This window comes from Pleurodeles waltl, chromosome 2_2, assembly GCF_031143425.1.
Source record: "Pleurodeles waltl isolate 20211129_DDA chromosome 2_2, aPleWal1.hap1.20221129, whole genome shotgun sequence".
Taxonomy (NCBI): domain Eukaryota; kingdom Metazoa; phylum Chordata; class Amphibia; order Caudata; family Salamandridae; genus Pleurodeles; species Pleurodeles waltl.
This window is the reverse complement of record NC_090439.1, coordinates 1,159,667,117-1,159,739,205: the sequence shown is the minus strand read 5'-3', so window position 1 is coordinate 1,159,739,205 and position 72,089 is coordinate 1,159,667,117. Positions and strand designations below refer to the sequence as shown.

General features: G+C 49.0%; 1 protein-coding gene across 1 annotated transcript; it reads right to left on the bottom strand.

Annotated features, from left to right (window-relative positions):
* Nucleotides 1–15,902: 15,902 nt before the first annotated feature.
* LOC138282995 (E3 ubiquitin-protein ligase TRIM39-like) lies at nt 15,903–50,383 on the bottom strand. Its single transcript, XM_069221089.1, has 6 exons — nt 49,936–50,383; nt 34,316–34,411; nt 31,180–31,410; nt 26,615–26,637; nt 24,742–24,860; nt 15,903–16,817 (listed from the first exon to the last, which is right to left on the bottom strand). Exons 1-6 carry the CDS (start codon nt 50,347–50,349, stop codon nt 16,309–16,311), a joined length of 1,392 nt encoding a protein of 463 aa, XP_069077190.1. The 5' UTR covers nt 50,350–50,383; the 3' UTR covers nt 15,903–16,308.
* Between the last annotated feature and the right edge of the window lie 21,706 nt (nt 50,384–72,089).

The following is a 72,089-nucleotide window of genomic DNA, read 5'->3' as shown; positions in this document are numbered from 1 at the left end:
TTATCTGTTTTCTGTAATATAATCTTCAAATGTAATTTTACCTCACAGGAGTTTCTGTTCTGAAGCGCGCTCTCTCTCCACACAGCTGATTCCTGTCAGACCTCAGTTGAAGTGCAAGGCTTCCAGGTGGCGAGCTCGTAACCTAGCAACCAACCGATTGCAAGACTAGAACTGCAACTAACCTTCAGGACTCACAGCGGCCATCTTGGATCTTCTCTTCTTGATTCTTCCTTTGAAATAAGTGCAAGATTACTCTGCAAACCTTCTACCAGTTTGGGCTTTGCTGTCTCCACTGAGGATATCTCTTTGCTTTTCTCATGCACTTCTTTGATTTGACTTGGCAAGTTTGTGTGGTCATGACACGGTCAGGGGGAGCCTCTGGATTCCCTCTGCAGGCTCACAGGGTCGCAGTCGCCGGGGAGTCCTCCCTGTAGTGTTGTTTCTCCGCAGGTCGAGCCGGGGGCATCGGGTGCAGAGTGGAAAGTCTCACGCTTCAGGCGGGAAACGTGGAGTCCTTTTAAAGTTGTTTCTTTGTTGCAAGTTTTGGTTTCTTTGGAACAGGGCCGCTGTCCTCTGGAGTTCTTGGTCCTTTTAGATGCAGGGTAGTCCTCTGAGGCTTCAGAGCTCGCTGGACCCTGGGGAGCGCGTCGCTGTTGCAGTTTCTCTTGAAGTGGGGAGACATGCCGGTAGGGCTGGGGCCAAAGCAGTTGGTGTCTCCGTCTTCTCTGCAGGGCTTCAGGTCAGCAGTCCTTCTTCGTCTTAGGTTGCAGGAATCTAATTTCCTAGGTTCTGGGGGCCCCTAAATACTCAATTTAGGGGTGTGTTTAGGTCTGGGGGGTTAGTAGCCAATGGCTACTAGCCCTGAGGGTGGCTACACCCTCTTTGTGCCTCCTCACTGAGGGGAAGGGGTCACATCCCTAATCCTATTGGGGGAATCCTCCATCTGCAAGATGGAGGATTTCTAAAAGTCAGAGTCACCTCAGCTCAGGACACCTTAGGGGTTGTCCTGACTGGCCAGTGATTCCTCCTTGTTTTTCTCATCATCTCCTCCGGCCTTGCCGCAAAAAGTGGGGCCGTGGCCAGAGAGGGCCGGGCATCTCCACTAGCTGGAATGCCCTGTGGCGCTGTAACAAAGGGGGTGAGCCTTTGAGGCTCACCGCCAGGTGTTACAGTTCCTGCAGGGGAAGGTGAGAAGCACCTCCACCCAGTACAGGCTTTGTTACTAGCCACAAAGTGACAAAGGCACTCTCCCCATGTAGCCAGCAACATGTCTGGTGTGTGGCAGGCTGGCAAAACTAGTCAGCCCACACTGGAAGTCGGGTATGTTTTCAGGGGGCATCTCTAAGATGCCCTCTGGGGTGTATTTCACAATAAAATGTACACTGGCATCAGTGTTCATTTATTGTGCTGAGAAGTTTGATACCAAACTTCCCAGTTTTCAGTGTAGCCATTATGGTGCTGTGGAGTTCATGCATGACAGACTCCGAGACCATATACCCTTATGGCTACCCTGCACTTACAATGTCTAAGGTTTTGCTTAGACACTGTAGGGGCATAGTGCACATGCACATATATCCTCACCTATAGTATAGTGCACCCTGCCTTAGGGCTGTAAGGCCTGCTAGAGGGGTGACGTACCTATGCCACAGGCAGTGTGAGGTTGGCATGGCACCCTGAGGGGAGTGCCATGTCGACTTAGTCATTTTCTCCCCACCAGCACACACAAGCTGGCAAGCAGTGTGTCTGTGCTAAGTGAGGGGTCCCCAGGGTGGCATACGACATGCTGCAGCTCTTAGAGACCTTCCCTGGCATCAGGGTCCTTGGTACCAGGGGTACCAGTTACAAGGGACTTACCTGGGTGCCAGGGTGTGCCAATTGTGGAAACAAAGATACAGGTTAGGGAAAGAACACTGGTGCTGAGGCCTGGTTAGCAGGCCTCAGCACACTTTCAAATCATAACTTGGCATCAGCAAATGTTAAAATCTCAGAGGGTAACCATGCCAAGGAGGCATTTCCTTATACAGGCTATACAGTGCAGTGTCCCGCCCCCTCCAAGCACAGCCTCCAGCGATATGTGCCGCCCGTCCACAAACCAATCCCCCAGCTTAGTCAAATTTGAAGGACAGAGAAAGCTTCAGAGCCCCGAATCGCGGAACATTCTCTCATCCGCAACATCTAGCACTTATAACGATGGAGCAAAGGGTCCCGGGACACCTGCACGACGCAGCAATACAGTTCACGCTCCTGCTGTGCATGCCACTGTGTCCACTCCCCGGGGCACGGGCCGAGCCAAGCCCCCAACAGCCCAGGATAAGCCGTCCGGCCATATCGCATCGCTTTCAGGCGCGAGAGGAGGAAAATACCGGACGGGACGTAACCAGTAATAAGCAGAATGTGCTTGAGCACAAAAATAGTAAAGTTCCAGATCAGGGGCGGCCAGGCCACCCTGCTCGAAGGGCAGTGTCAAGGTCTCCCAAGCAACCCTAGGCTGCCCTCCTGCCCACACCAGCCGTATCAAAGCAGAACGGAGTCTACGCCAAAAGCTTGCGTTAAGATGAAGGGGAACATTTACAAATAGATATAGAAACTTAGGCAGCACTAACATTTTAGCAATAGCGATTTACCTCGTCAACGAGAGAGGCAATGAGCGCCACACCTCCACCTTCCCTCTCAACCATACAAGTGCCCTGCCGTAATTAGACGAACGGAGGGAGTCCTCATCTCGGCTCAGCCAGACTCCCAAATAACGTACGGGCTCATCCGTCCAGTTGATGGGGTTATGGCTAGGGGAACGCATCATCGCGCAGGTCAAAGGTAATACTACAGATTTAGACCAATTAATCACAATGCCAGAGAATACGCCGAAATACACTATCTCATCCAACAGTATGTCCGGGTTTTCCCGCGGTGTGCGCACATACAGCGCAATATCATCTGCATACATCGAAATCAGTACCAGGCGCTGATGGTACGCCACCCCTCTTTCATTATGGTGCTGCCTTAAGTATACCGCGAGTGGCTCCATTGCCAGCGCAAACAGCAGCAGCGATAAGGGACACCCCTGACGAGTCCCTCGAGCCACCCTGAAAGGGTCATAGACACTGCCATTCAACCGCAGCCTGGCAGTGGGTTCGGTATATAATAAGCGAATCAACCGCACAAAACGCGTATTCATGCCCACTCTGACCAGCAACCTAAATAAGTACTCCCAGGCCAACGAATCAAAAGCCTTAGTGGCATCCAAGAACACTGCAGCAGCCTCCTCCTCATCCTCAATTGTCCACATGACCGTGAAGTAAGTGCGCAGATTGTGGGTCGTAGACCCTCTATGTTCAAAGTATTTCATCAGCTGTTTGTGGCATCAGATTTAGTGGGACAGCAAACTTCTTGCTTCTAGATTCAGAGCCAGTTTCATTTCCAGAATAGTGCACATCAGAGATGTCAGTCAAGGAGGCAGTCAGTGTTTGTCTGAAAATTGCTACGCTGAAAATGGCATCCTGGAGATTGCATTGGACCTGCAATGGTGAGGAATGTCCAGATCTGGGTTTTCCTCTGGTGGTTCCTGCATTGCTGTTTTGTCAAGCCGTGTTGTGAATATTGTGAAGAGTCCTGACTGGTAGTCACTGGTTGTCATGTGGAATTGTGCAGCCCATACCCAGGCCTCCTTAGGTTCAGTAAAGAAAACTGATTGCTGATTAACCATGACCTTCAGCCCATCATGAAAGAGGAATGCATACTGCAGGCCAAAATCTTGCAACTTTCATTTAACCTCTATCAAGCTTGCCATGCGGTGTTGCACTGCGAGTGTAAAATCTGGGAATATCTGTACTTTTCCACATCCTACTTCTAAGTGATTCTCCTGGTGGGCCCAATGGATGATCACAACCCTTATCTCTGTGGTTAAGTATCGGGGAGCGACTCTGAAAGTCTGGAAGTCTCACCGACTTATATTCCAACATTTCATCCCAAATGTTTCGACCACCCAAGACAGCATCCCACCAAACTTTTACATGAAGAAAGTGCATACTCCTCATCAAAAACCTATTCTTGGGCCCAAAATATGTTGTTATAAAAATAAACAGGATAGTGATGGCAATATTTAATATGAGGTAGAGTAATAGAATAATTCTCCTCCAGACCCTACTTCCCGTCCTCATTCTAGGCTAATCTTAGCACGAGAAGTACCCTCCACATTTATTAGATGGACTTCCCGCATCTGTGTGCCTTACTGGAACAATAGAACTACTCTTCCGTGTGAAGCCAGATGTCTTTATTTCTGCGCTCAACAGTTATGTGTCCCCGGGCAGGCTGAGATGGCGTCTGGAGGTTCACTCGATGTGCCGTCCCTTGGTCTTCTGCGTGATCTCTTAGTCCTCTCTGGACCGAAGACACCTCTCTGTCTGATAATGCTAGTAGGCACCGTATATATCCCTTGGTAGCTCATCCTTTGTGGAACGCTTCTAAAATTAACAAGCCCCACTTTGCCTTTTCACCTATTTAAGTATTAGTGAAATCTTGTTGACTGTTTAAAAACACCAACTCGAAAATTTGATTTTAAGTCATACAAAGTATAAACATAAAGCACCATAAACATATTCGAACAAGTTGAATTATCATATTAGCAATGAGCTCATTACTTGAATGACGTTAACAACTATGCATTCATAATTGAAAGAATATGCATTTCAATCAATGAATATATAGAATATATAGAAGATAACTAAGTAAGAAAAATAGGAAGATTATATCGATGCAGCTGGCGTGCTCACAGGCATTCCATGCACCATGGTTTGCGCTATATATTTACAATATGTCAACAAATATCAGGCAAACTTTAAATGCTATGCTTATGCGCCATAGAGCCTTATCAGCATCACACTTTAAAGTGCAACAGAAAACACGATCCATGTTTCACACCTTAAAATACACCCCTAAAAGATTCTTAGTTGCAATTGGGACAGTAGCACTATTTCCTCTTCCAAGTGTTGTTCAGTTGTTATATTTACTAATGGAAATTGTTTTAATACGAGCGACCAAACTCTAAGACATATGTCCTAGCTGTTAGTATTCGAGTCCCATCCCTTACGGGGTTAAAACACCCTCTATTTATACCCATCCGTTACGGGGTTAAATCACCCTCTATTTATACCCATCCCTTACGGGGTTAAAACACCCTCTATTTATTCCCATCCGTTACGCGGTTAAAGTACCCTCTATTTATACCCATCCCTTACGGGGTTAAAGCACCCTCTATTTATACCCATCCGGTACGCGCTTAAAGCACCCTCTATTTATACCCATCCGGTACGCGGTTAAAGCACCCTCTATTTATACCCATCCGTTAAGCGGTTAAAGTACCCTCTATTTATACCCATCCCTTACGGGGTTAAAGCACCCTCTATTTATACCCATCCGGTACGCGCTTAAAGCACCCTCTATTTATACCCATCCGGTACGCGGTTAAAGCACCCTCTATTTATACCCATCCGTTACGCGGTTAAAGTACCCTCTATTTATACCCATCCGGTGCGCGGTTAAAGCACCCTCTATTTATACCCATCCGTTACGGGGTTAAATCACCCTCTATTTATACCCATCCGTTACCCGGTTAAAGTACCCTCTATTTATACCCATCCGTTACGCGGTTAAAGTACCCTCTATTTATACCCATCCGGTACGCGGTTAAAGTACCCTCTATTTATACCCATCCGTTACGCGGTTAAAGTACCCTCTATATATACCCATCCGTTACGGGGTTAAAGCACCCTCTATTTATACCCATCCGGTACGCGGTTAAAGTACCCTCTATATATACCCATCCGTTACGGGGTTAAAGCACCCTCTATTTATACCCATCCGGTACCCGGTTAAAGCACCCTCTATTTATACCCATCCGTTACGGGGTTAAAGCACCCTCTATTTATACCCATCCTGTACGCGGTTAAAGCACCCTCTATATATACCCATCCGTTACGGGGTTAAAGCACCCTCTATTTATACCCATCCGTTACGGGGTTAAAGCACCCTCTATTTATACCCATCCGTTACCCGGTTAAAGTACCCTCTATTTATACCCATCCGGTACCCGGTTAAAGTACCCTCTATTTATACCCATTCGTTACGGGGTTAAAGTACCCTCTATTTATACCCATCCGTTACGGGGTTAAAGCACCCTCTATATATACCCATCCGTTACGGGGTTAAAGCACCCTCTATTTATACCCATCTGGTACGCGGTTAAAGCACCCTCTATTTATACCCATCCGTTACCCGGTTAAAGTACCCTCTATTTATACCCATCCGGTACCCGGTTAAAGTACCCTCTATATATACCCATCCGTTACGGGGTTAAAGCACCCTCTATTTATACCCATCCGTTACGGGGTTAAAGCACCCTCTATTTATACCCATCCGGTACGCGGTTAAAGTACCCTCTATATATACCCATCCGTTACGGGGTTAAAGCACCCTCTATTTACACAACATCGAAGCAGCAGCTCTGCAGTAGTAAGTACCATGCCAACTCTTCTTCTGTGGTAGAAGGGATGTCATGCTTTCATGATCAACCAATGTGAGATGAAAGTGTTATTCCGCTCCCCTAGAACATGCCTCCCTCGGTCACAGAAGCCATCGGTAATACCACTGCCGGGGACGCTATCTCTGTTCTTGAGTGCTTGTGCCTCTCACGGTTAATAGGTAATTTTACACCTCTTCGAGCCGCATCTTCGTCCCTTTAAAGTACCTTTCACTCACCATTTTCTAAGATGGCCCCTTCAGAGCCTGGCCAAGCAGGTGTTGTAAGTCAGTAGCGATTAGTTTAACCCCTTCGCTGCCAGGCCTTTTCCCCCTCCTGTGCCAGGCCTTTTTTTGGCTATTTGGAGCAGTTCGCGCTTAGGCCCTCATAACTTTTTGTTCACATAAGCTACCCACGCCAAATTTGCGTCCTTTTTTTCCAACATCCTAGGGATTCTAGAGGTACCCAGACTTTGTGGGTTCCCCAGAAGGAGGCCAAGAAATTAGCCAAAATAGAGTGAAAATTTATTTTTTTTCAAAAAAATGGGAAAATGGGGCTGCAGAAGAAGGCTTGTGGCTTTTTCCCTGAAAATGGCATCAACAAAGGGTTTGCGGTGCCAAAATCACAAGCTTCCCAGCTTTCAGGAACAGGCAGACTTGAATCAGAAAACCCAATTTTTCAACACAATTTTGACATTTTACTGGGACATACCCCATTTTTACTATTTTTTGTGCTTTCAGCATCCTTCCAGTCAGTGACAGAAATGGGCATGAAACCAACGCTGGATCCCAGAAACCGCAACATTTATGAAAAGTAGACAAAATTCTGAATTCAGCAAGGGGTCATTTGTGTAGATTCTATAAGGGTTTCCTACAGAAAATAACAACTGAAAAAGAAAAATATTGAAATTGAGGTGAAAAAAACATAAATTTTTCTCTACGTTTTACTCTGTAACTTTTTCCTGCAATGTCAGATTTTCGAAAGCAATATACCGTTACGTCTGCTGGACTCTTCTGGTTGCGGGGATATATAGGGCTTATAGGTTCATAAAGAACTCTAGGTACCCAGAGCCAATAAATGACCTGCACCCTGCAGTGGGTTTTCATTCTATGCCGGGTATACAGCAATTCATTTGCTGAAATATAAAGAGTAAAAAATAGCTACCAAGAAAACCTTTGTATTTCCAAAATGGGCACAAGATAAGGTGTTGAGGAGCAGTGGTTATTTGCACATCTCTGAATTCCGGGGTGCCCATAGTAGCATGTGAATTACAGGGCATTTCTCAAATACACGTCTTTTTTACACACTGTCTTACATTTGGAAGGGAAAAATGTAGAGAAAGACAAGGGGCAATAACACTTGTTTTGCTATTCTATGTTCCCCCAAGTCTCCCGATAAAAATGATACCTCACTTGTGTGGGTAGGCCTAGCGCCCGTGACAGGATATGCCCCAAAACACAACGTGGACACATCACAGAAAACAGAGCTGTTTTTAGCAAAGTGCCTACCTGTAGATTTTGGACTCTAGCTCAGCCGGCACCTAGGGAAACCTACCAAACCTGTGCATTTCTGAAAACTAGAGACCTAGGGGAATCCAACATGGGGTGACTTGTGGGGCTCTGACCAGGTTCTGTTACCCTGAATCCTTTGCAAACCTCAAATTTTGGCTACAAAAACACATTTTCCTCACATTTCGGTGACCGAAAGTTCTGGAATCTGAGAGGAGCCACAAATTTCCTTACACCCAGCGCTCCGCCAAATCTCCCGATAAAAATGGTACCTCACTTGTGTGGGTAGGCCTAGCGCCCGCGACAGGATATGCCCCAAAACACAACGTGGACACATCACAGAAAACAGAGCTGTTTTTTGCTAAGTGCCTACCTGTAGATTTTGGCCTCTAGCTCAGCCGGCACCTACGGAAACCTACCAAACGTGTGCATTTCTGAAAACTAGAGACCTAGGGGAATCCAAGATGGGGTGACTTGTGTGGCTCGGACCAGGTTCTGTTACCCAGAATCCTTTGCAAACCTCAAAATTTGGCTAAAAAAACACGTTCCTCACATTTCTGTGGCAGAAAGTTCTGGAATCTGAGAGGAGCCACAAATTTCCTTCCACCCAGCGTTCCCCCAAGTCTCCTGATAAAAATGATACCTCACTTGTGTGGGTAGGTCTAGCGCCCGCGACAGGAAACGCCCCAAAGCGCAACGTGGACACATCCAAATATTTGAAAGAAAACAGAGGTGTTTTTTGCAAAGTGCCTACCTGTAGATTTTGGCCTCTAGCTCAGCCGGCACCTAGGGAAACCTACCAAACCTGTGCATTTCTGAAAACTAGAGACCTAGGGGAATCCAATATGGGGTGACTTGTGTGGCTCGGACCAGGTTCTGTTACCCAGAATCCTTAGCAAACCTCAAACTTTGGCTAAAAAAACACATGTTCCTCACATTTCTGTGGCAGAAAGTTCTGGAATCTGAGAGGAGCCACAAATTTCCTTCCACCCAGCGTTCCCCCAAGTCTCCCGATAAAAATGATACCTCACTTGTGTGGGTAGGCCTAGCGCCCCGCGACAGGAAACGCCCCAAAGCGCAACGTGGGTACATCCAAATTTTTCAAAGAAAACAGAGGTGTTTTTTGCAAAGTGCCTACCTGTAGATTTTGGCCTCTAGCTCAGCCAGCACCTAGGGAAACCTACTAAACCTGTGCATTTCTTAAAACTAGAGACCTAGGGGAATCCAAGATGGGGTGACTTGTGTGGCTCGGACCAGGTTCTGTTACCCAGAATCCTTTGCAAACCTCAAAATTTGGCTAAAAAAACACATGTTCCTCACATTTCTGTGGCAGAAAGTTCTGGAATCTGAGAGGAGCCACAAATTTCCTTCCAACCAGCGTTCCCCCAAGTCTCCCGATAAAAATGATACCTCACTTGTGTGGGTAGGCCTAGCGCCCGCGACAGGAAACGCCCCAAAGCGCAACGTGGACACAGCCAAATGTTTGAAAGAAAACAGAGGTGTTTTTTGCAAAGTGCCTACCTGTAGATTTTGGCCTCTAGCTCAGCAGGCACCTAGGGAAACCTACCAAACCTGTGCATTTCTGAAAACTAGAGACCTAGGGGAATCCAAGATGGGGTGACTTGTGGGGCTCTGACCAGGTTCTGTTACCCAGAATCCTTTGCAAACCTCAAAATTTGGCTAAAAAAACACATGTTCCTCACATTTCTGTGGCAGAAAGTTCTGGAATTTGAGAGGAGCCACAAATTTCCTTCCACCCAGCGTTCCCCCAAGTCTCCCGATAAAAATTATACCTCACTTGTGTGGGTAGGCCTAGCGCTCGCGACAGGAACTGGCCCAAAACACAACGTGGACACATCACATTTTTTCATAGAAAACAGTGCCTACCTGTGGATTTTGGCCTCTAGCTCAGCCGGCACCTGGGGAAACCTAGCAAACCAGTGCATTTTTGAAAACTAGAGACCTAGGGGAATCCAAGATGGGGTGACTTCCGGGGCTCTGACCAGGTTCTGTTTCCCAGAATCCTTTGCAAACATCAAAATTTGACCAAAAAACACTTTTTCCTCTCATTTCGGTGTCAGACAGTTCTGGAATCTGAGAGGAGCCACAAATTTCCTTCCACCCAGCGTTCCCCTAAGACTCTCGATAAAAATGGCACCTCACTTGTGTGGGTAGGCCTAGCGCCCACGAAAGGAAATGGACCAAAACACAACGTGGACACAACATATTTTTTGACAGAAAACAGAGGTGTTTTTTGCAAAGTGCCTACCTGTGGATTTTGGCCTCTAGCTCAGCCGGCCCCAGGGGGGGGCAGAAATGACCTAAAATAAATTTGACTCCCCACCCCCAAACCCCCCCTGCCCGGGAGCGACCCTTGCCTACGGGGTCGGTCCCCCTACGTGACATTGGCACCAAAAAACAAATCCCCGGTGCCTAGTGGTTTCTGCCCCCTTGGGGGCAGAAATGGTCTAAATACAATTTGCCTCCCAGGGGAGCGACCCTTGCCTGATGGGTCGCTCCCCATTTCTAAAAAAACAAACAAAAAAACAAAAAAAAGATTTGCCCTGGCGCCTAGAGGTTTGGGGGCAGAAATGGCCTAAAATAAATTTGCCCCCCCAACCCTAACCCCCCACCCCCCCCGGGAGCGACCCTTGCCTACGGGGTCGCTCTCCCTGCGTGATATTGGCGCCAAAAAACAAATCCCCGGTGCCTAGTGGTTTCTGCCCCCTTGGGGCAGATTGACCTAAAATCGACCAATCTGCCCCCAAGGGGGGCAGAAATGGTCTAAATACAATTTGCCCCCCAGGGGAGCGACCCTTGCCTGATGGGTCGCTCCCCATCTCTAAAAAAACAAACAAAAACAAACCCACAAAAAAAAAATTGCCCTGGCGCCTAGTGGTTTCTGCCACCCCCGGGGGCAGATCGGCCTAATAATAGGCTCAGGGGGGGCAGAAATGGCCTAAAATAAATCCCCCCCCAACCCTTAACCCCCCCCGGGAGCGACCCTTGCCTGATGGGTCGCTCCCCATCTCTAAAAAAACAAACAAACAAAAAAAAAAACACAAAAAAAAAATTGCCCTGGCGCCTAGAGGTTTCTGCCCCCCCTGGGGGCAGATCGGCCTAATACCAATAGGCCGATCTGCCTCCAGGGGGGGCAGAGATGGCCTAAAATAAATTTGCCCCCCCCCCCCCGGGGAGCGACCCTTGCCTACAAGGTCGCTCCCCTTGCGTGACGACACAAAAAAAGATCCCTGGTGCCTAGTGGTTTCTGTCCCCCCTTGGGGGCAGATTGACCTAAAATCGGCCGATCTGCCCCCAAAGCGGGCAGAAATGGCCTAAATACAATTTGCCCCTCCAGGGGAGTGACCCTTGTCCAAGGGGTCGCGCCCCATCTGTAAAACAAAAAAAAACAAAGAAATCCCTGGTGCCTAGTGGTTTCTAGGCTGATCTACCCCCCAGGGGGGCAGCAGAAATGGCCTAAAATAATTCCCCCCCCCAGGGAGCGACCCTTGCCTAAGGGGTCGCTCCCCTTGCGTGAAATTCACGTAAAAAAAAAAACCTCCCTGGTGTCTAATGGCTTCTGCCCCCCTTGGGGGGCAGATTGGCCTCATCAAAATAGGCCAATCTGCCCCCAAGGGGGGCAGAAATGGCCTAAATATAATTTGACCCCTAGGGGAGCGACCCTTGCCTAAGGGGTAGCTCCCCAGCAAAAAAAAAAGAAAACATAACAAAAAGAAAAAAAAAAAGAAATGATCCCTGGTGCCTAGAGGTTTCTGCCCCCAGGGGGGGCAGAAAAGGCCTTCCCAAAAAATGCCCCCCCTGGGAGCGACCCTTGCACAAGGGGTCGCTCCTGTTGCGTGAAATTCAGGGGAAAAAAAAAAACTCCCTGGTGTCTAATGGTTTCTGCCCCCCTTGGGGGCAGATTGACCTCATCAAAATAGGCCAATCTGCCCCCAAGGGGGGCAGAAATGGCCTAAATATATATTGCCCCTTAGGGGAGCGACCCTTGCCTAAGGGGTCGCTCCCCACCTAAAAAAAAAAAAAAAAACATCACAAAAAGAAAAAACAAATCCCTGGTGCCTAGAGATTTCTGCCCCCAGGGGGGGCAGAAAAGGCCTTCCCAAAAAATGACCCCCCTGGGTGCGACCCTTGCCCTTTTGACAGTTTCAGAAAAAAAAAATCCCTGGTGTCTAGTGGGGTTTCAAAAGCCAGATTGCAAGCAATCCGGCTTTTGAAACCCTGTGAGAGACTTCAAAGGGAAGGAAATACATTTCCTTCCCTTTGAAACCCCTCCGAGCCTCCCCCATGGGATTGAAAGAGAAATGCTTTGCATTTCTCTTTCAATCGCGCTGGAAGCAGAGCTTCCAGCGCGATGGGGGAGACCCTGTGACTAATCAGCGCGCGCGCGCTGACGTCACAGGGGGGGTTAGGGGGGGTCGGGGTGGAAGGGGAACCCTACCATCCCCTTCCATCCCTGACTTGGGGGGGGTGGGGGGAACCCTACAGAGGGAGCGCTAGCGCTCCCTCTGGGCTCTGTGCACAGGACGTAACCATTACGTCCTGGGCACAGAAGGGGTTAAGCATTAGAAGAAGACATCTTGTATTTAGCAACTATTATGAACATGTCGCGGAATCCATTTTCTATTCATGGCAGCCATTTTCTCTGCCATGTGCTCGCCATGTGCTCTGTCCTACCTTTCTGTTAACTACTCTTGAAAATCTTTCTAGTGACAAGTTATATTTAGCATCTCCCACTTTCGCACATGCCCAGTAAGATCTGCAGCGGTTAGTAATCAGTAACAGACAGTAATGTGTCAACTAGTCCTTGAAACTGTTAGCCCCTCCTACCTGTCGAATGTGCATTTCCAAATGACCTTATATGAATGTAAGTCTTGCTTCTATAATTGTACCACCTTCTTTTAGCCCCTGCGTGGGTATAAAAGGACCATGCTCTCTTAGTTCAGTGTGCTACCTCAAACATTACCGAAGGGTGCTGTTTGAACTGTACTACCACTTCATGAGGTTTAATAAACTTTGTCTTTTATTTCAGTTTCTGTGCCAACTTCTTCCTATATGGTCTGAGGACTTTGTGCAGAGAAGGGCGAACCCCTTGCACTAGTAGGCCTTGCTGAGGCTTACTTCGACACAGGGAGAGGATGCAGTGTAATGGCCTGAGCTGCCAATTTTGGAGCTGAGGGACCAGGTTTAAGGCTCGGCTCAACATCATGCGATTCTGGGCAAACCATTAAATCTTCCTGTTCCTACAATTCAGCACCTTGAGACCCTCATGTGTGATTTGCCGCGCTTTACAAATCCTGGATTCAAGCAGAGATCCAGTGTTATGAGTCCCGGGTTCTAGACCCCAGGTCTGCAGGCGTTTGGTTCCTAGCCCACACGTGTAAGGACATTCATCACACCATCACTGAGGAAGGAAGTCCAGTTTAACTGCAGCCCCAAGCAAGCCACGGAGCGTCATGTGAGGCTGGTGATTGTGGTTTCTGGGTTACTGATAGTCCCATAAAGGGTTCAGGGGAACAGTGGTAAATCAAACCCTATTTCCTTCTTAGATTAGCACACTGAAGCAGAGCGCTAAGAACGATACTGTATATTTTAAGCGTTTATTTCAACAGTCTTTTTCTGTTGCTTGGTACGAGTAATAACCAGACAGCATATATAAATAAAAAGGAACGCATGCATGCTGCTAGCAGCAAGAATAAAATGAACAGTCTACAGTTCTAACGTAGTTTAGAATGTTTCTAGCATCCTACTTCCTACGATCCTAATGCTATTTCTAGGCACTACACTATGCGATCATGCAATAGCTAACTTGTCTCTTGGACAGCGGTACCCAAAATGTGGGTCATGACCCACTGGTAGGTCACCAGCCAATTTATGCTGGGTCCGAGAGAGCAATAAATAAAGATGCCTTTACATTTTGTGTTTATCTTGTCTTGTTTGCTGTGCTTCAAAGACGCAGGTCAAAGGTCAGGGTGTGTCTTGTCACAAATTGCTGCTTATTCTTTTAGCATGGGGACTAGTGTTCACTTTGCCTTCTCGGAATGCAAAGCAAGAGGATTTTGTAAAGTGAACTATGTGACAATCTTGCTGGGTACAGGGAGTTTCGAAGGAAAGGCCACAGGATGTCATTTTTTGTAACACACAACAAAATGTAGAGACCTGTTCATAGCCGCCAAGCTTTCAGATTGCTGATGTGTGACATTTCCATGGTCTTAATATGGATACGAGTGACATTCTTATGTCAAATGTGTGACACTTTCTAAGAAGTAAATTAAAGCAATAACCAGTATTTGAGTGGCCGTTTTTTTCTGGTCCTATATTCAGACATCTCACAGGAATGAACATATGCCTAGAACTAACAGGTCTTATTGGCTTTGCGAATGCTTGTTAGCAGTATCAGATCAATAACTAGTAAGAATGATTGAGTTGTGAATAAAGAAATATTTCAATTCTGAGAACATTAGACTTTGAATTGAAAACTCTCACGACTGTAGAAAGGATACAGAAGTTCAGTGTCTCAGTCTCTCCTGTTCTTTCCTTCGCGACAATTTAATGCGCAGTTTCTCAGTCTACAAATCACTTAAGTTTTTTTTTCCTTCTCATATCTTTCAGAAATCCTCCATCTGCATATTTCACGTCATCTCCTTCCTCATCACCAGTCTTTCCTCTCTTTCTGCATTACTCTAACCCCCTCGTTAGTAAGTATGGCAGTAATACAACGGCTGTTAATGTCCATGACACAAAGTGGTAATTACACCTGTAACGTGTGACATTCGGTCTGTGCACCCTGCTGAAGTGTACGGCTTGGATGAACATGTAGTCGAAACAGGTAAATGAAACTTTAACTGACTCTCTGCAGAGCCATCAATCATGCCCCGACATGCACACCCATGCATAACCTGTACTTACCCAGGTACCTAGAGGCAACTCTGTTCAGAGTATGCACAACACAAGAGTCAAATGTTCAATAAAAAATAAAACTACAGAAACACAACATCTGGAAAAAGGATGTACTCTTAGGGAAAGCAAGATCAATTAAAATGTGAAAGGTGAACCAAGACTGCATCACTGACATGGATTAAGGGGAGAGTTTAGCGTCTTCTGTGCGCTTTGTACAGAGGCCAATGATTGGATGAATATGTGGGCTGAACACCTTTATGAGGCACCAGCAGGCTCTGTGAAAAGCTCTCACTGCCCTCACACTAGACCTTTCAGTTGTGCTCCACAATGTACACCACAGATAAGGAAATTAACTAGAGACACACCTGGCAAACCTATATATTCCTATGGAATTCCAGATTAAGTAAAACAGCGCTCACATGGATTACCTGCTTTAAACATTGAAAAATCCACCTGGGGCTGGTGTGCTGGTGCTAAAGATCCCAGGTGCGGTCTGGTGCCCCGGCCTGGCTGCTTCCGTGTGAGTGATCCCTCAGTCTCTGTCAGTCTCCGTCAGTCTCAGACTAGGGCTGAGCTGGACGGGGATGGAAGATACACCCAGGCAACAAAATAAGTGCTGACCCTTAGCAAATTAGATAGGGAAAAAGTGTCTCACATTTGCAAATCACATTTAAACTTGTAAAGACGAGCTATGTAGGTGTTTTGTGAGGTAAGGGAGCCTACATGCATTTGTGCTTGGGGCAGGCAAAGGGACATCAACAGTAAAACAAACGTCCCGAGCAGTCTGTACAAGAGGCCACAAACAGCCAAAAAACTGTCCCACGCCGACTCTGCAAAACCAGCCCTTCTGGAACTGCAGCTCAGAGATTGTGAGATTCTGCAGAGACACTTTGATGTTGTTTCTGGACGTGTGTCAGATACAATGTATATAAATTGTAACAGAGGAGGTTTACAGCCAAAAGTTAGATATATGCATGAAAGATATATTTTATTGCAAAAATATGGTAATTTGCGTGATACTTGGCAGGTGCTTTCTAGGGAAGGGGGTGGATTAAGGTAGGGTGGGGGAAGGCTGCAGCTCCTACACCAGCCTCAGCTCTGCTCCTTGGGGGTGGGGGCTGCAGCTCCTACACCAGCCTCAGCTCTGCTCCTTGGGGGGAGGGGCTGCAGCTCCTACACCAGCCTCAGCTCTGCTCCTGGGGGGGGGGGGGGGTTGCAGCTCCTACACCAGCCTAAGCTCTGCTCCTTGGGGGTGGGGGCTGCAGCTCCTACACCAGCCTCAGCTCTGCTCCTGGGGGGGGGGGGTTGCAGCTCCTACACCAGCCTCAGCTCTGCTCCTGGGGGGGGGGGGGGGAGGGGCTGCAGCTCCTACACCAGCCTCAGCTCTCCCCTGATGGGACAGAAGAACGGGAAGAGTCTCTCTGTGAAGGCAGTCTCTTGGAAAGTGTAGAGAAGCTCCATGGAGTCCGCATTGTACAGGGACACCAGCCCCCCCTCGTAGTCCAGATACACCCCCAGTATCAGGGGTTCCTCACAAGGGGACAGAGGGGTGTCAGGGTTGGTGCGAGTCCAGTACTGACCATTGCACCCCTGCACAGCCCAGACTCCCACCTTAGGAGACCATTTGATGGATCCCTTCCTGTCCACAGACTCTGCTGCGACCCCCACAGCCCACTCCCCCTCCTGCGGCAGCTGCAGCTCCCAGTAATGTCTGCCTGAGGTGAACCCCCCCTTCCCCAGCACACAGGGATCACTGCAGCGGATTCTCTTGGGGGTGTCAGGAAGACACGATGTGTAGTTTGAGATTCTCACACGTTTCCGACCCTCAGACAGGAGGAGCCGAGGATGCGCTGTTTCTGGATCCAGAGTCACCATCACTGCAGAGAAGAGAGTCAGAATTAGAGATTTAATGCCCAAATAAAGGGTATAATTGTTATTGTTTATTTTCAGGTAACTAACATGAGGCAAAACTATCCAGAAAGGGTGCACTGTACTTTACACTGCACCAGATATCACGTAAAGCAGTACACAGCGCCTACCAGAAAGGACGACTGAACGGTACAATATACTGCACTACACAGCACGTAGAAAGGAGCACACTGAACTGTACAATATACTGCACTACACAGCACGTAGGAAGGAGCACACTGAACTGTACAATATACTGCACTACACAGCACGTAGCAAGGAGCACACTTCACTCTGCAATGCAATAAACAGCACCAAACTGAAAGGAGCACAATATACTGCACTATACAGCACTTACCTGGAAGAAGTGCACTATACTGTGCAAAATACCACACTATACGCAGTTACCTAGAATGGGCAGATTGTACTTTACACTGCACTGGACAGCGCCTGTCACAAAAGCCCTCATTGTACTTTACACTGCCCTACTCAGCACATATCTAAAAGGGGCACATCTACTGTACAATATACTGCACTATACAGCACCTCCCTGGAAGAAGTGCAATATACTGTACTATCCAGCAACTACTTAGAAGGAGCACACTGTATTGTATCTAGAGATGTACATTACACTGTACACTCTACCAGACACCGCCTCTATCTGGAAGGGCCACACCATACTGCACACTGCAGTAGAAAGCACCCATTTCAAATGCCCACACTGTACTTTACACTGCACTCCACAGCACCTGTCTCAAAGGAGCACACCATACTTTACAATATACTGCACTTACAGCACTTACCTGGAAGGACTCTACTGCACAGAACAGAACCCATATGGAAGCAGCACACTGTACTGTACTAGCCTGCACCCAACTCAAAGGAGCTTAAATAGAGTACCGTGCACTGCACTAGACAGCACGTATCCATAAAGAGTGAGCTGAACTACACAGCACTCACCTGGAAGAGTGCACTGTACTGCACAAGAGAACACCTATCTGGACAGAGCACACTGTACTTTAAACAGCACTAGACAGCATCTATCTTGAAGGGGCAGGCTGTATTGTACACGGCATGAGATACAATATAGTCACTATACAGCACCCACCTGGAAGGATCGCACAGTACTGAAAACTGCACTAGACAGCTCTTATCTGGAAGGAGCACACTGTAATGAATCATACTAGACTGCACGGTTCTGCAAGGATCGCAGTGTGCTGTACGAGGTATCACACTCTATTCAAAGGTACACTGCAAGGGCAGCACATGGCCCTGGAGGGCACACTGTACTAGGTAGTACAGTACACAACATAGCATTAGCAAGAACAAAGTACTATATGGAACACTGCACTCGAGCAAACACTGCACTAGATGCCATAGTTTAGTAAATATTAGTTAATGTAGGAGGCACGAGCTCACAAATGTCTTCAGAAACAGAGTTATGGTTCTGACTCAAACGTGTAAAACCACTCAAATTTGCAATTTTTGCACATAACTCAGGCAACCCACTTGTGCTGTGTATAACCTTACACATATCATCATCGATGACATCATAAGAGGCTCCACCAATGACATTGCTGCTTGTTGTTAGAATGTGTTTTGTTTGCCCCCTTTCACATGAGTGTCGGCCAAAAGTATGCTGTGGCATTGGGTATGTGGCAAGGTGACGTAATATTGTGTCTTTTTTGTGTTTTTGGAGAACCTGCAGCTTCAACTAGAAAGACCAGTCTTTATTTATTTATTTATTGTTGCACACATCTCACAGACACACACACACCAACTGATGTGAACAATAATTCTGCCTTCTATGTGGGACAGTGCGTCAGCTGGGAGGTGTTAGCCAGTCACCGTAGTTCGCGTCTCAGTGGATGACTAGTGCCCAGGCCCTAACTCGAGTAACGGAGGACAGCTCTAAGGCCGGATCAGATACCGAGACAGTATTTAGGGGAGAGGAAAATGCAGCAGAACCTGGAAGTGATTTTTCAGTCAGCGAAGTTCTATCCGACGGCTTGTCTTCCAGCAATTCTGAGGGAAACGATGATGGCAGTCATCGTGTACCTTTGCAACCACAGTCTGAGCAGTGAAATGACCATATTAGGGTAGGCCAACCTGAGAGTGGGCATGTGCAGCAGCCAGCACATATGGCGTACTCTCTTGGCAGCCCCACAATTTAGTCCAGCCCACTCACTGGCAATGTTGGATGCAGAATCGATAAAGCCAATTTTTGGACGATTGACTATGTCCATCTCTTTTTGGATGTTTACTTTCTTGTGCAAATTTTGCTTTTAACACATTTTTGTGCCCAACAATTTCTGAAGAAGCATGGAGGTGCTCTAGGACCTAAATCTAGGGCATACCGGTGAACTCCCACCTCACTAGAGGAGTTGGATATTTTTGGGCTTTATCCCCAAAAAGGGGTTAGTGCACAAACCAAGCTTGCAATGCTCCTGGTCTACTCGCACGGTTTGGGTAACCCCCATCTTCGCACCGTACAGGAGCAGAGAGCGTTCTTTGCTATTGCAGCGTATGCTGCATTACAATGGCAATTCTGCTGAATTGCACCAGGACCAACCAGACCATGACAGGTTTTCCTAACCTGCCTATATATTCTAAATCCAAGTTGCCCTTAATGAGCTTATCAAATTCCACAACCAACCTGGGAATATCTAGCGGTCTTAAATATGATCGAATTATCAGGGTATCATCCACCTCTTCTGTGGATCCACCTTCTGAGGACCCTTCCTCCATTCGGGGCATTGCTCCTAAATTCAAGAACCCAGTAGCATCCTAAGCAATTGGAGTTGTGAACACTGAAGTCTGTTCTGTGGGGGGGGAACTCCTGTTAGCCGATTAGGATTCATACAGCTACCTGCGAGTTCTGTGTCGTGGGAACAGTAGTGGCAGCAGACACGCCAGCAGTAGCTACTGAAACTACCAGGACCGGGCCATTTACATCGAAGCAGTCGCAAGAGGGTCGGTCGCCGTCATGGCCGTAGACATTGCTGGGATGGGCACGATTGAAGCTGTAGTGATAGGTGGCTTCCACTGTGACAGGTCCTGAGTCGGGGCAGTCCCACCTGGGGCTGTCGGGGTAGCTCCCCCTGTGTGAGTTAGAGTGGGGTTTACTGGTGCATTCGCATTATTGCCGTAACCTAGGGAACCTCCATCCACAGGCTGGATTATATATTAGGGAGGTGAATGGAATTACATCAAACCCTCCAGAAAATAATCACTAGTCACTATCGGAATTTGTTTCATTCTGAGCATCAGTATCCATTCCTCCTTGAGCGTTCTTGTTCTTGGACTTATCATTTGTCAATACAGGGCACGATGTAACTTCCTCAACCATATCCCTTCTCCACACCTGCAGCTCGGCATCCCACTTAGTATCCATCCAACTATGAACTGTCCTTTTATCTTTGTCCTGATGCTTTTCCTTACTCTTTGCATGTGCAGCACGTTCCCAACCATTCAACGCCTCACACTGTGGTGGTCTAGGTGGGGGCTTCGTCTCATACAGAAAACTTCTCCAATTTTGAATTAAGTTCAAATGAAAGTTATCAGCGGGGAAATTGCAAGGTCCCTTTTTTGTCAGTGATCTTGGTTGACTGGTTAAGCCAAATGCATATGTATGACCTATTCTGAGTGAAGGAAGGCTGCACACCTGCATGTGTGTGCATGCTCAAAGTGTGGAAAGTTTGCACTTTTTAATGAATTAGACCAGTTCTGAGTGAGGAACGCATTCACCCTGCATGTCCTGGATGGATTCTGAGTAACTGAAGCGTGTATTCTGCATGTGTGAACTATTTGAACTAAGGGAAGCTTGCACTTCTGCATCTCATGCACATGTTCAGAGTGAGAGAAGCTTGCACATCTGCATCTCATGGACACGTTCACAGTGAGGGAAGCTTGTACTTCTGCATCTCATGGACATGTTCAGAGTGAGGGAAGCTTGCACTTCTGCATCTCATGGACATGTTCAGAGTGAGGGAAGCTTGCACGTCTGCTTTCATCGACATGTTTAGAGTGACAGAAGTATGCTCTACTGCAACTCAGACATGTTCAGATTGAGGGATGCTTGTACTTCTGCATCTCATGGACATGTTCAGAGTGAAGGAAGCCTGCACGTGATATGTATATGCCTGTAGTGATCCCCCACCTCATGTCCAGTGCCTACCCAATGTACACTGGCAATGCCTACCTTCGAGACAGTCACTGGGGGTGGGGGAAACGGGGGAGAAGGGTTGCTTTTTCTCCGTGGGTCCATGGCACCAGCGACGGAAGTCCTGTCCAATCGAAACCAGAACTGGATTTGGAGTAAAAGGTAATTTATTTACCTCATTCCCATCCCCCCACCCCCCCAATGCACCAACTCAAGTATGGAGGGTGGTGGGAAAGTACCCTCTTGTTGTCAAGTTACCCCAAATTTCTGCCTGATGTCAGTGTGTTTGATTGTCTCACTGGGATCCTGCTAACCAAGACCCCAGTGCTTATGCTCTCTCTCCCCTAAATGTTGTCACTGCATACTAGTAACACAGTATTTCACCCAAAATTGGCATATTAGTCACCCCTTATAAGTCCCTAGCATATGGTACTTAGGTACCCAGGGCATTGGTGTTCCAGGGGATCCCTATGGGTTGCAGCATTTCTTCTGCCACCCATAGGGAGCCCATGCAAAGGTGTTTACAGGACTGCCATTGCAGCCTGTGTGGAATGGTGCATGCACCCTTTCACTGCCAGTTACACTGCACCAGGTCACTTATAAGTCACCCATATGTCAGGCCTTCCAATCCTGAAGGCAGGGTGCAGAGTACCTGTGTGTGAGGGCACCCCTGCACTAGCAGAGGTGCCCCCATGTCGTCCAGGACCATTTTCCTGGACTAGGTGAGTGCAGGGACGCCATTTTAAGCGTGCGCTATAGATAGGTCACTTCCTATGTACAGCTTCACAATGGTAATTCCGAATATGGCCATGTTTGGTATCAAATATGTTGGAATCATACCCCCAAGGCTTTTGCAAGCATTGGTTGTTCGATTCCATGCACTCTGGGGCCTCCTTAGAGCAGCCCCAGTACTGCCATTACAGCCTTCTGAGGTTTTCAAGGCAACCCCAGCTGCTGTCACCTCACAGACAGGTTTCTGTCCTCCTGTTGCATGAGCAGCTCAAGCCCGGGAAGGCAGAACAAAGGATTTCCTTTGGGAGAGGGATGCTACACCCTCTCCCCTTGGAAATGGGTGTTACAGGCATGGGAGGGGTAGCCTCCCAGAGCCTCTGGAAATGATTGTAAGGGCACAGATGGTGCCCTACTCGCATAATCCAGTCCACATCGGTTCAGGGAACACCCCCCAGTCCCTGCTCTGGTGCGAAACTGGACAAAGGAAAAGGGGAGTAACTACTCCCCTGTCCATCACTACCCCAAGGGTGTTGCTCAGAGCTCCTCCAGAGTGACCCAGGGTTTTTCCATCTTGGATTCCAGATGCATTCTGGGAGCATACGAGTGGCCAGCTGTCAGCAGGTGACGTCAGAGTCCTCCCCTGACAGGTGCTTACCTGTGTAGCTGACCAATCCCCCTTTCAGGGCTATTTAGGGTCTCTACTCTGGCTGTTTCATCAGACTCGGATTGCATGACTCCAGCAGGAATCCTCTGCATCATTTACTTCACCTTCTTACCAAAGAAACTGCATCTGGCCCCTCCACAAACTCTACAAACTGCAACAAAGAAGCAAAGACGACTTCTGCAATATAGTATCTTCAGCTCCTGCCAGCAACTGCAACTGTTTTCTGGTTGTGCATCCTCCGAGGACTGCCTGTCTTCAGCCTGCGCCAGAAGAATGAAGTACTCTCCCTTGAAGTGAAGGAGTCACTTCCCTGCTTCAGCAGGCAACCCTCTGGGACGACCGGTGACGTGGGTCCCCTCGCCTGAAGAAGTGCGTGTATCCAGCAATACAGGTGGTGGACTAAAGTGGTCACGACGGTCCAGACGTTCAACCGTCCAACTTTGGTGGCGGTAAGAGTTTGCCTCCCCAAACAAGACAGTAGCCCCGTGCACCTCGTGTTTTGCAGTTGCCAGGGCTTGTTGGCATCCTTCCACGAAGTTCTTTGTGCATCGTGCAGCTCCGGCTCCCAACACTCCTTCCTGGGATGCGCAGCCTCCTGCGTGGTTCTCCGGCGGCGTGGGATCTATTTGTGTAGTGCTGCGTGGGCCTCCATTTGCACCTTCGTTGTCCCTGTGTTGTGGGACTCCTGTGTGCGCTGCCTGGTCTTCTGAGGGCTCTCTGAGTTTCTGAGAGCTCCCTCTGCCTCCCCCTCCTGGGTAGAGTCCAGCAGGTCACTTCTGGTCCCGGGCAGTGACATTTTCCACTAACCGCCAGCTTTGCGTGTGCCAAGGCTTGTTGGCGGAATCCAGTGACGCAAACCAGACTGCAATCATCCATCCGGCGTGGGACATCATCTGCACCAACCATAAACCCGCATCCATCTTTTTGGGTGAAGTACTGACTGTTCTTCACCGGTGGTTCTTCTTTTGCACCTTCATCCGGGTTAGCAGGGCTCCTGTTCTCCGTGGACTCTTCAGTGCTTCTTGGACTTGGTCCCCTTCTTCCACAGGTCTTCAGTTACAGGAGTCCATCGTTTGTGTCTTGCAATCTTCTCTTCGGGTTCGTGCATAATCTTCTTTCTTGTGTTCTTGTGCGTTTAGGAAAGTTACTGTGATATACTCCTGCTTTCCTGGGCTCTGGGGTGGGTTCTATTACTCACCTTTGGTGTTTTCTAATACTCCCAGCGCCCCTCTACACACTACACTTGCCTAGGTGAGAAACCGACTTTTGCATTCCACTATATTAGTATATGGTTTGTGTTCCTCCAGGCCCATTTTTAACTATTGTGATTTTCACAATTTGTACTGTTTTCTAACTCTTTTTACAGCTATTCTAGTGTATATACTGTGTATATTACTTACCTCCTAAGGGAGTAAAGTCTCTAAGGTATTTTTGGCATTTGTGTCACCAAAATAAAGTACCTTTATTTTTGTAACACTGAGTATTTTCCTTCATGTGTGTGAGTACTGTGTGACCACAGTGGTATTGTATGAGCTTTGCATGTCTCCTAGTTAGGCCTTGGCTGCTCATCCACACAACCCCTAGAGAGCCTGGCTTCTAGACACTGTCTACATTTCACTAATAAGGGATAACTGGACCTGGTATAAGGTGTAAGTACCTTAGGTACCCACTACAAACCAGGCCAGCCTCCCACAAGGTTGGACTGCTACTTTTTGCTTGGTGGTAAGGTACATCCAACTCTGCACAGTGGGAAATGGGACTGGAGTTCCGCTGTCAGCCACTATTACTGATGGCACTGTCAAGAAGGTTGGAGTTTCTTGGCAGGACGAATGTGCCTCTTGCATATGGGACCACCAACATCTACATCCGGTAGGTGGACCGTTATGGTGGCGGATGGGGTTTTAGTCGAAAACTCTACGGTGGGACCGTTACTGCCAAGGTCTAAATCAGGCCCTATGTCACTGTACCACTGCCTCCGTCACCGAGTCACGGATTGAGGATGTTCAGGTCCTCTATTAGCATCCTGCTTCCACATCCTGACGATGCTGAGGGAGATCTTCAAATGGCTACACAAACACACTATAAAAACCATCACTCACGCCCTAGTCACCCACAAGTTAGACTACCGGAACACCCTCTGCACATTTATCACCACACAACTCACTAAGACTACAAACCATCCAAAACTTGGCAGACAAACTCATCCTCAGCTTCCTACACACAAGTAACATCACACCACACCACGGGGAACTACACTGGCTCCTAATACACAAATACACTCATTTTAACCACACGCGCACACTCACACACACATCAGAGGCTCAAGTCTATTTACCTTTATATTTCTTTATATCCTCTTCTGGTTTCTGAATTTTCACAACTCCAATATTTGTTCCTTTTTCTATTCTTTTCTTCATTTCCTGCTCTGGGCCCTGAAACTTCACCTTCTTACACCTGAAGGACACACAAATCATTTTAGCGTTATAGAACACTCCGAGGCTACAGGAACAGCAGGAACACCCTGCTATAGGAAATAAAATACTGTAATTACACGATGTTAGACTTGGCCTCCTTGGGGTACACTTGCCAGGTCGAACTGGCAGTTTAAAACTGAACACAGACAGTACAGTGGCAGGTCTGAGCCATGTTTACAGGGCTACTCAGGTGGGTGGCACAACCAGTGCTGCAGGCCGACTAGTAGCATGTGATTTACAGGCCCTGGGCACCCCTAGTGCACTTTACTAGGCACTTACTAGTAAATCAAATATGCTAATCATGGAAAGCCAACTACACATACAGTTTACACAGAGAGCACTTGCACTTTAGCACTGGTCAGCAGGGGTAAAGTGCCCAAAGCACCACAACCAGCAAAACTGAGTCCAGCACACAGTCAAAGACACAGGAAGCAGAGGAAAAAAGACAGGGGAAACCAAGCCAAGGATGCCAGGTCTAACACAGGGAAATCAAAATATGCATTAAAGGAACTAAGCGGCGGTCATTCTGGGTTTCCCACTGGGCTGGCGGGCGACCGCCAAAAGGCCGCCCGCCAGCCCAGTGGGAAACACCCTTCTACGAGGAAGCCGGCTCCGAATGGAGCCGGCGGAGTGGAAGGTGTGCGACGGGTGCAGTAGCACCCGTCGCGAATTTCAGTGTCTGCTAAGCAGACACTGAAATTCAAAGTGGGGCCCTCTTACGGGGGCCCCTGCAGTGCCCATGCCAGGGGCCCCACGACACCCCTCACCGCCATCCTGTTCCTGGCGGTCGAAACCGCCAGGAACAGGATGGCGGTGAGGTGGTCGGAATCCCCCATGGCGGCGCAGCAAGCTGCGCCGCCATGGGGGATTCCTCAGGGCAGCGGAAAACCGGCGGGACACCGCCGGTTTTCCGGTTCTGACCGCGGCCATACCGCCGCGGTCAGAATGCCCTCAGGAGCACCGCCAGCCTGTTGGCGGTGCTCCCGCCGACCCTGGCCCCGGCGGTCAAGGACCGCCGGGGTCGGAATGACCCCCTAAATCTGAGACAAGGAGCGAAATGGGGAAGAAACTATGAAGTGCACTTTTTTCAGAATGACAACTGGTTTAATTTATCCCTACATTTTGGACAAGTACAAGACACTGGGACTCACAGACAGGTACAAGCCCCTTTCCGTGCCGAGTGTTCTACTACACGCAGGGCATCGCACTTGAACAAGTGCCGTTCCTTTATGTCGATCTTTTTGACACTGAAGGATACTGACGCAATCCATGCTCATTGTATCTTGTCTCATTTTTCAACAAGTGCTGCACTCCACACACACTCATTCTAATTAACACTGAACTTTTCACGCACTCACTGTGACTGGAACAGACTGACGTGCAGTGCGTCACACGTGTCTTAGGCAATCATACCACCATAAATGTTTCCGGGCTCATGTGGTATTTTCCTAAAATTGGGAGTTTACCACAGTTAGGAGGTCGTACTCTGAGAACTCAACTATAGCTTCTCAAAATGAAAAAAGACTGTGCGGATGTTTTGAGAACAAGCAGACGGGCCTCAACAGTGTTTGGAGCTTTTGAAAGACGAGTGAGTAGCTATGAGGTGGTCTACGTATAATAATTGTATTAGGTAGTACTGCTGAGTGGATCTGTGTGAGCTCAGTACTGACATCTCCACACTGCAGCCAGACCTGCTTCTTACACACTGAGAGGAGGACAATAAACCAACCTTACCTGTCCAGGGCACTTCTAACATCCTGCAAAACAGAAGAACAGGCAGAAGGATATCAGTTTACACAACAGATGTTAAACTCTGGCAGAAGTTTAGGTATAAGTTGTGAAATTCAAGTGAAACTAAACACATGCAAGTATCTCAATCCAGGAGACACTAGGATGCTGATCTCACACTTCAACACAGTCTGTGGCGCTCTGAACAGGGTCACGTGACGCAACACAGCTTGTGATATTCCAAATGGCACCACAAGGTAGTGGAGGTTTTAAATTCTGAATCAGGCGGTGGCATTATAATCTGTGATATTCTGCATGGTGTCACATGTTGGAGCACTGTGTGATACTATAAATGGGAATACATTACAGTCTGTAATATTCTAATCTAGATTACATGACAGTCTGATATTTTGAATGGTGTCACATGACACTAAGAGAAAGGTACAAAAACACTCCAACATTAGAGCAGCCATCGCAGAAAAACCAGGGCAGGTAAAGAGCCATGAACTTATTCACACTAATTCTGCTGCAGCTCTATATTCAGCGAACAATTTTTAAATATTTTGTAAAACATCAGGCCCAATTATATACAACTGAACACTTACATACAAATTAAACCTTTTATATAAATACATCTGCCGAAATAGAAATTAACTCTAAACCATTTTACCCATTATTTCATAAGATCCAAGTGAACTAGAAATCAAAAGCAAAAAATATAGGAAAAGAAAGGCCAAAAGCAATATAAGACATATCACAAGAAACCATCACACATGCTCACATTTAGTAAATATGCCATCAGCAGCTGTGAGGTACTGACTACAATAACTAACACTAAAGGTGAACATGGAACAAATCTAAATTGAAATCAGCCTGGTACATTGTGACGTCACAGAGGAGCCAATAGAAACCCTGTCTCTGCTCTTCTATTGATCCGCCTCATTCCAACACAGTGGAATGTATAAAACAGGTAGCCCTTGATGGACGCATGAATAACGCCTTCCAGGAAGGGTGGACGCAGGCGCCATTCAGGCATACAAGGCAGAATTACATTTAAGTAACAACTCAATGTTTGTTGATTTCATATATTTGTTTATTGCCAATAATGGCATTTCGGACTATGCACTAAAAAGACCAGTTATTAAAAATATTTTAATCAACTCCCTTTTGATTATTATTATGACATTAGGGCCCTCATTCTGACCTTGGCGGGCGGCGGAGGCCGCCCGCCAAAGTCCCGCCGTCAGGTTACCGTTCCGCGGTCGAAAGACCGCGGCGGTAATTCTGACTTTCCCGCTGGGCTGGCGGGCGGTCGCCTTCAGACCGCCAGCCAGCCCAGCGGGAAAGAGGCTTCCACGATGAAGCCGGCTCGGAATCGAGCCGGCGGAGTGGAAGCTGTGCGACGGGTGCAGTTGCACCCGTCGCGTATTTCACTGTCTGCGCAGCAGACAGTGAAATACATGTAGGGGCCCTCTTACGGGGGCCCCTGCAATGCCCATGCCAGTGGCATGGGCACTGCAGGGGCCCCCAGGGGCCCCGCGACCCCCCCTACCGCCATCCGGATCTCGGCGGTCCGACCGCCGGGATCTGGATGGTGGTAGGGGGGGTCGGAATCCCCGCGGCGGTGCAGCAAGCTGCGCCGCCGCGGAGGATTCAATGGGGCCGCGGTACACTGGCGGGACCCCGCCAGTGGTGCCGGTCCGACCGCGGCTTTACCGCCGCGGTCGGAATCCCCATTGGAGCACCGCCGGCCTGTCGGCGGTGCTCCCGCGGTCCTCCGCCCTGGCGGTCAAAGACCGCCAGGGTCAGAATGACCACCTAGGTTTGCTAGACCGTTAAATACTACAGAGAGCAAGTACAACTCAACGAGCGGCAATGGGGTGTATTATATGGTGCGGTTGTGCGACCTCAGTGTGTAATACACTTACCAACCCCTTTAGGATCAGTAGGTTTTGTTTATTGAACCGAGCCCAGCCCTGGGTAGCTGTGGCGTTAAGCAGCATGGCTTATGCTAAGGAACATGCGTAAAGCCTAAGTGGCAATAGATTGGTCGAAACATGTTGAGAGTGTAGAGAGATGATAGGGCGATGATACCCCAAGACCATCTCACTGAGTGTTTTTAACCCAACCTAGGTGACCCAGAATTAATTATCAGGGATACTTCTAAGGTAGTTTTATTGAGAGATTGGACGGTGGATCCCTTTGAGTGTTTTTGAAACTGAAAGATCTCATTGCTCCACCCCTAGTGCCGGTTACCCAGGGGGTGGTAGAACATGCCCTGTGATGAAGTATGCCTCAGTGGGTGAGGGCACTTTTATCCAATATATGGGGCCCCAGGGAGCGTGTTAATCTTTGATTTTTACCTCCTCATCTCTTTTGTGTGTGTAAGGTTAGAGTTTGGGAGGACTGTTGAGGTGTTGTACCTCGTCCCTTCTTGTGTGTACATAGAGCAACAAAATGCACCTAAAGAAAGCCGAGAAGAGAATCAATGATTCTCCGTCTATAAAGGTGGATAAAAAAGAAAGGACATCAGGGCCCGGGGGGGGGGGGGGGGAGGTTGCTATGTGGCTCAGGTTAAGCCACCACAATGTATTCTCTGCTTCATGATCTGTTGTGTGGGAGGCCTTGTAGAGGATGTCCTACAAGGACAGGAGAGCCTCCATGATGCCTGTTGGGTTTGTGAGGACTCAGCCCTGGTGGTCTCAGGTTACATGAATCACAAGTTACTCCTCTCTCGGTTGTAACTGGAATATGGGGCACAAGCACACGGGCATAGCTCATCTAGGGCCGATGGGACAGTTAAGTGATGGTTGGAAAGGTCCTTGCTGGGGTGGAGGCCACATAACGTCACAGCAAAGGAGTAGTGCCATGTGGCAGGTGTGTGTCTACCCACGGTGTGCACACAGCACTGTCGCAGTGGGGTGGGGAGCTATGAAAAGAGGCCAATGTACTGCCCGGGGCCAGAGAAGAGCAGTAACCTCGGGGGCCACCAGAGGAGCAAGCCATACCCCGCCCTAGAAGACCGTAACCTTTAACCTGCAAGCCGCGCCTCCCTCCCCATCCGCCAAGGAGGCCATCCTGGGATCTCACCTCAAGATGTGTAGCAGACGGTACGGGGACGATGGGCTAGCCCGGCTGTTTTGCTTGTATACCGTGTATTACATGGGGGGCGGGTGCTGCAGACGCCCGACCCCCACGGGCTAGCATAGGCACGTCCTACAGCCCTGAATGGTGTGAATACTATGTAGGCCAGGTTCAGGGGTTTCTTCAAAATGGGCGCCAGCTTGTGGACTATATAACAACAAACAACAAGTGACATACTTCAGGAACAAACCCAGGTATGGAGAACCTTTTAAGCACCTACGTTCAAGAATTACACAATAAACATATGTTATTACAATTCTCACGTTGAACCCCGGGATGAAGCAGTTGGCAGTCAAAGTCGTTCTACCAACTACTTTGTGACATTTCCTGTCCTAAGGGGGCAGGACTTGTCTCTGTTCCACATCAAAGTTTCTACCAGTTCTTAAGGCGGCTTTGTCTGATTTCCTGTGGTGTGGTGTGTCATGTGGAGCAATGTTGTTCTCTTATTTTTTTTCATGCAACGTTTCTACCCCCTGAGACCAGCGGTGTTCTGTCTTCATTGGCGAGATGACATGTGATCCCTGAGAATCTGAGCGGTCATCCGCATCCTAACATACTGATGTCATATTATTGTTAGGTAAAAGCATCATGGCATGATCGAGAGGGCCACACTTCACATTGTGCTGCTGGAGCCTTGGCCTCAGGGCCAGGTATTCCTCACACTGTGTCACTGGAGCAGTCCGCACAAGGCTGAATCTGTTGGCCACCAAGGGAGGGACCTTTATGTTTTTTAACCACTAGCAAGATGATTCGTCCTTGGTTGTGCCCGGGTAAGCTGCTGTCATTGCCTTGGCCTGGGAAGAGGTGGGGCACTTTGAGGGCACAGTCTGAGTGGCCAATGTTTTTCCTGAGGGGCAGCAAACTGGATGTCCACAGTTTTCGGCAGAAAGGACTGTAAGAAGGCAGTCATGTGATACCCCTCCTCTGCTTTCTGTACCCCATAAATGAGATTGGTTTTCTGCTGGAAGCAGCCTATACATTTTGATTTTCTCAATGGATCAGAGGACAGAGCTAAATCTGATATTCTGCATCTGGTAACATGACAGCACAGTCCGATACTCGGAAACGAAACACATGACACACACCAGCCTGTGATAGTCACAAAGAGGGCGTCTGACACGGAACAGTCTGATATTCTGAATGGGGTTACATGACCCATATTCCTTACAATGTGTTGGACTTTCAGTACACAAGAAGGCTCCTCCGTACTGAATCAGTCTGTACACTGCATCGGGTTCTCAGACCAGAAGAATTTGCTGTTAGTTTAACTTGTTTATATAATTTGTTAACTTGTCAGATTACAGGAGGTCACTGTAAATTAACCCTGTATGTTGATCATGCATGTTCGCCACTTACATTCAACGCATCACACACAATATGAGTGTATCACTTCTGTGTTGTCTTGTATTTACTAAGTGGTGTCTCACCTTCAGGAGGTCCAACGCTGGCTCCCTGCATTTCTTCTCTAGATCTGTTATCAGGGCATTGAAAGAAGTGATTTGATTGGACAGTTTGGAGATATTTGCATTTTCTACCATGGTAACTGTCCTCTCCATCTCCTCCAGTCTCTCGTACAGTGTCTGCTCTTTACGACTCAGGAGTTTGCGCAGGTTTTCAATCTCAGATGCAATTTTCTGCTTCTCAGCTCTCACCTTGTTCTGTCAACATCAAAGCAATGATGGTTAGATCCTGGGATGCTGTCAATGAGCGCCGCTAACATTAGGGTGCATGCAAAGGTGGGTGAGGGATGGCAGTGGGCACAAGGCATTCTGACAGAAACCAAAATAATGACGGGTGCTATATTAGGGGGCACAGGAGGTGCTAAGCTAAGCAAGAAAAAAGTGTTTTCTTCAACTGCAGACTCTTGCTACCGATCCTCTCCTTTGTTCTCGGCTCCCACGAGTCCACCCACTGGTCGGAAGGATGAACTGCAGAGAATCAGCGATCTCTGGGTTGGGGATGAGGGGGATGTCTGGAGACTACAGTGACACGACTGTTAGACTAAGATGTAAATACAGATGGGCAGATGCAAATCTGTTGCATGTTCAGTATTGATCAAGGAATTCTAATGGCCAATTACCTTGAGAGTAGGGATGCAAATACTGAAGCACACTAATCCAATACACACTTACACCACCAAACCCTACATACGCAAGCAGGTCCCCGCGGGGCTCCCACCAGGGCTCGTGTTAATTCCATGAATCCAGTCAGGCTCTGTCATCTCTGGCGACACCTGCTGAACACATCCTTTCTGTTCTGTTTATTCCTCCCTAAATGTTCTCAGAATGGGACCAGCCACAGGAGAGCCAGAAATACAATTAAAATACAAGCCTCACAGGGCACAGCCTCTCAGACGCGCCAAACACAGTTCATCAACCTGACTGTACACAACCCCCCCACTGCGCTGTGCGCTGCCCACCAATGTACCCTCCCACTGAGCTGTGCACTGCCCACACACACACAAACCGCTAAGCTGTGCACTGCCCACACACACAAACGGCTAAGCTGTGCACTGCCCACACACACAAACCGCTGAGCTGTGCGCTTCTCACACACACAAACCACCTTTGAGCTCTGCAAGGCCAACACACACAAACCACCACTGAGCTCTGCACTGCCCACACACACACAAACCGCTGAGCTCTGCACTGCCCACACACACAAACTGCTGAGCTGTCCACTGCCCACACATACAAACCGCTGAGCTGTGCACTGCTCACACACACAAACCGCTGAGCTGTCCACTGCCCACACATACAAACCGCTGAGCTCTGCACTGCCCACACACAAACCGCTGAGCTGTCCACTGCCCACACATACAAACCGCTGAGCTGTTCACTGCTCACACACACAAACCACCACTGAGCTCTGCACTGCCCACACACACACAAACCGCTGAGCTCTGCACTGCCCACACACACAAACCGCTGAGCTGTCCACTGCCCACACATACAAACTGCGGAGCTGTGCACTGCTCACACACACAAACCACCTGTGCTCTGCACTGCCCACAAACACAAACCACTGAGCTGTGCACTGCTCACACGCACAAACCGCCTCTGAGCTCTACACTGCTCACACACACAATCCACCTCTAAGCGGTGCACTGCCCACACACACAAACCGCTGAGCTGTCCACTGCCCACACACACAAACCGCTGAGCTGTTCACTGCTCACACACACAAACCGCCTCTGAGCTCTGCACTGCTCACACACACAAACCACCTCTGAGCTGTGCACTGCCCACACACACAAACCACCACTGAGCACTGTACAACATTTCTCACTGAGCTGTGCACTGACCACCCACCTCCCCCAGTGAGCTGTGCAATGAAAGAGCGCACAAACCCACAGACTAATGAGCTGTGTGATGCACCACACACTGAACCCCAACGGGGTGTGCACTGTACACAGCCCCATCTCAGCTATACACTGCACAGTCACTCAGCCCTCTCTCAGCTGTGACCTACACATCCACTTTCCACCACACAGCTGTACACCACCCAATCACCCAGACCCCACTGTGCTTAGCAGTGCCCAGCCCACACATCCCTCAGCTTTGAGACTCTGAGGCGGGGTGTACCAGCATGGGATTTGGCTTATTACCTACCATCTGTTTGATTCCTTGAACACACGATGCAACAGCCTCAGTCAGCGTCATCTCGTGGATCATGAGTGGCGTGGCCACCCAGAAATGGTGCAGGGCTACCAGGGAGCAGGGCAGGACCGCCAATGTCATAATGACCACCATAATCTCCTACCCAAAGAGTTACATTCCATATCCACAGGGAATACTAAAACTCGCCCGCACCATCCCAAGGCTCCAGGCCACAAACTCAACCCCCAAAAAGCAATAATCTCAACTACAATACGGCACACCAAAATGCCAAAATATAGTAATTTACTATTCCAACTTTAGTTCCAGCACATATGAGGCTAGTCCCATGTTGATATTAAATACGCCTCGACTGTGTGACAGACAAGTTCTGGGATCAACTTCACGTTTCTTGGTGGTTCAGATTATAACTGCAAAGTAACAGCACAAACGCACATGGCCAAATGCATGCAGAAACTCAAAAACAGCCGCACGAATGCACTTACAACCTCACATATGCATACACTCACACATGCATGCATATAGCCACACATTCCTGCACACCAGAGCATGCACATGCACAGATCTACAGATAGACACACAAACGCTCATAGGGAGAGATCAGCCAAAACACACGCACACGGGTGTGTGCACTCTCATAGTCTGTGCACACAGAGAAATCAACAGACAAATGCACAGATATAGAGGCACACACCCACAGCCAGATGACTATGATCTGTGCATACACCCTCTGACAAAGACTGTGTAACCATGTGATTAGTAACTGAAGGTTGGGAGGTTCTCCAGTGACTCTCCCATTAGTATATTTACCTGGTGGGGGTGAGACCCAGGCTGGAGGGTCAACCATTGGCCTCTCTGCTTCTCTAACCTAGACCGGCGCATGCAGAGAGCTGCACATACACAATGACAGATCTTTACCTGCACAGGACCCCTGGCTGCCACTCACCCTCAATGTGTTACACTCTTCCTCTTTTCTGAGCTTAGACTCCAGAATATGTCTCATCTCTTTCCTCAGAGGTTGCAGCCAGTGCTGGAGCTTCACCTGCAGAGAGCAAAGTACAAAAGTGTCAAATGTAGATGTGTAAAGTGAAGTTCATACAATAATAATCACTACAGCACCATCCAAATTTATCCAGATTGTAAACACCAGTCACACATCTCTTGACGTTTCATCAACACCTACCCAGACTGGAAATGTCAGTCACCCTCACCCGGAAAATAACTACCAACCGCACATATCCAGATCGTAAGCACCAGCTGTAGATTACTAGATCATAATTACCAGCCACACATCTCCAGACCATAAGTACCAGCCACACATCTCCAGACCATAAGTACCAGCCACACATTTCATGACCTTAAGCACTAGCCGTAGATTACTAGATCATAAATACCAGCCACACATCTCCAGACCATAAGCACCAGCCACACATCTCCTGACCTTAATTACTAGATCATAAGTACCAGCCACACATCTCCAGACCATAAGCACCAGCCACACATTTCCTGACCTTAAGCACCAGCCGTAGATTACTAGATCATAAGTACCAGCCACACATCTCCTGACCTTAAGTACCAGCCGTAGATTACTAGATCATAAGTACCAGCCTCACATCTCCTGACCGTAAGTACCAGCCACACATTTCCTGACCTTAAGCAACAGCTGTAGATTACTTGATCATAAGTACCAGCCACACATCTCCAGACCATAAGTACCAGCCACACATTTCATGACCTTAAGCACTAGCCGTAGATTACTAGATCATAAATACCAGCCACACATCTCCAGACCATAAGCACCAGCCACACATCTCCTGACCTTAATTACTAGATCATAAGTACCAGCCACACATCTCCAGACCATAAGCACCAGCCACACATTTCCTGACCTTAAGCACCAGCCGTAGATTACTAGATCATAAGTACCAGCCACACATCTCCTGACCTTAAGTACCAGCCGTAGATTACTAGATCATAAGTACCAGCCTCACATCTCCTGACCGTAAGTACCAGCCACACATTTCCTGACCTTAAGCAACAGCTGTAGATTACTAGATCATAAGTACCAGCCACACATTTCCACACCGTAAGTACCAGCCACACATGTCCAGACCTTAAGTATCAGACGTAGATAACTAGATCATAAGTACCAGCCACACATATCCAGATCGTAAACACCAGCCGTAGATTACTAGATCATAAATACCAGCCACACATCTCCTGACCTTAACTACAAGCCACACATCTCCTGACTTTAAGCACCAACCGTAGATTACTAGATTGTAAGTACCAGCCACACATCTCCAGACCACAAGTACCAGCTGTAGATAACTAGATCATAAGTACCGGCCACACATCTCCTGACCGTAAGTACCAGCCACACATCTTCAGACCGTAAGTACCAGCCGTAGATAACTAGATCATAAGTACCAGCCACACATCTCCTGACCTTAAGTACCAGCCACACATCTCCAGACCGTAAGTACTAGCCATAGATTACTAGATCAAAAGTACCACCCACACATCTCCACACCGTAAGTACCAGCCACACATGTCCAGACCTTAAGTACCAGACGTAGATAACTAGATCGTAAGTACCAGCCACACATCTCCAGACCGTAAGTACTAGCCATAGATTACTAGATCATAAGTACTAGCTACATTTCTTCAGACCGTAAGTACTAGCCACACATCTCCTGACTTTAAGCACCAGCCATAGATTACGAGATTATAAGTACCAGCCACAAATCTCCAGACTGTAAATACCAGACCACACATATCCAGCCGTAGATAACTAGATCATAAGTACCAACCACACATCTCCAGACCGCAAGTACCAGCTGTAGATATGATATATGTTATTATGTTTGTTGCAAATTGTAGGAGGCAGGCCTGGCTTATAGTGGGTTCCTTGTGGTAGTTACACCTTGTGCCAGGTCCAGTTATCCCTTATTGGTAGATTAGAGGTGTTCTAGCAGTTTAGGCTGATAGAGGTAGCTATAGCAGATCAGCTTAGGGTGAACTAGGAGACATGCAAAGCTCCTACTATACCACTTATATCACTTAGCACTATATCATAAGAAAACACAATACTCAGAGTTACTAAAAATAAAGGTACTTTATTTTAGTGACAATATGCCAAAAGTATATGAGAGGATATACTCCCTTAGGAGGTAAGTAATATACACAAAATATACACACAAACCAAAATCAGGTAAGTAAACAGAAAAGTAGTGCAAACACTGTAGAACACAATAGAATGCAATAGGAGACAATAGGCCTGGGGCAACCATATACTCCAAAAGTGGAATGCGAACCACGAATGGACCCCAGGCCTAGTCTAGTGTGTAGAGGGTCACTGGGAGTGTAAGAAAACACTAAGGGTGTCCAAGATACCCCACCCCAAGACCCTGAAAAGTAGGAGTAAAGTTACCCTACTACCCCAGAAAGACAGTAATGTCGAGATAGGGGATTCTGCAAAGACAACAACTGACTGCAAAGCACTGAAGACGGATTCCTGGACCTGAGGACCTGCAAAGGAAGAGGACCAAGTCCAAGAGTCACGCAAGTGTCCAGGGGGACAGGAGCCCACTAAATCCCGGATGAAGGTGCAAAAGGGCTGCCTCTGGGTGGAAGAAGCCAAAGATTCTGCAACAACGGAAGGTGCCAGGAACTTCTCCTTTGGTCACAAGATGTCACACTGCGTGCTGAAGGATGCAGAGTTGTTTCCACGCAGAAAGACCGCAAACAAGCCTTGCTAGCTGCAAGAGTCATGGTTGAGGATTTTGGGTGCTGCTATGGCCCAGGATGGACCAGGAGGTCGTCCCTTGGAGGAGGAGACAGAGGGGGCGCTCAGCAACACAGAGACCCTAAGCAGAAGCAGGCAGCACCCGCAGAAGCACCTGAACAGGCATTCAGAAGATCTGAGCACGACAGTCGACTCAGCACAACAAAAGAGGGTCCCACGAAGTCGGAGTCCAACTCAGCGAGTTGGGCAATGCAGGACGGAGTGCTGGGGACCTGGGCTAGCCTGTGCACGAAATAAGTCTTGCAAAAGTGCACAGAAGCCCTAGCAGCTGCAGTTCACGCAGTACACAGGATTACTGTCTGGCGTGGGGAGGCAAGGACTTACCTCCACCAAATTTGAACAGAAGGGCCACTGGACTGTCGGGGACACTTGGATCCAGCTCCTGTGTTCCAGGGACCACGCTCGTCAAGATGAGAGGGGACCCAGAAGACCGGTTAGGCAGAAGTTTGGTGCCTACGTTGGCAGGGGGAATATTCCGTTGACCCACAGGAGATTTCTTCTTGGCTTCCAGTGCAGGGTGAAGACAGACAGCCCTCAGAGCATGCACCACCAGGAAACAGTCGAGAAAGCCGGCAGCATGAGGTGCTACAATGTTGCTGGTAGTCTTCTTGCTACTTTGTTGCGGTTTTGCAGGCATCCTGGAGCAGTCAGCGGTCGATCCTTGGCAGAAGTCGAAGAGGGAAGTGCAGAGGAACTCTGGTGAGCTCTTGCATTCGTTATCTGGTGAGAAACCCACAAGAGAGACCCTAAATAGCCCTCAGAGGAGGATTGGCTACAGAGAAAGGTAAGCACCTATCAGGAGGTTTCTCTGACGTCACCTGCTGGCACTGGCCACTCAGAGGTGTCCATTGTGCCCTCACACCTCTGCATCCAAGATGGCAGAGGTCTGGGACACACTGGAGGAGCTCTGGGCACCTCCCCTTGTGAGGTGCTGGTCAGGGGAGTGGTCACTCCCCTTTCCTTTGTCCAGTTTCGCGCCAGAGCAGGGCTGGGGGGGGATCCCTCAACTGGTGTAGACTGGCTTATGCAAGGAGGGCACCATCTGTGCCCTTCAAAGCATTTCCAGAGGCCAGGAGAGGCTACTCGTCTCAGGCCCTTAACGCCTATTTCCAAAGGGAGAGGGTGTAACACCCTCTCTCAGAGGAAATCCTTTGGTCTGCCTTCCTGGGACTGTGCTGCCCAGGCCCCAGGGGGGCAGAAACTTGTCTGAGGGTTGGCAGCAGCAGTAGAGAAAACCCCGGAAAGTTAGTATGGCAGTACCCGGGCTCTATGCTGGAGCCTGGGGGATGCATGGAATTGTCCCCCCCCAATACCAGAATGGTATTGGGGTGACAATTCCATGATCAAAGACATGTTACATGGCCATGTTCGGTGTTACCATGGTGGCGCTACATATAGGTATTGACCTATATGTAGTGCACGCGTGTAATGGTGTCCCCGCACTCACAATGTCCGGGGAATTGCCCTGAACAATGTGGGGGCACTGTGGCTAGTGCCAGGGTGCCCTCACACTAAGTAACTTTGCACCTAACCATCACTAAGTGAGGGTTTGACATATAGGTGACTTATAAGTTACTTATGTGCAGTGTAAAATGGCTGTGAATTTACGTGGACGTTATTTCACTCAGGCTGCAGTGGCAGTCCTGTGGAAGAATTGTCTGAGCTCCCTATGGGTGGCAAAAGAAATGCTGCTGCCCATAGGGATCTCTTGGAACCCCAAATACCCTGGGTACCTAGGTACCATATACTGGGGAATTATAAGGGTGTTCCAGTGTGCCAATAAGAATTGGTAAAATTAGTCACTCGCCTGCAATGACAATTTTAAAAGCAGAGAGAGCATATACACTGAGGTTCTAGTTAGCAGAGTCTCAGTGGTACAGTTAGGCACCACACAGGGAACACATACATGGCACACTTTATGAGCACTGGGGTCCTGGCTAGCAGGATCCCAGTGACACAGGCAAAAACAAACTGACACACAAGTAAAAATGGGGGTAACATGCCAGGCAAGATGGTACTTTCTTACACAAATAAAGTGGATTTTTATTGATCGCATTTGGATGTGCATGACATTGGTTTTCAAATAGGATACTGGTGGAAAATGAATAAAAGACAACAAATGTTTCAATTTTATGTAATGATATTACTGTGAGTGTTTTAGTGCATTCTATTCCTGGGCTAAGTAATGATACCAACATGTCTGGTGTGTGGCAGGCTGCTAAAACTAGTCAGCCTACACGGGTAGTTGGTTAAGGTTTCAGGGAGCACCTCTAAGGTGCCCTCTGGGGTGTATGTTACAATAAAATGTATACTGGCATCAGTGTGCATTTATTGTGCTGAGAAGTTTGATACCAAACTTCCCAGTTTTCAGTGTAGCCATTATGGTGCTGTGGAGTTCGTGCTTGACAGACTCCCAGACCATATACTCTTATGGCTACCCTGCACTTACAATGTCTAAGGTTTTGCTTAGACACTGTAGGGGCATAGTGCTCATGCACCTATGCCCTCACCTGTGGTATAGTGCACCCTGCCTTAGGGCTGTAAGGCCTGCTAGAGGGGTGAATTATCTATACTTCATAGGCAGTGTGAGGTTGGCATGGCACCCTGAGGGGAGTGCCATGTCGACTTAGTCTTTTTATCCCCACTAGCACACACAAGCTGGCAAGCAGTGTGTCTGTGCTGAGTGAAGGGTCCCCAGGGTGGCATAAGACATGCTGCAGCCCTTAGAGACCTTCCCTGGCATCAGGGCCCTTGGTACCAGGGGTACCAGTTACAAGGGACTTACCTGGATGCCAGGGTGTGCCAATTGTGGAAAAAAAAGGTACAGGTTAGGGAAAGAACACTGGTGCTGGGGCCTGGTTAGCAGGCCTCAGCACACTTTCAAATCATAACTTGGCATCAGCAAAGGCAAAAAGTCAGGGGGTAACCATGCCAAGGAGGCATTTCCTTACACCAATGTTGAGCGTTTCTAAGGATTTCAACTTTGATTAGAGGAAATAAGAGGGAACCTATTTTATTGAAGCTTGATATTCACCCATCCCTTATGGTATACACCGGTGAGTGACTCTCTCCGTTGTGAGGCGCTTACCGTTGATACCTGAGTACTCACAGACACACATGTGCTCCTCTGCAGCCCATGGAGCTCTTACCTTTGATATCTGAGTACTCACAGACACACCTGTGCTCTTCTGCAGCCTCTTACAACGCTCTTACCTTTGATACCTGAGTACTTACAGACACCTGTGCTCTTCTGCAGCCTCCTATAATGATCTCACCTTTGATACTCGAGTACTCACAGACGCACCTCTATTTTTCTGCAGCCTCCTACGACGCTCTTACCTTTGATACCCGAGTACTCACAGACACACCTGTGCTCTTCTGCAGTATCCTACGTCGCTCTTACCTTTTGTACCCAAAAACTCAGACACAGCTCTGCTCTTCTGCAGCCTCCTAAAACGCTCTTACCTTTGATACCCGAGTACTCACAGACACCTGCGCTCTTCTACAGCCTCCTATGACACTCTGACCTGTGATACTTAAATATTCAGACAGAGCTCTGCTCTCCTGCAGCCTCGTACGATGCTCTTAACCTTGATACCCATGTACTCACAGACACACCTGTGCTCTTGTGCAGCCTTCTATGACACTCTTACCTTTTATACCCAAATACTCACAGACACACATGTGCTCTTCTGACGTCTCCTATGACGCTCTTACCATTGATACCTGAGTACTCAGACACACCTGTTATCTTCTGCTGCCTCTTACGTCGCTTTTACCTGTGATACATGAATACACACAGACACAGCTCTGCTCTTCGGCAGCCTCTTAGGACGCTCTTATCTTTGATACCCGAGTACTCACAGACACCTGTGCTCTTCTGCAGTCTCCTATAATGATCTCACCTTTGATACTCGAGTACTCACAGACGCACCTCTGTTTTTCTGCAGCCTCCTACGACGCTCTTACTTTTGATACCCGAGTACTCACAGACACACCTGTGATCTTCTGCAGCCTCATACGTCGCTCTTACCTGTTATACACAAAAACTCAGACACAGCTGTGCTCTTCTGCAGCCTCCTAAAACGCTCTTACCTTTGATACCTGAGTACTCACAGACACCTATGCTCTTCTGTAGCCTCCTTAGACCCTGTTACCTTTGATAACCGAGTACTCAGAGACACACCTGTGCTCTTCTACAGCATCCTAAGACACTCTGACCTGTGATACTTGAATATTCAGACACAGCTCTGCTCTCCTGCAGCCTCGTACGATGCTCTTAACCTTGATACCCGGGTACTCACAGACACACCTGTGCTCTTGTGCAGCCTCCTATGACTCTTACCTTTTATACCCAAATACTCACAGACACACATGTGCTCTTCTGCAGCCCCGCACGATGCTCTTACCCTTGATACCTGGGTACTCATCTGTGCTCTTCTGCACCCTCCTCCGTCTCTCTTACCTTTTATACCCCAAAACTCACAGACACACATGTGCTTGTCTGCAGTCTCCTATGACGTGCTTGCCTTTTATACCTCAGTACTCAGACACACCTGTGCTCTTCTGCTGCCTCTGACGACGCTTTTACCTGTGATACATGAATACTCACAGACACAGCTCTGCTCTTCTGAAGCCTCCTATGACGCTCTTACCCTTGATACCCGAGCACTCACTGACACACTGGTGCTCTTCTGCAGTCTCCTACGACACTCTTACCGTTTCCTACGACACTCTTACCGTTGATACCCTAGTACTCACAGACCTGCCTGTGCTCTTTTGCTGCCTCTTTTACCTGTGATTCTTAAATACTCACAGACACAGCTCTGCTCTTCTGCAGCCTCCTGGGACGCTCTTATCCTTGATACCCGAGTACTCACAGACACAGCTCTGCTCTTCTACAGCCTCCTACGACACTCTTACCGTTGATACCCGAGTACTCACAGACACACGTGCTCTTCTGCAGTCTCCTATGATGCTCTTACCTTTGATACCTGAGTACTCAGACACACCTGTGCTCTTCTGCTGCCTCTTTTACCTGTGATACATGAATACTCACAGACACAGCTCTGCTCTTCTGCAGCCTCCTGGGACGCTCTTATCCTTGATACCCGAGTACTCACAGACACAGCTCTGCTCTTCTGCAGCCTCCTAGGACGCTCTTACCTTTGATACCCGAGTACTCACAGACACACCGGTGCTCTTCAGCAGCCTCCTACGACACACTTACCTTTGATACCCTAGTACTCACAGACACAGCCCTGCTCTTCTGCAGCCTTCTATAATAATCTGACCTTTGATACTCGAGTACTCACAGACGCACCTGTTTTTCTGCAGCCTCCTACGACGCTCTTACCTTTGATACCCGAGTACTCACAGACACACCTGTGCTCTTCTGCAGCCTCCTACGTCGCTCTTACCTTTTGTACCCAAAAAATCAGACACAGCTCTGCTCTTCTGCAGCCTCCGAAAACGCTCTTATATTTGATGCCTGAGTACTCACAAACACCTGCGCTCTTCTGTAGCCTCCTAAGACGCTGTTACCTTTGATAACCGAGTACTCAGAGACACACCTGTGCCCTTTTACAGCCTCCTATGACTCTGACCTGTGATACTTGAACATTCAGACAGAGCTCTGCTCTCCTGCAGCCTCGTACGATGCTCTTAACCTTGATACCCATGTACTCACAGACACACCTGTGCTCTTGTGCAGCCTTCTATGACACTCTTACCTTTTATACCCAAATACTCACAGACACACATGTGCTCTTCTGAAGTCTCCTATGACGCTCTAACCAATAGATACCTGAGTACCCAGACACACCTGTGATGTTCTGCTGCCTCTTACGACGCTTTTACCTGTGATACATGAATACTCACAGACACAGCTCTGCTCTTCGGCAGTCTCTTAGGACGCTCTTATCTTTGATACCCGAGTACTCACAGACACCTGTGCTCTTCTGCAGTCTCCTATAATGATCTCACCTTTGATACTCGAGTACTCACAGACGCACCTCTGTTTTTCTGCAGCCTCCAACGACGCTCTTACTTTTGATTTGATACCCGAGTACTCACAGACACACCTGTGATCTTTTGCAGCCTCATACGTCGCTCTTACCTGTTATACACAAAAACTCAGACACAGCTGTGCTCTTCTGCAGCCTCCTAAAACGCTCTTACCTTTGATACCTGAGTACTCACAAACACCTATGCTCTTCTGTAGCCTCCTTAGACGCTGTTACTGAGAAAATGAACATAAAGTTAATCATACACCATAGCTGCTAGGCATCTGTTTATCTTTATTATGTTGCCATGTGCTCGACAAACCTCTTGAACTTTGATGATTGACCTTGTGCTCGCAGCCTTGGGCTGCAATCTGCTTATCGGTGCCATTTACTTTTTCCAATTACAGTTCTGAGAATTGTTGTGCTTAATCAGTAACTGCCAGAACAAGTTTGTACAGGTCGTTGCCACCTCCTGCCAGCTGCATCTGTACCTTCTCCCACCACATGTGTATCCCTGAAATATTCTGAAGGCCGTAGAGGACCTTGAATGCGCTAGGGGTGGAGTTGTCCTCTGACTAAGCAGTTTTGTGTGTATATAAGGTTGGGTGCCCCAGAGTGAAGGGGCAGCCTCCGTAGGATAGTCACTTGACTGTCCTGGGACTCTGTATTAGCTCGAGCTATAAATCATGTAATAAACTTCTCTTTATTCCTCCAGTTGGTGACTCCGTCTGATTTGTGAACTCTCTGCTAAACTGACCCTGAGGACAAAGGTGTCCCTCCACCGCTGGGAAGGAGACCCTGGGTGGGGGTCTAATCTTTCCTGGTTCCTCATTACCTTTGAAAACCGAGTACTCAGAGACACACCTGTGCTCTTCTACAGCCTCCTAAGACACTCTGACCTGTGATACTTGAATATTCAGACACAGCTCTGCTCTCCTGCAGCCTCGTACAATGCTTTTAACCTTGATACCCAGGTACTCACAAACACACCTGTGCTCTTGTGCATCCTCCTATGACTCTTACCTTTTATACCCAAATACTCACAGACACACATGTGCTCTTCTGCAGCCTCGCACAATGCTCTTACCCTTGATACCTGGGTACTCACCTTTTCTCTTCTGCAGCCTCCTCCGTCTCTCTTACCTTTTATACCCCAAAACTCACAGACACACATGTGCTTGTCTGCAGTCTCCTATGATGCTCTTGCCTTTTATACCTGAGTACTCAGACACACCTGTGCTCTTCTGCTGCCTGTGACGACGCTTTTACCTGCGATACATGAATACTCACAGACACAGCTCTGCTCTTCTGCAGCCTCCTATGACGCTCTTACCCTTGATACCCGAGTACTCACAGACACACTGGTGCTCTTCTGCAGTCTCCTACGACACTCTTACCGTTTCCTACAACACTCTTACCGTTGATACCCTAGTACTCACAGACCTGCCTGTGCTCTTCTGCTGCCTCTTTTATCTGTGATACTTAAATACTCACAGACACAGCTCTGCTCTTCTGCAGCCTCCTAGGATGCTCTTATCCTTGATACCCGAGTACTCACAGACACAGCTGTGCTCTTCTACAGCCTCCTACAACACTCTTACCGTTGATACCCGAGTACTCACAGACACATGTGCTCTTCTGCAGTCTCCTATGATGCTCTTACCTTTGATACCTGAGTACTCAGACACACCTGTGCTCTTCTGCTGCCTCTTTTACCTGTGATACATGAATACTCACAGACACAGCTCTGCTCTTCTGCAGCCTCCTAGGACGCTCTTACCTTTGATACCCGAGTACTCACAGACACACCGGTGCTCTTTTGCAGCCTCCTATGACACACTTACCTTTGATACCCTAGTACTCACAGACACAGCCCTGCTCTTCTGCAGCCTCCTAAGACTCTCTTACCTTTGATAACTGAGTATTCACAGACACACCGGTGCTCTTCTGCAGCCTCCTACGACACTCTTACCTTTGATACCCGAGTACTCTCAGACACACCGGTGCTCTTCTGCAGCCTCCTACAACACTCTTTCCTTTGATACCCTAGTACTCACAACAACAGCCCTGCTCTTCTGCAGCCTCCTAGGATGCTCTTACCCTTGATACTCGAGTACTCACAGACACAGCTCTGCTCTTCTGCAGCCTCCTACGACACTCATACCTTCGATACCCTAGTACTCACAGACACAGCCCTGCTCTTCTGCAGCCTCCTAAGACGCCCTCACCTTTGATACCCTAGTACTCACAGACATACCGGTGCTCTTCTGCAGCCTCCTACGACACTCTTACCGTTAATACCCTAGTACTCACAGACACAGCTCTGCTCTTCTGCAGCCTCCAATGACACTCTTACCGTTGATACCCGAGTACTCACAGACACACCGGTGCTCTTCTGCAGCCTCCTATGACGCTCTTACCAATGATAACTGAGTACTCAGACACACCTGTGCTCTTCTGCAGCCTCCTAAGACGCTCTTATCTTTGATACCCTAGTACTCACAGGCACAGCCCTGCCCTTCTGCAGCCTCCTAGGACACTCTTACCTTTGATACCCGAGTACTCACAGACACACCGGTGCTCTTCTGCAGTCTCCTACAACGCTCTTACCTTTGATACCCTAGTACTCACAGACACAGCCCTGCTCTTCTGCAGCCTCCTAAGACGCTCTTACCTTTGATACCCGAGTACTCACAGACACACCGGTGTTCTTCTGCAGCCTCCTACAACACTCTTACCCTTGATACCCAAGTACTTACAGACACACCAGTGCTCTTCTGCAGCCTCCTAGAATGCTCTTACATTTTATACCCTAGTACTCACAGACACAGTTCTGCTCTTCTGCAGCCTCCTAGGACGCTCTTCTCTTTAATACCTGAGTACTCACAGACACACCGGTGCTCTTCTGCAGCCTCCTAGGACGTTCTTACCTTTAATACCCGAGTACTCACAGACACAGCCCTGCTCTTCTGCAGCCTCCTACGACGCTCTTACCTTTGATACCCTAGTACTCACAGACACAGCCCTGCTCTTCTGCAGCCCCCTAGGACGTTCTTACCTTTAATATCCGAGTACTCACAGACACACTGGTGCTCTTCTGCAGCCTCCTAGGACGTTCTTACCTTTAATACCCGAGTACTCACAGACACACCTGTGATCTTTTGCAGCCTCCTACGACGCTCTTACCCTTGATACCCGAGTACTCACAGACACAGCCCTGCTCTTCTGCAGCCTCCTACAACGCTCTTACCTTTGATACCCTAGTACTCACAGACACAGCCCTGCTCTTCTGCAGCCTCCTAGGATGTTCTTACCTTTAATACCCGAGTACTCACAGACACACCGGTGCTCTTCTGCAGCCTCCTAGGACGCTCTTATCCTTGATACCCGAGTACTCACAGACACAGCTGTGCTCTTCTACAGCCTCCTACAACACTCTTACCGTTGATACCCGAGTACTCACAGACACATGTGCTCTTCTGCAGTCTCCTATGATGCTCTTACCTTTGATACCTGAGTACTCAGACACACCTGTGCTCTTCTGCTGCCTCTTTTACCTGTGATACATGAATACTCACAGACACAGCTCTGCTCTTCTGCAGCCTCCTAGGACGCTCTTACCTTTGATACCCGAGTACTCACAGACACACCGGTGCTCTTCTGCAGCCTCCTATGACACACTTACCTTTGATACCCTAGTACTCACAGACACAGCCCTGCTCTTCTGCAGCCTCCTAAGACTCTCTTACCTTTGATAACTGAGTATTCACAGACACACCGGTGCTCTTCTGCAGCCTCCTACAACACTATTTCCTTTGATACCCTAATACTCACAACAACAGCCCTGCTCTTCTGCAGCCTCCTAGGATGCTCTTACCCTTGATACTCGAGTACTCACAGACACAGCTCTGCTCTTCTGCAGCCTCCTACGACACTCATACCTTTGATACCCTAGTACTCGCAGACACAGCCCTGCTCTTCTGCAGCCTCCTAAGACGCTCTTACCTTTGATACCCTAGTACTCACAGACATACCGGTGCTCTTCTGCAGCCTCCTACGACACTCTTACCGTTGATACCCTAGTACTCACAGACACAGCTCTGCTCTTCTGCAGCCTCCAATGACACTCTTACCGTTGATACCCGAGTACTCACAGACACACTGGTGCTCTATTGCAGCCTCCTATGACGCTCTTACCAATGATAACTGAGTACTCAGACACACCTGTGCTCTTCTGCAGCCTCCTAAGATGCTCTTACCTTTGATACCCTAGTACTCACAGGCACAGCCCTGCCCTTCTGCAGCCTCCTAGGACACTCTTACCTTTGATACCCGAGTACTCACAGACACACCGGTGCTCTTCTGCAGTCTCCTACGACGCTCTTACCTTTGATACCCTAGTACTCACAGACACAGCCCTGCTCTTCTGCAGCCTCCTAAGACGCTCTTACCTTTGATACCCGAGTACTCACAGACACACCGTTGTTCTTCTGCAGCCTCCTACAACACTCTTACCCTTGATACCCAAGTACTCACAGACACACCGGTGCTCTTCTGCAGCCTCCTAGGATGCTCTTGCATTTTATACCCTAGTACTCACAGACACAGCTCTGCTCTTCTGCAGCCTCCTAGGACGCTCTTATATTTAATACCTGAGTACTCACAGACACACCGGTGCTCTTCTGCAGCCTCCTAGGACGTTCTTACCTTTAATACCCGAGTACTCACAGACACAGCCCTGCTCTTCTGCAGCCTCCTACGACGCTCTTACCTTTGATACCCTAGTACTCACAGACACAGCCCTGCTCTTCTGCAGCCTCCTAGGACGTTCTTACCTTTAATACCCGAGTACTCACAGACACACCGGTGCTCTTCTGCAGCCTCCTACAACGCTCTTACCTTTGATACCCTAGTACTCACAGACACAGCCCTGCTCTTCTGCAGCCTCCTAGGATGTTCTTACCTTTAATACCCGAGTACTCACAGACACACCTGTGATCTTCTGCAGCCTCCTACGACGCTCTTACCTTTGATACCCGAGTATTCACAGACACACCGGTGCTCTTCTGCAGCCTCCTAGGACGTTCTTACCTTTAATACCCGAGTACTCACAGACACACCTGTGATCTTCTGCAGCCTCCTACGACGCTCTTACCTTTGATACCCGAGTATTCACAGACACACCGGTGCTCTTCTGCAGCCTCCTAGGACGTTCTTACCTTTAATACCCGAGTACTCACAGACACACCTGTGATCTTCTGCAGCCTCCTACGACGCTCTTACCTTTGATACCCTAGTGCTCACAGACACACTGGTGCTCCTCTGCAGCCTCCTACGACGCTCTTACCTTTGATACCCTAGTGCTCACAGACACACTGGTGCTCCTCTGCAGCCTCCTACAGCGTTCTTACCTTTGATACCCGAGTATTCACAGACACACCGGTGCTCTTCTGCAGTCTCCTATGACTTTCTTACCTTTGCTACCTGAGTACTCAGATACACCTGTGCTCTTCTGCAGCCTCCTACGATGCTCTTACCTTTGCTACCTGAGTACTCACAGACATACTTGGTAATCTTTGTCTGTCCTCTCTACGGAAGCCCAAGTTGCCTTGTAAGTTAAAATACAAACCCACAGACCTCTTGTGCTCATCCACAGCCCCCTCTACAGGCTTATGAGAATATGATCCCTGAAGGCCCACACACAGCTTATGATCCTGGGCAGTCCTCACTTTTTGTTCACCTGGAAGCCATGTGATACTAACATGCTCACCGAGATACCCTGTGCTCTACTGCAGTTTCCTCTGTGGGGTTTACGATGTGGAACATCTGATCCCAATACAACTCGGGCCGGATTCTCTGTGTAACCCAAAGAATGACATGAGTGGTCGCTAAACTCCTGCAGACGCACTGTGTGCTCGTGTGCAGCCTCCTTCCTGTATGGACGCATAAAGTGTCTTCATGTGTTCGAACACCCACAAACGTACCTCACACACTCCTGCGGCCTCTTCTAGGAGTCTCGAGGTGCGGGTATGAGACCCCAGGGCTGTGACTATTGGAAGCCCCTTCTCTGTGGACTTGGTACCTAATGCTCGTGGGCACGAGTTCCAAGGTACCCCCCAGATTACAACGAGTGCTGTGTCCATCCATCCACCCGTGCCCTGCGCCCAAGGGCACAACTCTGCATAAATCCCTCGTAGTGCCACGAGTCAGGCCTGGATATCTACAGACAGACCCTGTCCACTTATGGAACCTCTTGTGGGTCGTGGGGTGGGAACATGTGACCCCAGGTCAGTGAGACATGCCAAGTGCACTTATGAGGTCCCTTCTATGCGGTTTCCACAACTTGGGGCAGAACTATCTATGGAGCCCTCGGAATGCAGCAAGTGATCCCCTATTCCCCCAGACACACTGTGTGCTCTTGGGCAGCCTTTTCACGGGGTTCGGCCTGAACTCCTATAGACAGACCTTGTACATGTTCTCCAGTGTCTTGGGCTTCCCACAACAATCTCACACTGATCGTGTGCTCTTCTGCAGCTGAATGTGAGGGTTCAAGGGGTGCACTGACCTTAGATCCCTGATTGCCACTGAGTCACCCGGTGCCTTGGCATCCCAGATGGAGACAGTCTATGTTTCTGCACTCACCACTATGGGGCTCACTCGGTGACTGAGACTTAGCTTGGCTCCTCCTACAGCCTCCTAAGCAGCAATCCCTGAAGGTGACCAGTAGTAACATAGGCGCTGCCACACACTCACCTTGTACTCTTGGGCAGCCTCCTCTATGGGAGTCACCGAGTGAGACCTGTGCTCCTCGGATCTGTCGCACACCACACAGATCAGTGACTGATCCTCTGCACAGAACAGCCTGAGTTTCTCCTCGTGTTTCTCGCAAAGATTCTCCTCCGGGGGCTTCACGGGGGGCAGGTGAAGCTGTTTTAACATTTCCACAATGTTTCCCAGTTGTGTGTTGGGTCGGAGGATTCTCCCAGGTGATATCTCTCTGCACTGCGGACAGGGGGAGTTTTCATCTCTCCCCTCCCAGCTCTGAGTGATGCAGGAGCGGCAGAAGTTGTGCCCACAGTAAATAGTCACAGGATCAGTAAAATATTCCAAACAGATGGAACAAGTGGCCTCATCTTTGAGATTCGCGCCCTGAGCTGCTGCTGCCATGATCCCGGAAATGCAGGGAGGGAAAGTTCAGCTTCTTTTCTCGGTTGTGTAAAGTGGGCGTGCCTATGTGTGTAAAGTGGGCGTTTCTGTGTGTATAAAGTGGGAGTGTCTCCGTTCATGAAGTGTATAAAGTGGGAGTGTCTGTGCCCCCCCCCCCCCCACCTTCTCCTGTGTGTCCTCGGACTTCCTGCTTTTCTCTAAGATGGGGGTGTCTGTGCCTATAAAGTGGGGTGTCTGTGCCACCCCCCCCCCCGTGTGTGCTGGATCTTCCTGCTTCTCTCTAAGATGGGGGTCACTGTGTGTGTAAAGTGGGGGTGTCTGTGCCCCCTCCTCCTGTGTGTCCTCGGACTTCCTGCTTCTCTCTAAGATGGGGGTGCCTGTGCCCCCCCTCCTCATGTGTGTTGGATCTTCCTGCTTCTCTCTAAGATGGGGGTGCCTGTGTGTATAAAGTGGGCGTGTCTGTGCCCCCTCCTCCTGTGTGTTGGATCTCCCTGCTGCTCTCTAAGATGGGAGGGTCTGTGATTCTAAGGCAGCACCAGAGGCTTCGGTTTATGCTCCATCTTTGGTGTTGGTTGTCAATCACACACACAGCAGCCAACAAAATTAAACTTTATAGAGGACTACGGCCCATATTTATGAAAAGTTTGCGCCTCATTTGAGTCACTTTTTGACGCAAACGCGGCGCTAACTTACAAAATATATTAGCGCCGCTTTTGCGTGAAAAAATGACGCAAATGCGACGCAAGGTTTTCATAAATACGGAGCCACATTTCTCGCCAATCCCCGTAGACACCGTGTCCCTGCGCCGATCTCGGCCCATTGCTGCCGGAGGCACGGGGGCTGCACTGCCGGCCTTAACCCTCCTGGGATACGGGCGGGAGCCGTCCCGCCCCAGGTGAGGGCGCCACACCCTCCGCCCCCGCTGTCAGGTCTCCTGGGAGACGGGCGGGAGCCGTCCCGCCCCAGGTGAGGGCGCAACACCCTCCGGCCCCCGCTGTCAGGTCTCCTGCGGTGACTCTGGGTGCTCCCGAGGCGGGACAGGCTGGGGTGCGACCCTCGCCGGAGGTCCCCGGTCCTGCCAGCATTACTGTCGCTATACTCGGAGCACAGGAGCCCCTAGCCTGGGACACGTGGTCACCGATTACTTATTTGTTACCAGAGGGCAGGAGCGCGAGCGCCCTCGAAGGAGACGGTCTTGTCTCATGCCCTCCTTACTCCTGCTGCACTGTTACTCGTGACCTGATTTTACTGCCTGTCGCGTGCTCGCCATGTTTGGGGGGGGAGGAAGAGGGGGGTACATGTATAATCTTCAGAGGGGGGCATTGCAGAATAATGCTACGACTCACGCCATATGAAAATGTTCTCCTAATGTGTGCATTTATCGGGGTGAGACCGGTGACCTGTGATTTGGGAATGTTCCAATCTGTGCATGTAGGTTTGGGGATGGAATGTTCCACTCTGTGCATGTAGGTTTGGGGATGGAATGTTCCACTCTGTGCATGTCGGTTTGGGGATGGAATGTTCCACTCTGTGCATGTCGGTTTGGGGATGATGATTATATGACACCTGCTTATTGTTGCAGAATGCCAGTAACTGTACCAATCTGACTACTGCTAGTTTGGTTAGCAGGGTCCCAGCACACTCTCAATCAAAGTCAGGCAACATGTGGGGGGCAACCATGCCCAGAAGGCCGTTTTCCTGCATGTTTGTTATGCAAACACTTTACGCATTGCCTCTGGGATAAGCCTGACTGCTCGTGCCAAGCTACAAACGTTGTGAGCAGGGGTTATCTTGGAAGTGTAGCTCTCTTGCCCTGACGAGAGTGATGGTCCCTGCCACGCTAAGGTGCCTACCCTAGCCAACCAGGAACCCCGTTTCTAACATTGGTGATCAGCGGTGAGGATCGGACTTGCTCTTGCACAACACCATTGCGACTGATTATTGCACCACAAATTGCACTTAGACTACTACGTGTTTTATGTTCTCCTGATTTCTATCATTGGTCGTTTTTCCTGGTTTCAGCTCTTACCCCTGGGTATTTTGTTATTACACTTGTTTTCTGATACCTTGCCAAAATGGGTTTAACCTTTGTCCTAGGCAACCTGTTTGATTACACTCAGGAGATATTAAAGGTTTTCTGTAGGGAGTAGGGACCTCGTGAAAACCTTATATTTTTTGTCAAGGGTGGCATGATATTGCCAACAGATACCCAGGGGGGTAGTGCTTCTGAGGGTACCCAGAGGAAGACCCTGAGTTGAGTGATGGTGCTAGTACGCAGTGAAGAGACTGACCTGGGAGGAGGGAATGACCGAGCGGGGACGCCAGTTGACAGGGAGGCCCCGTAGCTAGGGAATCCTTTGCTGGGCCCAGTGTTGGGAGCAGCGTCACCTCCCATTCCTTGTCGCCTGAGGAGCTCAGATATAACCAGGAAGAGAGGGACCTGAAGTTGCAGCTGGCATGTCTGGCTGTGGAGAAGAGAAAGGCAGAGGTAGAGAAGGCCTTAGTGTAGGAGGCTGGCCTGGTTTGTAGTGGGTACCTTGGGTACTTACACCGTACACCAGGTCCAGTTATCCCTTATTAGTGAAATGTAGGCAGTGTTCTAGCAGCTTAGGCTGTCTAGAGGTAGCTGTAGCAGAGCAGCTTAGGCTGAACTAGGAGACATGCAAAGCTCCTACTATACCACTATAGTTACACAGTACTTATGAACAATAAAATACAATACTCAGTGTTACGAAAAATAAAGGTACTTTATTTTAGTGACACAAGGCCAAAAATATCTTAGAGGCAATACATCTTCTGGAGGTAAGTATTATACACAATATATACACTAGATACTAAAATCAGGTAAGTAAACAAGCATAGGATAATGCAAACAGTAGAAAATACAATAGAATGCAATAGGCCTAGGGGCAACACAAACCATATACTAAGAAAGTGGAATGTGAATCTCAAATTCCCCCCTAGGCAAGTGTAGTGTGTAGAGGGGCGCTGGGAGTATAAGAAAATACCAAAGGTAAGTAAAGTACCTCACCCAAGAGCCCAAGAAAGTAGGAGTAAAGTACTGCAAGTTTCCTTAGGACACACTACAAGTCGTGATAAGAGATTTTGCAAGAACCAAGCAAGACTTCAATTAACAAATGGTGGATTCCTGGACCTGAAGACCTGTAAAGAGAGGAGACCAAGGGCCATATGTATGAACACTTTTTCCCATAGACACAGAATGGGTAAAAACCTTTGCTACATCTGGCCCCAAGTCCAGAAGTCGCAGAAGATTCCAGGAAGGACAGGAGCCCCTGCCAACCTAGAAGATGGTGCAAAAGAGGATTCTCCAGTTAGAAGAAGTCTGCAGAAGAGCACCAAAGAAGATGGCCTCGGGTTCTTGCATGGTGCAGGAGGTGTCCCACCTCGAGTTGTTGAATGCAGGCAATGTGCGTCGCTGGACTCGTCCAGCAAGCCTTGGTTCAAGCAAGATTGTGGTTTGTGTCAAAATGGCGCTGTGGCCTCAACTCAGACTGAGGAGGCAAAGGGGGCTCCCAACACCGGAGAGAGCCCACAGATGACCAGGCAACACCCACGAGTGTCCCAGGACGCAGGGACAAAGGAGATGCAAAATGCAGTTGGTGCAGCACAACAAAGGAAGGTCCCACGTCGCCGGAGAACAACTCAGTGTGTTGAGCGTCGCAGGACGGAGTGCTGGGGACCTGAGCTACACTGTGCACAAAGGATTCTTGGAAAAAGTGCACAGAAGACCAGGAGCTGGCAAAGACGCGGTGCACAGGGGTACAGTCGCAGCAGGCGGAGGCAAGCTCTTACCTCCACCAAATTTGGACAGCTGGACCTTTGGACAGTAGGGGTCACTTCAGTCCACCACCTCTGTTCCAGGGATCACGCTCGTCGACAGGAGAGGAGTCCCAGAGTACTGGTTGTCATGAAGAAGGGTGCATGCTGGAGCAGGGCAGTGACTCCGTCACTTCACAGGAGATTCCTTAGGTCCCTCTGGGTCTGGGTGAAGACAGGGAGTCTTCAGACAGTGCACACCTTGGAAACTGTTGCAGTTGCTGGCTGGAGCTGAGGTTGCAGAGTCACAATAGCCTTTCTGGATACTTTGTTGCAGTTACAGCGGTTCCTGGAGCAGTCTGCGGTTGATCCGGTGGTCAGAGAATGACGCAGGTGTTGCAGAGGATTCCTGGTGGAAACTTGCAAGCTGAATCTGAAGAGAAACCCACAGGAGAGACCCTAAATAGCCCTGAGAGGGGGATTGGCTACCTACCCAGGCATGAGCCTATCAGGAGGGGTCTCTGACGTCACCTGCTAGCACTGGCCACTCAGAGGCCTCCAGAGTGTCCCCACACTTCAGAAAACAAGATGGCTAACGTCAGGGACACACTGGAGGAGCTCTGGGCACCACTCCTGGGGTGGTGATGGACAGGGGAGTGGTCACTCACCTTTCCTTTGTCCAGTTTTGCACCAGAGCAGGGACTCGGGGTCCGTGAACCGGTGTAGACTGGCTTATGCAAGGAGGACACCATTTGTGCCCTTCAAAGCCTTTCCAGAGGCTCTGGGAGGCTACCCTCCCAAGCCTGTAACACCTATTTCCAAAGGTAGAGGGTGTAACACCCTCCTCCCAAAGGAAATGCTTTGTTCTGCCTTCTTGGGACTGGGCTGCTCAGACCCCAGGAGGGCAGAACCCTGTCTGTGAGGTGGCAGCAGCTGTAGCTGCAGTGCAAGCCTCAGAGTGCTGGTTTGGCAGTACTGGGGGTCCATTGGGGAGCCCCCAGGTTGCATGGGATTGGCCCCCCAATACCAGATTTGGAATGGGGGGCAATTCCATAATCCTAGACAGTTACATGGCCATATTCGGAGTTACCATTGTGAAGCTACATATAGGTATTGACCTATATGTAGTGCACATGTGTAATGGTATCTCTGTACTCACGAAGTCCGGGGAGTTGGCCCTGAACAACATGGGGGCACCTTTGCTAGTGCAAGGGTGCCCTCACACTTAGTAACTTTGCACCTAGCCATCAGTCAATGAAGGTTAGACATATAGGTGACTTATAAGTTACTTAAGTGCAGTGAAAATGGCTGTGAAATAGTGTGTGCACTATTTCACGCAGGCTGCAGTGGCAATCCTGTGGAAGGGTTTGTCTGAGCTCCCTAAGGGTGGCAAAAGAAATGCTGAAGCCTGTAAGGATCTCCTGGAACCCCAATGCCCTGGGTACCTAAGTACCATATACTAAGATCTTATAAGGGGGGTCCAGTGTGCCAATTGGAATTGGAATATGAAGTCACTAAACTATAGTGATTAATTTGGAAGCAGAGAGAGCATAAGCACTGAAGTTCTGGTTAGCAGGACTTCAGTGACATAGTTAAGCACTACTGACAACACACACATAGGCCACAAACTGAGCACTGGGGTCCTGACCAGCAGGATCCTAGTGAGACAGTAAAAACACACTGACACACACAGGCCAGAAATGGGGGTAACCATGCTAGAAAGAGGCTTCTTTCTCACACTAAGTCCAGTAGAGGATAGCAGAGGCAGAGAGGGCCTTTGCCAGGGAGAAACTCACTGCTGAGTGCACTCTGAAAAGTCTGGACTCCCCAGCGCTGCAAGGGGAGTCCAGTGGTGGCAGCAATGTTGAGTGCAGTGGCAGGGACAATGCCCACAGACCTGGCGCTTGGGTTCCAAAAGGCGGAGGACATATATCAGTGGTTGAGGGAATCTGAGGAGGCTCTGGTAGTGCGCAGGATTCCTGAGAAGGATTGGGGGACTGGCCTGGGGAGATATATTCCTGAGGATGAGAGGGATGCCCTACTGGCCCTGGAAGGGAGTGACATGAAGGAATATCCCCCTATGAAGGAGGAGCTGATAAGGAAGTATGGCTTCACTCCTGAGGAATACAGATTGAGGTTCAGGGGCAGTAAGAAACTGTCCCACCAGTCTTGGGGGAGTTTGTGGAGGGTTGCTGCATGGCACTGGGTGGATGGGTAGCACAGTAGACCATTTTGAAGGGTTGTTCAATCTGATTGTCAGAGAGCACCTGCTTCGTTGTTGTTTTTCAGGTCTATGCCAACACTTGTCAGTGTGTGAGCTCTCTGACCCTAGGGAGCTTGCTCAGGAGGCAGACTTCTGGGTGAGTGCCAAAGGGTCTGGTAAGGCATTTGGGGATGCTCCTGAAGGGAGTGGCTTAGGTATTCGGCTTCCAATGTCCTAGGTAGGTCCCAGTGTAGTGGGATGGGTGAGGGATCCTATGTCTGGTCTCAGAGGAGAGAGAATGGGGGTGGGATGAGTCCCAGGATGCCCGAGACCCATACCCAGAGCCTGGAAGGTTCCATGAGAGAACCCCAGGGAGGGAGCCTAGCCTGTACCATAGGGCCATCTGCTGAGAGGGACCCTATAATGTCAGGAGGACTTGGGCAGGTGGCTGTCCCCAGTGTTTCTCCAGTCCTGGTGTCTGGTAGTACCACTCCAGAGTAAAGGAGGTGGGAGGCCATAAGAGGGGTTGAGAGAGGATTGCTGTCCCCATTGGAGAACTGGAAGGGTCAAGGGTCAGCTCTGAGGTCAGAGACCCCCCAGGAATGGCCCTGATGATACCAGTTCTCATCTAGTGAGGCTTCATGCTCTGCCAGATGGGCAGGGATTGGGAGACCAGCACCAGACCATTGTGCTGCTCCTAGGGATGGTGTTTCCCTTGAGGGGTGGTAGAAAGACTCCCCAGGAAGGCCTGGGTTGCCAGGCAGTGGTCCAGTCCAAGGGTACAGACCCTAGGCTGGATTGTCAGTTTCAGGGGGGTAAACTTTGGCCAAATGGGGGGATCGGTTTGCCCATTCGTCCCACCCGGTGTGGATTTTAGGGGTTCTCTCCATGGGGGAGGGTTGCGGAACTCTGGAATGGGGACTAGGGAGGGAGAAACTCACCTCGGACCCCTGTTCAATCCAAGGGTGCAGATCATGGGTTGGGAGGCCAGTTGCAGGGTGGTGACCCTGGGCTGGTGGGAGAATTGTGCAGGACGGCTGTTCCCAGCACCCTGACTGTTCTGGACTCTTTTGGCACGACTCCTAGGAGAAGGCTGTGGACCCTAGAAGGAGGGATAGGGGGAGGAGAGCCTCGCCCCTCTCTCCTCCCCCCTCTCCCCAGTCCAGTCTATGGGTGTAGACCTCAGACTGGGAGACCAGTGGCAGGGTAGATCCCCTGAACTGGTGGGAAGTGGAGTGGAGAGAGGATGGTATGTGCCTGGGGCTACAGCCCCCGACTCAGAGAGGTTTTAGAGACCAGAGGCCCCTGGATGGTCTCGAAACTGGCTCTGGCTACCATCAGCTAAGGAGCCCCCATGGGTTAGCCTAGGTTGTCTGGGAACCATTGACAGAGGTATCCAACTGGGTTCAGATTGGTGTAGAACTGGAACGTGACCCTGCCATTGCGGGCCAGGGTCCATGTTGTGTCGCCCCAACCAGGGAATGCTCATCAAGGTATTGATTGGTCTCCCCTGGCTTTCGGTTGGTGGGGGGTTATGTTGGACCTGGCCTTTTTTTGCAAGGTCATCCCCAAAGTTTTGTCTTCCTCCTCCTATTTTTCTGACCTCTTTTTGTTGTCTCTAGGACTCTGGGCACTTTATCACTTCTGCTCAGTCCTAAAGTGCATGTTGTAGGAGGCTGGACTGGCTTGTAGTGAGTACCAAGGGATACTTACACCTTGCACCAGGCCCAGGTATCCCTTATTAGTGTATAGAGTGTCTAGCAGCTTAGGCTGATAGATAATGGTAGCTTAGCAGAGCAGCTTAGGCTGAACTAGGAGACGAGTGAAGCTCCTACAGTACCACTAGTGTCACTTGCACAATATCATAAGAAAACACCATACACAGCTATACTAAAAATAAAGGTACTTTATTTTTATGACAATATGCTAAAGTATCTCAGTGAGTACCCTCAGTATGAGGATAGCAAATATACACAAGATATATGTACACAATACCAAAAATATGTAGTATAGTCTTAGAAAACAGTGCAAACAATGTATAGTTACAATAGGATGCAATGGGGACACATAGGGATAGGGGCAACACAAACCATATACTCCAAAAGTGGAATGCGAACCACGAATGGACACCAAACCTATGTGACCTTGTAGAGGGTCACTGGGACTGTAAGAAAACAGTGAGGGTTAGAAAAATAGCCCACCCCAAGACCCTGAAAAGTGAGTGCAAAGTGCACTAAAGTTCCCCAAAGAGCACAGAAGTCGTGATAGGGGAATTCTGCAGGAAAGACCAACACCAGCAATGCAACAACGATAGATTTCCAGACGAGAGGACCTGTGGAACAAGGGGACCAAGTCCAAAAGTCACAAGCAAGTCGGAGATGGGCAGATGCCCAGGAAATGCCAGCTGTGGGTGCAGAGAAGCTGCTACCAGGCAGTAGAAGCTGAGGATTCTGCAAGAACGACAAGGGCTAAAAACTTCCCCTTTGGAGGATGGATGTCCCACGTCGTGAAGAGTCGTGCAGAAGTGTTTTCCTGAAGAAAGACCACAAACAACCCTTGCTAGCTGCAAATCATGCGGTAAGGGTTTTTGGATTCTGCTGTGGCCCAGGAGGGATCAGGATGTCGCCAATTGCGTCTGGGGACAGAGGGGGCGTCCAGCAAGACAAGGAGCCCTCTCAGAAGCAGGCAGCACCCGGAGAAGTGCCAGAACAGGCACTACGAAGAGGAGTGAAACGGTGCTCACCCGTAGTTGCACAAGAGAGTCCCACGCCGCCGGAGGACAACTCAGGAGGTCGTGCAATGCAGGTTAGAGTGCCGTGGACCCAGGCTTGGCTGTGCACAAAGGAAATCCTGGAAAAGTGCACAGGAGCCGGAGCAGCTGCAAAAGACGCGGTTCCCAGCAATGCAGTCTGGCGTGGGGAGGCAAGGACTTACCTCCACCAAACTTGGACTGAAGAGTCACTGGACTGCGGGAGTCACTTGGACAGAGTTGCTGGATTCAAGGGACCTCGCTCGTTGTGCTGAGAGGAGACCCAGGGGACCGGTGATGCAGTTCTTTGGTGCCTGCGGTTGCAGGGGGAAGATTCCGTCGACCCACGGGAGATTTCTTCGGAGCTTCTAGTGCAGAGAGGAGGCAGACTACCCCCACAGCATGCACCACCAGGAAAACAGTCGAGAAGGCGGCAGGATCAGCGTTACAGAGTTGCAGTAGTCGTCTTCGCTACTTTGTTTCAGTTTTGCAGGCTTCCAGCGCGGTCAGCAGTCGATTCCTTGGCAGAAGGTGAAGAGAGAGATGCAGAGGAACTCTGATGAGCTCTTGCATTCGTTATCTAAGGAATTCCCCAAAGCAGAGACCCTAAATAGCCAGAAAAGAGGGTTTGGCTACTTAGGAGAGAGGATAGGCTAGCAACACCTGAAGGAGCCTATCAGAAGGAGTCTCTGACGTCACCTGCTGGCCCTGGCCACTTAGAGCAGTCCAGTGTGCCAGCAGCACCTCTGTTTCCAAGATGGCAGAGGTCTGGAGCACACTGGAGGAGCTCTGGGCACCTCCCAGGGGAGGTGCAGGTCAGGGGAGTGGTCACTCCCTTTTCCTTTGTCCAGTTTCGCGTCAGAGCAGGGCTGAGGGGTCCCTGAACCGGTGCAGACTGGCTTATGCAGAAATGGGCACCATCTGTGCCCATGAAAGCATTTCCAGAGGCTGGTGGAGGCTACTCCTCCCCTGCCTTCACACCTTTTTCCAAAGGGAGAGGGTGTAACTCCCTCTCTCTGAGGAAGTCCTTTGTTCTGCCTTCCTGGGCCAAACCTGGCTGGACCCCAGGAGGGCAGAAACCTGTCTGAGGGGTTGGCAGCAGCAGCAGCTGCAGTGAAACCCCTGAAAAGGCAGTTTGGCAGTACCTCGGTCTGTGCTACAGACCCGTGGGATCATGGGATTGTGCCAACAATGCCAGGATGGCATAGAGGGGGCAATTCCAAGATCTTAGACATGTTACATGGCCATATTCGGAGTTACCATTGTGAAGCTACACATAGGTATTGACCTATGTGTAGTGCACGCGTGTAATGGCGTCCCCGCACTCACAAAGTCCGGGGAATTTGCCCTGAACGATGTGGGAGCACCTTGGCTAGTGCCAGGGTGCCAACACACTAAGTAACTTAAAACCCAACATTTACTAAGTAAAGGTTAGACAGATAGGTGACTTATAAGTTACTTAAGTGCAGTGAAAATGGCTGTGAAATAATGTGTGCATTATTTCACTCAGGCTGCAGTGGCAGGCCTGTGTAAGAATTGTCAGAGCTCCCTATGGGTGGCAAAAGAAATGCTGCAGCCCATAGGGATCTCCTGGAACCCCAATACCCTGGGTACCTCAGTACCATATACTAGGGAATTATAAGGGTGTTCCAGTATGCCAATGTAAATTGGTGAAATTGGTCACTAGCCTGTTAGTGACAATTTGGAAAGAAATGAGAGAGCATAACCACTGAGGTTCTGGATAGCAGGGCCTCAGTGAGACAGTTAGTCATAACACAGGTAACACATACAGGGCACACTTATGAGCACTGGGGCCCTGGCTGGCAGGGTCCCAGTGACACATACAAATAAAACAACATATATACAGTGAAATATGGGGGTAACATGCCAGGCAAGATGGTACTTTCCTACACAACCCCCCCGCCCCCAAACGAAGGACAATAAGACTAGTCATTACCTGATGGGTCTTCATTGTCTAAGTGGAAATATCTGGAGAGTCCATCTGCATTGGAGTGGGTACTCCCAGGTCTATGTTCCACTGTATAGTCCATTCCCTGTAGAGATATGGACCACCTCAACAATGTAGGGTTTTCACCTTTCATTTGTTTTAGCCAAAGTAGAGGTTTGTGGTCTTTCTGAACAATGAAGTGAGTGCCAAACAGGTATGGTCTCAACTTCTTCAGTGCCCAGACCACAGCAAAGGCCTCCCTCTCTATGGCTGACCAACACTTTTCTCTAGGGGTCAACCTCCTGCTGATAAAAGCAACAGGTTGATCCTGGCCCTCAGAATTAAGTTGTGATAAGACTGCCCCTACCCCTAATTCAGATGCATCAGTTTGGACATAGAATTTTTTAGAGTAACAGGGGCTTTTCAGGACAGGTGCAGAGCACATGGCCTGTTTTAGCTCCTCAAAAGCTTTCTGACAGTTTGCTGTCCATAATACCTTTTTAGGCATTTTCTTGGATGTGAGGTCATTAAGAGGGGCTGCAATGGAGCCATAGTTCTTTATGAACCTCCGATAGTACCCAGTGAGGCCTAAAAAGGCTCTCACCTGAGTCTGAGTAGTAGGGGGAACCCAATCTATAATGGTTTGGATTTTCCCCTGCAGTGGTGCAATCTGTTCTCCACCTACCAGGTGTCCCAGATAAACCACCTTCCCCTGCCCTATCTGGCACTTTGAAGCCTTGATAGTGAGGCCTGCCTTTTGCAGGGCCTCTAAAACCTTCCATAGGTGGACCAGGTGATCATCCCAGCTGGAGCTAAAGACAGCTTTATCGTCCAGATATGCTGCACTAAAAGCTTCCAGCCCTTGCAGGACTGTGTTCACCAACCTTTGAAAAGTGGCAGGTGCATTTTTCAATCCAAAAGTCATTACTGTGAATTGGTAATGGCCTCCAATGGTTGAAAATGCAGTTTTTGCTTTTGCATCTTCTGATAATTTGATCTGCCAATACCCTGCAGTCAAATCAAAAGTGCTTAGATACTTGGCAGATGCCAGTGTATCTATTAGCTCATCTGCCCTGGGTATAGTGTGAGTATAAGTTTTGGTAACCTGGTTTAGACCTCTGTAATCAACACAAAACCGCATTTCCTTCTTTCCATCTTTGGAATGAGGTTTTGGTACAAGTACCACAGGAGAGGCCCATGGACTTTCAGAGTGCTCAACCACTCCCAGTTCAAGCATTTTCTGCACCTCTTGCTTTATGTAGTCTCTGACATGGTCAGGCTGCCTATAGATCTTACTTTTGACAGGCAAGCTGTCTCCAGTATCTATAGTGTGCTCACACCAATAAGTGGTACCTGGCACAGTAGAGAAGAGTTCAGAAAACTGACCCAAGAGATTTATGCAGTGGTCTTTCTGCTCAGCAGTAAGACAATCTGCTAGTACTACCCCTTCCACTAGAGCATCTTGTTCTGTGGAAGAGAAGAGATCAGGGAGAGGGTCACTCTCTTCTTCCTGTCCCTCATCAGTTGCCATGAGGAGGGTGAGATCAGCCCTGTCATAGTAGGGTTTCAGGTGATTGACATGGAGCACTCTAAGTGGACTCCTGGCAGTGCCTAAGTCAACTAAGTAGGTGACTTCACCCTTTTTCTCAACAATTGTGTGGGGTCCACTCCATTTATCTTGGAGTGCTCTTGGTGCCACAGGCTCCAAGACCCACACTTTCTGCACTGGTTGGTACTGAGCCAAAACAGCCTTCTGGTCATGCCATTGCTTCTGGAGCTCTTGGCTGGCCTGAACGTTTTTACTGGCCTTTTTCATGTACTCAGCCATCCTTGATCTGAGGCCAAGTACATAGTCCAATATGTCTTGCTTTGGAGCTTTTAAAGGTTGTTCCCAACCCTCCTTAACAAGTGTTAGAGGACCTCTCACAGGGTGTCCAAAGAGGAGTTCAAAGGGGCTGAAGCCCACTCCTTTCTGGGGTACCTCCCGGTAAGCAAAAAGGAGGCAAGGTAACAGGATATCCCATCTCCTGCGGAGTTTTTCAGGGAGTCCCATAATCATGCCTTTGAGAGTTTTGTTAAATCTCTCCACCAGTCCATTTGTTTGTGGATGATAGGGTGTAGTGAACTTGTATGTAACACCACACTCCTTCCACATCGCCATTAAGTAAGCAGACATGAAATTGCTTCCCCTGTCTGATACCATCTCCTTTGGGAAGCCCACTCTGGAAAAGATTCCCAGGAGGGCCTTTGCCACTGCAGGAGCTGTAGTGGTCCTTAGAGGAATTGCTTCAGGATATCTGGTGGCATGGTCCACTACCACCAAGATAAACCTATTGCCTGAAGCAGTAGGAGGGTCAAGGGGGCCAACTATGTCAACCCCTACCCTTTCAAAGGGAACCCCAACCACAGGCAGTGGAATAAGGGGTGCCTTTGGAGTGCCACCTGTCTTGCCACTGGCTTGACAGGTTTCACAGGACTTACAAAATTCCTTTGTGTCCTCTGACATTCTAGGCCAATGAAACAGGGGAACAAGCCTGTCCCAAGTTTTCATTTGCCCCAAATGTCCAGCTAAGGGAATGTCGTGGGCTAGAGTTAGGAGGAACTTTCTGTACTCCTGAGGAATCACCAATCTCCTGGCAGCTCCAGGTTTTGGATCCCTTGCTTCAGTGTACAAGAGGTTGTCCTCCCAGTAAACTCTGTGAGAGTCACTGACATCCCCATTTCCTTGTTTGACAGCTTGCTGTCTTAGACCCTCTAGTGTGGGACAGGTTTGCTGTGCCACACTCAGCTCCTCCCTGGCAGGCCCCCCTTCACCCAAAAGTTCAGCAGTGTCTGCTTCCAGCTCTTCTGGTGTAGGTTCTGCACAGGGTAGGAATTCTTCTTCCTCAGAAGTTGAATCCACTGTAGAGGGAGGGATAGTAGGTACTGATTTACCTTTGCTACCCCTAGCTTTAGGGAGCACTTGGTCCATTCTTCCAGGATCCAAGTCACCCTGTCCTCTTTGCATTTTGGCCTGAGCCCTGGTCAAAGCAAAAATATGCCCTGGAATGCCCAGCATTGCTGCATGAGCCTCCAACTCCACTTCTGCCCAAGCTGATGTCTCTAAATCATTCCCTAATAGACAGTCTACAGGTAAATCTGAGGCAACCACAACTTTCTTTGGGCCAGTAACCCCCCCCCCCCAGTTGAGATTCACAACAGCCATGGGGTGGCTAAGGGTGTTGTTATGAGCATTGGTTACTTGGTACTGGTGACCAAGTAGGTGTTGTTCAGGGTGGACCAGTTTCTCTATTACCATTGTAACACTGGCACCTGTGTCCCTGTAGGCCTGAACCTCAACACCATTTATTAGGGGTAGCTGTTTGTACTTATCCATATTAAGGGGACAAGCAGCTAAGGTGGCTAAATCAATAGCCCCCTCAGAGACTAACACAGCCTCTGTGGTCTCCCTAATTAGACCAACCCCAACTAAGTTACCAATAGTGAGCCCAGCTACTCCCTTGGATTGGCTATTAGTAGGTTTGCTCCCACCACCACTGCTATTAGTAGGGACACTAGGTGTAGCAGTAGGGGTTGTAGTGGTAGGAGGCTTGGTGCTTTTCTTTGGACAACTGGGATCTGTTGTCCAATGGCCTTTTATTTTACATAAATAGCACAATGGTTTCTTTTCTTTGTTTTGATTTGAAGAGGATTTGGGCCCACCACCCCCACCAGATTGTTTTTGTGGGCCTGATGAAGACTCATTTTTAGATTTGTCCCCACCCTTGTCAGAAGACTTACCATCCTTCTTCTTATTGCCATCTTTGTCACCCCCTGTATGAACTTTTCTGTTCACCCTTGTTCTGACCCATTTGTCTGCCTTCTTTCCCAATTCTTGGGGAGAGGTCAGATCAGAGTCTACCAGGTACTGGTGCAACAAATCAGACACACAATTATTAAGAATATGCTCTCTCAGGATTAAGTTATACAGGCTTTCATAATCAGTAACCTTACTGCCATGTAACCACCCCTCCAAGGCCTTCACTGAATGGTCAACAAAGTCTACCCAGTCTTGTGAAGACTCCTTTTTGGTCTCTCTGAACTTCATCCTGTACTGTTCAGTGGTTAAGCCATAACCATCCAGGAGTGCATTCTTAAGAACTGCAAAATTATTGGCATCACTTTCTTTCACAGTAAGGAGCCTATCCCTACCCTTTCCACTAAATGATAGCCATAGGATAGCAGCCCACTGCCTTTGAGGGACATCCTGTACAACACAGGCCCTCTCAAGTGCAGCACAGCAAACCACTTGTTAATGTCATCCCCCTCTTTATAAGGGGGAACTATCTTGTGCAGATTCCTTGAATCATGCTCTCTTGCAGGATGACTATGGGGAATACTGCTGCTGCCACCATGGGTTTCAAGCCCAATTTTCTGTCTTTCCCTTTCTATTTCTAAGGACTGCCTATCTAAATCCAGCTGTTGCTTCTTGAGCTTCAGCCTGGATTCCTCCACTCTCAATCTATTGAGCTCCCTTTCTAACACTCTGTCATCAGGGTGGGTGGGAGGGACATGCCTTGAAACAGAAGTATGGTGAGAATGGACAGAAGGAGACCTGTCCCTAACAGATGGCACCCTAACAACCTGGCTAACAGAAACAGCACTTCTACTATGATGAGAATTAATACTCTTACTGTGATGTGAGACCACACTATCAGTATGATGTGACTCTACATCAGTGCCAGCTATGCTAGGTTGTCTGCTAATGGGCAGGTTAGGAAATTTCCCTTCTAAATCTTTTGCTAGGGGTGCCCCAGGATCAGATTGGGAACCATCAGCTAACTTTTCAACAGAAGTGCCACCTTTGGCCTTATCCTGTTCAACGAGCATATTCACCAACAGTTCTCTAGAGGGATTCTTCCCTACACTTAAACCTCTTTCTATGCAGAGACTCCTTGCTCCTTTCCAGCTAAGGTGATCATAAGCAAGTTTGGACAGATCAACAGTTTGGCCTGTGCCAGACATTTTAGAAAGTGTTTAAGAGATAGGAAAAGTGAGAAAAACGTTTTTCAGAACTTTTGGAAAGACAGAAAAAAAAGTTTTTAAACTTTTCAAGAACTTTTTAGAAAGTTTAGAGGTACTTTTCAGCACTTAGCAAAGAAGTGAGAGAAGAAAGAGCAAATCTTTTTGGTTAGGTGTACATACACTGAACTTGTTTTGTATATTTTTCTCTTATGAAAAGTACAGTGACAAAAGTGGTAAGTAGTTGCAAAGTACTTATCCCACCGCTGCACAACCAATGTAGGAGGCTGGACTGGCTTGTGGTGAGTACCAAGGGGTACTTACACCTTGCACCAGGCCCAGGTATCCCTTATTAGTGTATAGGGTGTCTAGCAGCTTAGGCTGATAGATAATGGTAGCTTAGCAGAGCAGCTTAGGCTGAACTAGGAGACGAGTGAAGCTCCTACAGTACCACTAGTGTCACTTACACAATACCATAAGAAAACACCATACACAGCTATACTAAAAATAAAGGTACTTTATTTTTATGACAATATGCCAAAGTATCTCAGTGAGTACCCTCAGTATGAGGATAGCAAATATACACAAGATATATGTACACAATAGCAAAAATATGCAGTATAGTCTTAGAAAACAGTGCAAACAATGTATAGTTACAATAGGATGCAATGGGGACACATAGGGATAGGGGCAACACAAACCATATACTCCAAAAGTGGAATGCGAACCACGAATGGACCCCAAACCTATGTGACCTTGTAGAGGGTCGCTGGGTCTGTAAGAAAACAGTGAGGGTTAGAAAAATAGCCCACCCCAAGACCCTGAAAAGTGAGTGCAAAGTGCACTAAAGTTCCCCAAAGAGCACAGAAGTCGTGATAGGGGAATTCTGCAGGAAAGACCAACACCAGCAATGCAACAACGATGGATTTCCAGACGAGAGGACCTGTGGAACAAGGGGACCAAGTCCAAAAGTCACAAGCAAGTCGGAGATGGGCAGATGCCCAGGAAATGCCAGCTGTGGGTGGAAAGAAGCTGCTACTAGGCAGTAGAAGCTGAGGATTCTGCAAGAACGACAAGGGCTAGAAACTTCTCCTTTGGAGGATGGATGTCCCACGTCGTGAAGAGTCGTGCAGAAGTGTTTTCCTGAAGAAAGCCCGCAAACAAGCCTTGCTAGCTGCAAATCGTGCAGTAAGGGTTTTTGGATGCTGCTGTGGCCCAGGAGGGACCAGGATGTCGCCAATTGCGTCTGGGGACAGAGGGGGTGTCCAGCAAGACATAGAGCCCTCTCAGAAGCAGCCAGCGCCCGGAAAAGTGCCAGAGCAGGCACTACGAAGAGGAGTGAAACAGTGCTCACCCGAAGTAGCACAAGAGAGTCCCACGCCACCGGAGGACAACTCAGGAGGCCGTGCAATGCAGGTTAGAGTGCCGTGGACCCAGGCTTGGCTGTGCACAAAGGAAATCCTGGAAAAGTGCACAGGAGCCGGAGCAGCTGCAATAGACGCGCTTCCCAACAATGCAGTCTGGCGTGGGGAGGCAAGGACTTACCTCCACCAAACTTGGACTGAAGAGTCACTGGACCGCGGGAGTCACTTGGACAGAGTTGCTGGATTCAAGGGACCTCGCTCGTCGTGCTGAGAGGAGACCCAGGGGACCGGTGATGCAGTTCTTTGGTGCCTACGGTTGCAGGGGGAAGATTCCGTCGACCCACGGGAGATTTCTTCGGAGCTTCTAGTGCAGAAAGGAGGCAGACTACCCCCACAGCATGCACCACCAGGAAAACAGTCGAGAAGGTGGCAGGATCAGCGTTACAGAGTTGCAGTAGTCGTCTTCGCTACTTTGTTTCAGTTTTGCAGGCTTCCAGCGCGGTCAGCAGTCGATTCCTTGGCAGAAGGTGAAGAGAGAGATGCAGAGGAACTCTGATGAGCTCTTGCATTCGTTATCTAAGGAATTCCCCAAAGCAGAGACCCTAAATAGCCAGAAAAGAGGGTTTGGCTACTTAGGAGAGAGGATAGGCTAGCAACACCTGAAGGAGCCTATCAGAAGCAGTCTCTGATGTCACCTGCTGGCCCTGGCCACTCAGAGCAGTCCAGTGTGCCAGCAGCACCTCTGTTTCCAAGATGGCAGAGGTCTGGAGGACACTGGAGGAGCTCTGGGTACCTCCCAGGGGAGGTGCAGGTCAGGGGAGTGGTCACTCCCCTTTCCTTTGTCCAGTTTCGCGCCAGAGCAGGGCTGAGGGGTCCCTGAACCGGTGCAGACTGGCTTATGCAGAAATGGGCACCATCTGTGCCCATGAAAGCATTTCCAGAGGCTGGGGGAGGCTACTCCTCCCCTGCCTTCACACCTTTTTCCAAAGGGAGAGGGTGTAACACCCTCTCTCTGAGGAAGTCCTTTGTTCTGCCTTCCTGGGCCAAGCCTGGCTGGACCCCAGGAGGGCAGAAACCTGTCTGAGGGGTTGGCAGCAGCAGCAGCTGCAGTGAAACCCCTGAAAAGGCAGTTTGGCAGTACCTGGGTCTGTGCTACAGACCCGTGGGATCATGGGATTGTGCCAACAATGCCAGGATGGCATAGAGGGGGCAATTCCAAGATCTTAGACATGTTACATGGCCATATTCGGAGTTACCATTGTGAAGCTACACATAGGTAGTGACCTATGTGTAGTGCACGCGTGTAATGGCGTCCCCGCACTCACAAATTCCGGGGAATTCACCCTGAACGATGTTGGAGCACCTTGGCTAGTGCCAGGGTGCCAACACACTAAGTAACTTAAAACCCAACATTTACTAAGTAAAGGTTAGACATATAGGTGACTTATAAGTTACTTAAGTGCAGTGAAAATGGCTGTGAAATAATGTGTGCATTATTTCACTCAGGCTGCAGTGGCAGGCCTGTGTAAGAATTGTCAGAGCTCCCTATGGGTGGCAAAAGAAATGCTGCAGCCCATAGGGATCTCCTGGAACCCCAATACCCTGGGTACCTCAGTACCATATACTAGGGAATTATAAGGGTGTTCCAGTATGCCAATGTAAATTGGTGAAAGTGGTCACTAGCCTGTTAGTGACAATGTGGAAAGAAATGAGAGAGCATAACCACTGAGGTTCTGGATAGCAGAGCCTCAGTGAGACAGTTAGTTATAACACAGGTAACACATACAGGGCACACTTATGAGCACTGGGGCCCTGGCTGGCAGGGTCCCAGTGACACATACAACTAAAACAACATATATACAGTGAAATATGGGGGTAACATGCCAGGCAAGATGGTACTTTCCTACACATGTGGTCTCCCTTCTAAACCTGGTACGATTGGCTTACACCTGATTGGCTTAATTGATTTACCTGTAAGTCCCTTGTACAGTGGTATCCCTTATATCCAGAGACTGTAAATTAAATTCTACTAGTGGGCCTGCAGCGCAGCTTGTGCCACCCACAGAAGTAGCCTTTCAAACGTATCTCAGGCCTGCCACAGCAGGGCCTGCGTGTGCAGTTAACCGCCACAGGGACCTGGCATCTAAATTTACTTGCCAGGCCTGGAACTCCCCTTTTACTACGTATTTGTAGGAAAGTACCATCTTGCCTGGCATGTTACCCCAATTTTTACTTGTATGTCAGTTTGTTTTTGCCTGTCTCACTGTCTCACTGGGATCCTGATAGCCAGGACCCCAGTGCTCATAGTTTGTGGCCTGAATGTGTGTCCCTGTGCCCTGCTAATCAGAACCTCAGTGCTTATGCTCTCTCTGCCTTTCAAACTGTCACTATAGGCTAGTAACCATCTTCACCAATTCTAATTGGCACACTGGAACACCCTTATAATTCACTAGTATATGTTACCTACGTACCCAGGGTATTGGGGTTCCAGAAGATCCCTATGGGAGGCAGCATTTCTTTTGCCACCCATAGTAGCTCAGACAAATATTACACAGGCCTGCCACTGCAGCCTGACTCACAGCCATTTTACACTGCACTTAAGTAACTTATAAGTCACCTATATGTCTAACCCTCACTTGGTGAAGGTTAGGTGCAAAGTTACTAAGTGTGAGGGCAACCTGGCACTAGCCAAGGTGCCCCCACATAGTTCAGGGCCACTTCCCCAGACTTTGTGAGTGCGGGGACACCATTACACGCGTGCACTACATTTAGGTCAATACCCATATGTAGCTTCACAATGGTAACTCCGAATATGGCCATGGAACATGTCTAAGATGATGGAATTGTCCCCCCATGCCAAATCTGGTATTGGGGTGCCAATCCCATGCATCCCTGGGGTTCCAGCATGGACCCCTGGTACTGCCAAACCAGCTCTCTGGGGTTTTCACTGCAGCTACTGCTGCTGCCAACCCACAGACAGGCTTCTGCCCTCCTGGGTTCCAGTCCCAGTCCCAGGAAGGCAGAACAAAGGATTTCCTCTGAGAGAGGGTGTTACACCCTCTCCCTTTGGAAATAGGTGTCAAGGGCCTGAGCGGAGTAGCCTCTCCAGGCCTCTGGAAATGCTTTCCTTGCATAAACCAGTCTACAACGGTTCAGGGAACCCCCAGCCCCTGCTCTGGTATGAAACTGGACATAGGAAAGGGGAGTGACCACTCCCCTGTCCATCACCACCCCAGGGATGGTGCCCAAAGCTCATCCAGTGTGTCCCAGACCTCTGCCATCTTGAATCCAGAGGTGTGAGGGCACAATGGAGACCTCTGAGTGGCCAGTGCCAGCAGGTGACGTCAGAGACCCCTCCTGATAGAAGCTTACCTGACTAGGTGGCCAATCCCCCTCTGAGGGCTATTTAGGGACTCTCCTGTGGGCCTTTCCTCAGATAACGAATGCAAGAATTCACCAGAGTTCCTCTGCATCTCTCTCTTCGACTTCTGCCAAGGATCGACCGCTGACTACTCCAGGACGCCTGCAAAACTGCAACAAAGTAGCAAGAAGACTACCAGCGAAATTGTAGCGCCTAATCCTGCCGGCTTTCTCGACTGTTTCCTGGTGGTGCATGCTCTGGGGGCTGTCTGCCTTCACCCTGCACTGGAAACCAAGAAAAAATCTCCTGTGGGTTGACGGAGTCTTCCCCCTGCTAGTGCAGGCACCAAACTTCAGCTTCACCGGTCGTCTGGGTCCCCTCTCATCGTGACGAGCGTGGTCCCTGGAACACAGGTGCTAGATCCAAGTGACCCCGATAGTCCAGTGGTCCATCTGTCCAAATTTGGAGGTGGTAAGTCCTTGCCTTCCCTCGCCAGAAAGTAATCCTGTGCACTGTGTGAACTGCAACTCCTAGGGCTTCTGTGCACTTTTGCAAGGAATCCTTCATGCACAGCACAGCCCATGTCCCCAGCACTCTGTCCTGCATTGCTCAACTCGCTGAGTTGACCACCGGCATCGTGGGACCCTCCTTTGTAGTGTTGAGACAACAGCTGTGCTCAGTTATCTTGAACCCATGTTCAAGTACTTCTGCTGGAGCTGTCTTCTTGTGCATGGGCTCTCTGTGTTGCTGAGGGCCCCATCGGTCTCCTCTTCCAAGGTGCAACCTCCTGGTCCTTCCTGGGCCCACTCAGCACCCTTTTTCTTCAACCGCGACCATTGCAGCTAGCAAGGCTTGTTTGCGGTCTTTCTACAAAGACACAACTCTGCATCCTCCAGCATTCCGTGGGACATCTTCTGTGCAAAGGAGAAGTTCCTGGCACCTTCCGTTGTTGCAGAATCTTCAGCTTCTTCCACCCAGAGGCAGCCATTTTGCACCTTCATCGGGGTTTAGTGGGCTTCTGCCCCCCTGGACACTTTCGTGACTCTTGGACTTGGTCCCCTTCCTTTACAGGTCCTCAGGTCCAGGAATTAGTCTTCAGTGCTTTGCAGTCTGTTGTGGTCTTTGCAGAATCTCCTATCACGACGTTAGTGTGTTTCTGGGGAAGTAGGGTCACTTTACTCCTACTTTTCAGGGTCTTGGGGTGGGGTATTTTGGACACCATTAGTGTTTTATTACACTTCCAGCGACCCTCTACACACTGCACTATGCCTGGGGTCCCTAAGTAGTTCGCATTCCTCTTTCTTAGTATATGGTTTGTGTTGCCCCTAGGCCTATTG

Bases quoted from the DNA above. Each gene is read 5' to 3' on its own strand.
- LOC138282995 (XM_069221089.1), bottom strand. From the start codon at position 50,349: ATGGCAGCAGCAGCTCAGGGCGCGAATCTCAAAGATGAGGCCACTTGT. The intron at 31,411-34,315 runs GTGAGTGGCAGC...TGATGTTGACAG, and splicing joins AAGAGTGTAACACATTGAGG to AACAAGGTGAGAGCTGAGAA. The intron at 26,638-31,179 runs GTGAGACACCAC...TCTGTTTTGCAG, and splicing joins CAGCGTTGGACCTCCTGAAG to GATGTTAGAAGTGCCCTGGA.